This window comes from Theobroma cacao, chromosome 3 (genome assembly GCF_053813885.1).
Source record: "Theobroma cacao isolate CCN51 chromosome 3, ASM5381388v1, whole genome shotgun sequence".
In the NCBI taxonomy this organism is placed as follows: Eukaryota; Viridiplantae; Streptophyta; class Magnoliopsida; order Malvales; family Malvaceae; genus Theobroma; species Theobroma cacao.
In genome coordinates, this window is record NC_142641.1 from 25,395,148 (window position 1) to 25,467,236 (window position 72,089).

Consider the following 72,089-nt stretch of genomic DNA (forward strand, 5'->3'; position numbering starts at 1 on the left):
CTCGAGTGGCATCTCAAACCCAAACAACGGCACCACTTGTGGCCTTTATATAATGTTAGCAAAAGGGTAAGTTACTAGGAATAGGAGTTCATATAGCCTCCTGTCTATGACTTGTGCTGTAGTCACAACCTATAAACAAGACTCGACATTAACTCCGACAACTCCGATGATTGAAACGAGAATCCCTAGGACTCGACTAAACCTAGAGCTTTGATACCAAGTCTGCCACGACCCAAATCTTGAGCCATGACAGGCTCATGGGCTCAATGGGCATAGCCCAATAGGCCCAAGCAAGCCTTTTTATGAGATCCTGTTCCTCATTCCATCCATCATCTTTAAAATCATGTGTTGTAATTCTCAATGGTAAATGTTTCAGTAATATTTTATAGTAACCGAATATTCATATTTGTATTATCTCAAAGTACTGTCATTCATTGCCATCTCATAAGGCATCATCATCAATCCAACATATACATACTTCATTTATAACATGACTCCTAGTAGTTTACATTACATATATGTGTACACAGACAAAAGACTCTTAACCGTCAGTGGAGTGACTTTAAGTGAAGGTACCACTACTGAGATGCCATAGTACCTACCAAGAAGACGAACATACATGGACACTTAATCTAGGTCCCAACTGCCTCTGAATCTAAAATCATGAAGTTTTAAAAATGTGAGTATGAACCCAGTAAGTGAACATAGGAAAGGAACAAGCAATGACAACGAATGTTTTAGAAAACATGATGCACTTATGATAAACCATGCAATTTAGTCTAATTTTTGGTTAAAACCCTTCATTTCAAACTTTGAATGTTTAATCCCTTAATGTTACAAGATTCATGATGAACCATAAAGTTGAATAGAATGAAAATTTCAGCAATGACCAAGCAAGACAACAAACAGAGGATTTTCGTGTAGTGGATGCTATCCATTAACAAGGAAAGACCATTTTCAATTTATCATGCCATCGAAAGATTTGTTACTCACTTTAACAGATATATTAATTCATTTATATTTTTATAATTGATTATAAATTGAAATTTTATCGTTATTTGTTAAAAAGTGTCATAATTGAATATTTGCTTTGGGAAACGTGAAGTGGATGCAATCCATTGACAAGAAAAGACCATTTAAATTAATCAAGTCAAAGCAAGCTTTGTTGCTCACTTTAAATGATATACTAGATCCTTTATAACCTTATAAATGATTATAAATTAAAATCTATGTTTTTCTTGGTTAAAACATATCATAATTGGATGTTTGCATTGGGAAATGTGAAGTGGATTCTATCCATTGACAAAAAAGTCCATTTAAAGTTAATCATGCCATCGAAAGCTTTGTTACTCACTTTAGATGATTTATTAATTCATTTATAATCTTATTAATGATTGTAAGTGGAAATCTTTGGACTTTTTGTTTAAAACCTATCATAATTGGATGTTTGCATTGGTAAGTGTTATGTGGATGCTATCCATTGACTACAAAAGACAATTTTATGATAATGATGCCATCGAAAGCATTGTTACTTGCAATAAATGATATATTAATTCATTTATAATTTTATAAATGGTTATACATCCAAATCTTTGTTGTTGTTGGATAAAACCTATCATAATTGGATATTTGTCTCATGACCCAAACCCAAAGGTCCATGACTAGCATTGCACAAGCCTAGCAAACAAGCCCTCGAGACTCAAGGAAGCCTTTACTCATAAGTCTTGTTCAACACAAATCATTCACATAAGGCCTCCTAGCTATTATCATTCATTAAACTTAGGATCCTTAATATTCGATGTAAGCCTCTTAGCTCGTAACAACATCCAATACTTAAACATAAGAATCCACATAGCTATGCATCGGCTAACATCACGTAAAATCTTTAATCATCTCATTACATGAAGTCATATAGGGTAGCATAGTACTGTCATGACCCAAATCCCAGGCCATGACCGGGGCATGGGCCCAATGGACGTAGTCCACTAAGCCCAAGCAAGCCTATTAATATAATGTAATACTCTGCACCCTCGTTGGACAAAAATAAGACCTTATTGATCAAACGAATGATCGTTTGATGTGAATTGACGTGCTAAAGAGCGACAAAGGATGAAAAGAACGTTCAAGAATAAAATGCTTCGCGCGTGCAGAAACAATAATTAAATAAAAATATTTTCGTTGGAGAGGAATTAGTAAGCTAAAGGATGATTTGAAAGTAAACCGAGATGTAATGATGTGTTTCGGGACCAAAGAAGGCAAGTGAAAAATTTTGAAATACAATAATATTTTATTCAATAAAATAATATTAAAATATTAATATTTTATATGTTGTCGGAATTAGTCATAAAAATGGAATATGACTAATTTAAGTGGGGGAGAAGAAGTAAAGAAGAATTTTGAAGGAAAACGATGATAATTGTGTCAGCGTGTTTTATTAAATCGAGCTAACGAGGGTAAGTAAATATTTAAATATTATGGTGACACCGCGTTGAAATGCGATCTCGATATTTTGATTATACACATATAAGAAAAGGAAGATAGAAGGAAATTAGAATTTTTACACGTGTCGGAAGAATTAATTTTAAAATGTGAAAATTTGAGGGAGGTGTGTTAAATAAAATGAAGTTAAGGCATAATATGTAAATTTTATTGTTTTGAATAAATAAAAATAAAATAGATGATAAAATAATGAAGAAAAGATGTTGAAAAGTCAAACAATATTTTTATTTGTACATAAGTGGCCACATGAGTCAAGAATGGATTGAGGACAAAAACAAAAGAAAGGAATAAAGATGGAATGGGGGGCAGGCCACAAGAATAAAAGAAATAAAGGAAGAAAGACAAAAAGAAAAGCAAAGAAAACAAAAGAGAAGAATGCAGAAATGATGGTGGGGCCGGCCATGTGAGATAAAAGAGAAAAAGGAGAGGAAGTCGATTGAGAGTGGGAGAAGAAAAATAAAGGAAAGAAAAACCGTGGGAGAAAAAGACAAAAATGAAGAGAAAAAAAGAGAGAAAGAACCGTGGGAGAGGAAGGAAAAAGAGAGCTTTTGCCGTAATTTTTAAAGGAAGAAGAAAACTAAAAATTTGTGAGGTAAGAAGCTGATTTTTACTGCACTTTGAGAGAGAAAATTTGGTGCTTTTTAGAGGGATTTTGGTGCTGAAAATTCAAGGTTTTTGTTGCTGAATTTTGAGGTTATGTTACTAGAAATTTGTGAAGATTTTTGCTACCATTGAAGGACAACTTTGGCTACTGAAAATTTGAGCTGTTTGCTGCCAATTTGTGCAGAAAAAATCTAAGCCGTTTGTTGGTAGTTTGTACAGGAAAATTGGACAGCTTTGTGTTGCCAAAATTGAGAAGTTTTGTTGCTGAAAATTTGAGCTGGAAATCTGCTGATTTTAGAGCAGGAAGTGGCAGCAAAAAGGGTGAGAAAACGAGGCTTTTGGTGACCCATTTGAGAGGAAAGGAAGAGAGAAAGCCACGGTGGTGAAGAGAAGAAGCCACGGTGGTGAAGGGAGTGATGGGTTGGAAAGAAAAAAAAAGAAACGTGGAAGAGAGAAAAAGAAAGAAATAGAAAATAAGTGGGCATGGCCCAATAGGAAATAAAAAATAAACGGGGTTAGCCTAAATAGGAAAATTGGAGAAGCCCATGGAAAGGGCCCAATGGTAAGTTAATGTTATATTTTAAGGTTTATGGGTAGTTTAATATTGTGCATATTTTGGATGAAAAATATGCAAGTTGCTTAAGGAATTTTTAATTAAGTTGCTACCCATACAAATGTGTAATTAAGTATGCTGAGTTTAAATTGTTGCTAGGAAAGTTTGTCATGGAGGCGTGCCGAACGAAGTACGTGATCGACAAATAGGAATAATTATATACGCTTACGAATCAATAGTGAAATAATATCCCACTATTATGAGGTGAGTAGGGGGTGTCAATTTTAAAAATTCTGTATATATATATATATGCATGTATGTATATTTTACGTGAAGTGCAAAATTTATAGAAAGCATGCGTTGATAGAATTTTAAGGAATTATGGGTGTAAGTTATTTTTAGAAATCATTTGGAATATATATATATTATACGTAAAGTGTTTTAAACCAGGAAACAAGCTTTTTGAAAAGATTTACATCAAAGGAAATTGTGCCTTATTGTTTATGTGGTGTGCATTCATGAAATTTATTACATATTCACCATGCTATTTTGATACAAAATATCATGCAAATATTTACAATGAACATTTGACGAAAAGAGAGTTTTAACGTGATGTGGGGATCAAAATCTTGAGAAAGATTTAAAATATCCCCTTGAAGATCAAATTTGAATTCTTTTAAAAGGTGACTTCATTTTAACCAAGAAATTCAAGAGTAATTGGAGACTGCTACATGTTGTGTTATAAATTGTATTTTGAATCGAATGGCTTATAATAATGTGGGAATAATTGACTGGATTGGTAAATGTGTTGAAAATGTATAAACTGTTGTTTGCCTTGATAGGCTGGGTTGTAAAATAATTGCCATGTCATGCTATTGCAAATTTTATTGTATGGTGTGTTTAGCTTGCTATAGTGGGCGGGTTCTGTGGACCAGCCTATTAGAGGGGCACGGTAACCTCGTTATATTCCTACCTTGGTTAGGGAGGCGTGTAGGGTAACTTCCGAGGTACAACTTTAGAGTTCACTTCACGTTGAACCAACATGTGAGGGTGAACTCAGCCAACGCCAAGGAATGGCTATGTTTTCAAAATAAAAACATGATTTATGCGTACATGACTTTTTAACAGCCTTGGCGGACTCGGTTAGGATAGCCCCAGGCCAAGGTATCCCTGACAACCAAGTATGAGAATGATTTTGGCACAAGTCAAGTTTTTAAGAAAGTCATAAGCCATGTTGTTTATTTTTGACAAAAATGTAATGGTTTTATATGAGTTGAAATAAGTTTTAATATTATGAATTATATTTCTCTGCATGGTGAAAATGGAATTAAACAGTTTTTCGCAGCTCCCCTATTTGTTTATCTGTGAAATGAATCTGTAATTCCTTGCATATGGGACGAGTTATGATTTGTGCATGATTTAAAATATTATTTGGTTTCGCGAGAGTTTGCTAAATTTTATTGACTTGATTTGAAAATGATTATTAATATATTTTGATGCGAAAAATTTTATTACCTTGATTATTTATACTTTATAAGAAATTCTCGATTTCTATATAAGGCACAAACCCTCGTTTGAAACAAATTGCTTTTATAATCTTGCATTTTTATATTCAACTGATTTACCGTTTGCTTGTTTTCCCATCTACACCCTACTCGCTGAGTCGATGATTATCACTGAGTCTATGAGACTCACATCCCTTCATTTCCCCTTTTGCAAATAGGGATCAGCTTAGCGTGTAGTCAGTGACGTGTTCGGTCCATCATGAATAGGTAAAGACATCTCCTAGCATTTTATTCCGAGTCGCTACGTTATTAGAGGTCAAGTCGTAGCATTTTATTTATTAAGTTGTAAACGAATTCTAAATTTTTTTATAAGCATTAATTTAGAGATTATAGATTTTAATGCATATACTTACGAATAAAAGGAAAAAGTTTGTATTGATTTTTATATTTATGGTTCAATTTAGTATATGAAAGTATCAATATTATATGGTGATTGAATGTAGTGGATTAACGAGCAAATTTTAGACAGGCTTGTTCGAGACTTGGTGGGTCTTTTTCGAAAGTCTTGGACGCCGGTAGCGATCGGGGAGAGGTCATTGCATATAACCTTTTCACCATTCCATTAAAAGTTGCTAAGTCACATTTTCTGACTTTGAATCAAGATAATATTAAACATTGCCATCTCATAGTGGCATACCAATCAAGTGTACATTGTCTACAACATGTATCTTAATAATTTACATCAAGTTTGTTTATATATCTCAAAAAGAAGACTCGATTTCCAGTGGAGAGACCCAAGTGATGTATGGCTACTGAATGCCGAGATACCTACCAAGGAAACGAATCTACAAGGGCACCTTGACCTAATTACTGGCTGCCTCTTAATCTGAAAACATGAAGTTAAAAATGATGAGTATAAACCCAGTGAGTGAACAAGAAAGGGAACAAGCATACCATAAGGAATGTTTAACGAAATCATGATGCATTAATTTTTCAAAACAATGCAATTTATTTTAGTTCTTATTAAACCACTCATGTAAACCCCACATGAGAAAAAAACACTTATTTAAAAGAGTCCATGCTCAACAAAGGATTTGGAGAGTGAAAACTTTAATAGCATTCATGCGAATCAAGTCAAATAAATGATGGGTCCTTGCTGCAGCGGAAAGGCATTCTTGCTACAACTATGCTGCAGTGACACAGGACTTAAATTATCCTCTAGCCGAGGGTTTCTCACCAAATCTCCTCATTTTAAAGTTAATTCATTTATTCCTAAATGTTGGAAGTCCATGCTCAATTATGGTACCAAAGAAATGGAAAATAGGGCAGCAACCGAACCAATTGAGGAGCAAAACATAAAGTTTTTCGCTGCAGCGAGAATGAATCTCGCTGCAGCGAAATTTCTGGTCTCAAACAGAAAGTTTCTCGTTGCAGCGAGATTTCGGCCAGCACCATCCCTCCAAACCTAAGAGTTTCTCACTGTACTGAGAAACAGAGCACCAGCAAAAATTCCCCCATTCCCTCAAGCAAGGGCCACCCTGTTCACATGACCAACACAACATGAAACTCATATAATTTCCCAAAGTTTAACATGTCAAATTTCACATGCATTTCAACCATTTACATATTCATGAACTTTCTATAACACAAATATCTATACATGTATATATATATATTCATCATCAAACACACTCTCTCATTGTCATCAGCTCATGTGCACTCCCTACTAGCACATGGTTGGGTCATCATCGGCTTATGTGCACTCCAACTTGCACATAGCCGATCATCATCAGCTTATGTACACTCCTACTCGTACATAGCCAGGTCCACATCAACATACAAAGAAGCACCTAATGCATATCATGCATATTATCATATTGTGATAACACATAAACCATTGTATAGCACATTTTCACAATATAAATTCACTTCACCAAAGGCTTGTTCCCAAGGTACATTTTCAAATGTTTGTACAATTGCATTCACACTCCCAAAACAAATTTTGAAATGCAAGTCCACTCACCGGTATTGTTGAGCCTTGAACCGACTTTAACTTCACTAATGGTCCAATTAGGACGGTGTGGCTTCTTTGGAACTTATCATCACATTAACATCACCACTAATTCAAGCCACATACTTACAAATTCTAAAAGCTATCTCTTAGCTAGCTTTCAATTGCCATTTAAATGACTATCCATTTTCACTATCCTATCACTCTAAAGTGAATTAACAACCTCAACTACAAAGTATTCACAAATTCAAATCTCTAATCATTCTCAACACTAAAATTTCAACTCTAATTTACTACTCACCTTAATAGCTTTGAAACTTTGAAATTCTTTCCAACAATTCTCCAAACTATTGTAAAGCTTCCTCTTTCTCTCTCTATAACACCTAACTAATGAGAGAGTGTATGGAAACAAGATTTTTTTCAAGGGTTTTAAAGTGAGAGAGTGAAAGAATACAAGGAATCCAGTCAAAAGGGCACAAAGGTATGAAAATTAGAGCTAGAGAGAGAAAGTTATGAAAATTTCATATCAAGCTTCCATGGAGGATGGAAGCAACATGAGATGGAAGAAGAAGAAGAAGAAGAAAAGCTACTGGAGAATGTAGAAGCTGCTGGAAGGAAGAGATATTTATAGCCCATGCTTATCCACTCCAATTAAATTACCAAAATGTCCCTCCACAAATTAGCTCATTCTCCTCCAATCTTTTATGCTATCTTTTTACTCCTTTAACACTGGGATAAGGTCCATAATGGTCTAGAAATGCTCGGGTTCATGAAAACTTAAAAATTCTAACTCGAGGTGAAAAATGACCATTTTACCCTTACCGTGAAAATCATCAAAATTTTTATTTCCTCGTCATTTTACCCATATTTTCATCATTCATTTATGCCTTAGGCCTACTTAGGCCATAATATTGTTTAAAATCTTACTTTTATGGGCTCACTAAGGAAATAACGAAATTACCCCTGATGAGGGATATCGCGTATATTACTTACTATGAGTCTATAAAGGTCAAGGTCTCACAAGTACGCACATAATCCGTTTAAGTTTAAAACCATAAATACATCACAGAAGCATATGGACTTGTCTATGACTCAGTAGAGAGACTCATTAGTATGATAACATACCAATTGTCAAACTTGCGTGTCTGGTTAAGTGACAACACTAGCCACCAATCTTTTGAGTCTACTTATTTGCACAATACAATTGAAATGGGTGAGTCACACTAGTACTCAGTGAGCGGGAGCATAAAACAATTGTAAATGTATAGGGATAGTCACTACACGTATCTTTTAATCATGCATGCATATCATACATCCCAAACATGTACATAATGGGACAAGTCGATTGTCACTTGCCAAATATAGTTTATCATAATCATGGTAGTTGTACTACATTACGTACTTCCATCTATCAACACGTTAAGGTGGCATAATTATCCTCACTTTAATCATTTAATATCATCATCAAATTAACCGTCTATTTATTCAATCAACCATATGAACCAGCCCACTATATGGCCGTCTACATACGTAACTTATCATGCATACCTTATAATGCTCACCTCAATGCTAAGTTATAGGCTCCTCAATCTTTCAACATATCGATTTATAGATTATGTTTTCATATGGCTCTTACCTTATGCCCTTACATTAATCATAAATTCATAACATAGCGTATTAGGGTGCTGAACATATATACATCCTATGGCATACCTCTACATATTTATAATATCATAACATATCATAGAATGGTCCTCCCTAGGCATTTTCATAGTCATGTATGGTAACCAACTGATGGACAACATATAAAATCATGTCATGCCCCATTGTTACAGCAAACGATGGAGTCATGTCATGCCCCATTGCTGAAGCAAGCGAAAAAGTCAATAATCATCATACAATACCATGTCTCATCCATTGCCAAGCAAACAACGGAGTCTGTGGTCATTATCCAGATTAATCTCAAGGGATGGCATCATAGCACTATAGGCAGGAATCATAAGTAGGATGGACCACCATCCCTACTTACCACCATCCCTATAGGTAGCATACATAGTTGCAGGGGATTGGACACACTCAGTCCTCATAATATACATCATTCAAAAATCTTCCACAGACGTAACGTGTATTCTACATCACAACATTTTTCGGAATCATCCACGGACAGTTCACATTCATCATTCATGTTTTCTATCAACTATATTGATCATCATATTATCTCATTATCACATTGGCCTAGGTATTATCCTTCCAAACATTTTACATAGTTCTCATGATCCTATCAACATTATCATACTTAGCCTAATACAATTCATCTAGGCAATTCACATTATTCATAACATTACTAGTCTAGGTGTGTCACTTCTAGATGTACATATAAGGCATACATCACACATATCATGCATATTCATCCTAGAAGCATACATGCACCCTAGTCATTATGCTCCTATGCATAAAGATCCCTACTCACTTTGACACTTAAGTGTCTCTTGCTAGCTCTTGTTTAGCTTGGCTTATCACTCTTAGCTTCAATTCACATAACTCAATATTCGAGTGGCATTACATCTAACAATCAACAATGCATAAATATCAACATTTATACCATAACTCTTCATTTTAAAGCCAATTTCTAGCTTTCAAATTATTTCTAACTGTTCAATATAACACATTTTCTAACTAAATTATCATACAAACTCAACTTTCTCATATTCTTAATCAATATACAAAATCCCTTACCTTATGCATCAATTCACCTCACTTAGACTTTAATCTCCAGCCACATTCAACTCCAACAGCCACCAAAGCTAAAACATAGAATTTCTACATTATCAACCATTTAATTTGAAAACAAATCTATGAAAAGCTTTAATCTTACCATTCAATTTGTTTTCTAGCCTCCAAATTCCTTATTTCAACCTTAAATTCACCAAAGGGGATAAGGGTTTTGAGAAAAAATGAGAGAGCCTTATTTTCTCTTTTTGTTTCAAATGGGTGGACAGCTTGAGGCTTTATATTTTTTTGCAAATTTGCATGCATGTATCAATACATTTGGCAATGTATCGATACATTTCCATGGGTTAATTTTAAATCTTTTAATACATGAGGCAATGTATAGATACTTTTTCCATGGACTACTCTTTACTTCAAATCTATCGATACATTTGGACAATTTATCGATAAAAATGACACAAAATGCTCTCCTCTTCGAATCTATCAATACATGAAGCAATATCGATACCTTTCATATAATACCCCTTTTGTGTGCTTACCGCCTTGAATGTATCGATACATAGTACCCATGTATCGACTTTTCATCCAAATTGCATTTTCATCAACAATTAGAGCTTTTAGCTCTATTTTCTAACTCCCATTCCATTTCTAGCTTACATTCTTGTTTCATTTCATTATAATTCTCTTAACATCAGTCTCATAAACTCATCATATACTTCAAATACTCATCTATGCTCTATGTCACATAGCATATAAATCAAACATTTCATAATTACTTTCATAGCATACTCATTTAAGTGCCAACATCTACACTATCTCATTCATGTGCCAAACATATGCATAACATCATTTGGGTCTTTACATGCTCATACATTTTCATAATCATTAGTCTATGGACATGGGCATTCCTTAAATTCATAAGCACATACGTCGAAAATATCATTAGCTCATTCAAACAGCTTAACATACATTGAGCATCATCACCATTAAAGTCGAGGGTGTTACATCCTCCCCTCTTTGTAAAAACTCATCCCCGAATTTTAGTCTAACATTGTTACATCATTTCATGTCTTAACTCTCGAAAAGGTAGGGATACTTGGCTTTCATCTCATCTTCAAGTTCCCATGTCACCTCTTCCATCGTATTACTTTGCCACAATACTTTCACTAAGGCAACATCCTTGGAGCAAAGTTGTTTCACTTGCAAATCTAATAGGGCTATTGGCTACTCCTCATAGGTTAGTCCATCTTGCAACTGGGCTCCATCATACTAAATCACAAGCGAAGGATCAAGGACATATTTTCTAAGCATGGACACATGAAATACTGGATGTACACTGAACATACTCGACGATAATGCCAACCGATAGGCCACTGTGCCTATACGTTCTAAAATTTCAAATGGTTCGATGTATCTAAGGCTCAATTTTCCCCTCTTGCCAAACTTTTAACTCCTTTGGTTGGTGAAATCTTTAAAAACATATGGTCCCTTGTTCAAATTCTAAGGGCTTCTTTCTATTATTAGTGTATCATTTCTGCCGACTCTAAGCTATTTGCATCCTTATTTCGTATTATGTGGATGCTTCACTCTGCTTCTTGGACCATCTCTGGCCCTATAAGTTTTCTTTCCCCAACTTCAAGCCATCCAATGGGTGATCTACATTTTTCCTAAACAATGCCTCAAACGATGCCATTCCGAAAGTGGCTTGATAGCTATTATTGTAAGCAAATTCAGCCAATGGCAAATAGAGATTCCATGAATCCCTAAAATCAAGGACAATGGCTCTCAACATGTCTTCGAGCGTCTATATCATTCACTCAGATTGACCATCAATCTGTGAATGGTATGCTATGCTAAAATCAAGTCTAGTGCTTAAGGCTCCTTGCAACTTCTTCCAAAATTGATTGGTAAATTGTTGTCCTCTGTTGGACATTATAGTTACTGGCACACCATGTAATCTTATAATTTCATCAACATAAATGCGGGTGTATCGTGTTGATCGACTATTACCCATATAGCATCATAGGCTCTTCTAGTTCGAGGCAAACCCATTAGAAAATCAATCGTTGCATGTTCCCACTTCCACTCAAGAATCAATAACAGTTGTTACAATTCGAAAGGCTTTTGGTGTTCAGCCTTTACTTGCTAACATGTCAAACATTCGGAGACATATTCTCCTATGTCCCTCTTCATTCTTGGCCACCAACATGACTTTATATCATGGTACATTTTTATGGCTCCAAGATGAATAGCATATGTTGCAACATGCACCTTTTTCAATATTTCATTTCTTAAACCATTAACATCTGGCACATAAATTCATGATCGATACCTCATTGAGCCATTTGTGCCATAAGAAAAATCTTAGTTCTATCTTCACTCATGTCTCCAAAGATCTTTACCATAAATTCATATCGATCCTAAGCATCTTTAATTTGATTTAAAATCATTGATCAAACCCTGAAATGTGCTATCAAGGTGTCCAAACCATTATCCTCAAATTGGACTCCCATATTGCCCAAATCAAAGAAACTTTGTACAATTGAACGTCTGTCCATAGTCACGTACGCTGAACTCCCCATCAACTTAAGGCTTAAGGCATCTGCCACAACATTTGCCTTGCTTGGATGGTAAAGGATGGTACAATCATAGTCTTTAAACAATTCCAACCACCTACACTGCCTCAAATTTAAGTCTCTCTGTTGAAATATATACGACAAACTTTTATGATCAATATATATTTTGCTGGTCTCTCTATAGAGATAATGTCACTAGATTTTCAAGCAATAAACAATTGCAACCATCGCTAAGTCATGTGCAAGGTAATTCTGTTCATGCCTTTTTAGCGGATGGGATGCCTACGCTATGACTTTCCCATTTTACATCAATATATAGCCCAACCCAATACATGACGCATCGCAGTACATGTTGTGACCTCCAGTTCCACAAGTAAGCTTAGTATGGGCGTTGAAGTAAGATAGACCTTAAGCCTTTGAAAACTAGTCTCATAAGCATCTGACCATTCAAATCTAACTCCTTTCTGAGTTAATTTCATGAGGGGAGACGTTATCTTTGAGAAGTCTTGTATTTAAAGCCAGTAACTCGGCTTTCGAAGGCATGAGTGACTATAAATAGACTTTTCTTGTCAATGGATAGCTTTTTCTTCACGTTTCTCAATGCAAAAATCAAATTATGATCTGTTTGAACCAAATATGAAAAAAAATCAATTTAAAATCATTTATAAGATTATAAAAGCACTTAAAGTGAGTAATTAGGCTTTCGAAGGCATGAGTGACTATAAATGGACTTTTCTTGTCAATGGATGGCTTTTGCATGACATTTCCCAATGCAAATATCAAATTATGATCTGTTTTAACTAAAACTAAAAAAAATCAATTTAAAATCATTTATAAGAATATAAAACCATTTAAAGATAGTAACTAGGCTTTCAAAGGCATGAGTAACTATAAAATGACTTTTCTTGTCAATGGATGGCTTTTGCTTCACATTTCTCGATGCAAACATCAAATTATGATATATTTTAACCAAAAATAAAAAAATCTATTTAAAATCATTTAAAAGATTATAAAACCATTTAAAGCAAGTAACAATGCTTCAATGGCATGGGTGTCTATAAATGGACTTTTCTTGTCAATGGATGGCATCTGCATCATGTTTCTCAAGGAAAACATCTAATTATAAATAATTTTAACCTAAAGTGATGATGATTTTGATTCAAAACCATTTACAAGATTATAAAACCTTTTAAAGTTAGTAACAAGGCCTTTGAAGGCATAATTGACTATAAATAGAATTTTCTTGTCAATGGATGGCTTACGGTTCACGTTTCTGGATGCAAACATCCCATTATGATCTATTTTAACCAAAAGAGAAAAAAACCAATTTAAAATCATTTATAAGATTATAAAACCATTTATAATGAGTAACTAAGCTTTTAATGGCATGAGTGACTATAAATGGACTTTTCTTGTCAATGGATGGCTTTTACTTCACGTTTCTGATGTAAACATCAATTAAGATCTATTTTAACCAAAAATAAAAAAAAATTCAATTTAAAATCATTTATAAGATTATAAAAGCATTTCAAGCGAGTAACTAGGCTTTCGAAGGCATAAGTGACTATAAATGGACTTTTCTTGTCAATGCATAACTTTTGTTTCATGTTTCCAGATGCAAACAATAATTTATGTTCTATTTTAACAAAAAATGAAAAAAAATTTATTTAAATTATTTATAAGATTACAAACCATTTAAAGTGAGCAACTAAGCTTTCAAAGGTATAAGTGACAATAAACGGAGTTTTCTTATTAATGGATGGCTTTTACTTCATGTTTCCCAATGCAAGCATCATATTACGATCTGTTTTAACCAAAAATGAGAAAAATTGAATTTTAAAATCATTTAGAAGATTATAAAACCATTTAAAGTGAGTAACTAGGCTTTCAAAGTTATGAGTGACTATAAATCGACATTTCATGCCAATGGATTGCTTTCGCTTCACCTTTCCTAATGCAAACAACAAATTATGATCTGTTTCAATCAAAAATGAAAAAAAATTTGATTAAGAATTATTTATAAGATTATATAACTATTTAAAGCGAGTAACAAGGTTTTCGTAGGCATGAGTGACAATAAATGAACTTTTCTGCCCAACGGATGGCTTTCGCTTCATTGTTTCCTAATGCAAACAACAATTTATGTTCTATTTTAACAAATCAATTTAAAATCATTTATAAAGTTATAAAACCATTTAAAGCGAGTAACTAGACTTTCAAAAGGTTGAATGACTTTAAATGGACTTTTCTTGTTAATGGATAGCTTTCGCTTCACTGTTTCCCAATGGAAACAACAATTTTTGTTATCTTTTAACAAAAAATAAAAAAAAATCCAATTTAAAATCATTTACAAAGTTATAAACCATTTGAAGTGAGTAACTAGGCTTTCAAAGGCTTGAATGACTTTAAATGGACTTTTCTAGTCAATGGTTGGCTCTCGCTTCACGTTTCTAGATGCAAACGTTAAATTGTAATTTGTTTGAACAAAAATGAAAAAATTCAATTTAAATCATTTATAAAGTTATAAAACCACTTCAAGCAAGTAACAAGGGCTTTTGCTATTTGCTTTCTGATGTAAACATCTAGCTATGATCTGTTGTAACCAAAAAAGAAAAACATTTTGACTTAAAATCATTTATAAGATTATAAAATAGTGTAAAGCGAGTAACGAGGCTTTCAAAGGTATAAGTGACAATAAATGTGCTTTTCTTACCAATGGATGCCTTTCGCTTCACGTTTCTCGATGAGAACAGCAGATTACGATCTGTTTTAACAAAAAATTTAAAAAATTCTTATTAATATCTTTTTTAAGATTATAAAATCATTTCAAGCTAGTAATTAGGCTTTCGAATGCATGTGTCACTACCCGAAACTCCCAACGAGCTCGTGACAACCGCCGAGACGTCTCGATCGACATTCATTACTCGAAATGTCAATCGATACCCCGCAAGGCTTTAATATCAGCTTCTCATTTCCCCTGTGGGTAACTGTTGCCAAATACCACATTCTAAAAGATTTTAAACTGTTTCCAACTTAAACAAATAAAATAATAATTTTCGTCTCACAGGGGTATTTTGGTCATTTATCCCAAAAATCTCAAAATCAGTTAAAAATATAGTATGTAAGTGGAAAACACATATTTCATAATCAAAAATAATTTTAGATGTCTAAAACATTCGTTTAAAATGGAATTATGACTATTATAATAAAATAAAAATATTAAATAAAATATTCAATTTTCACATAAAACGATATTTTAAGAACACTGCATAAATAATTTTTACAACGTAAAAGCAAAATAAATTCCTACATAACGTAATATAGATAACCAAAGTATAGAATTTAATTTACAGTGACATGTGGGCCCACGAATAACCAAAAGTATCAAAAGAAATGAACCTACAGTTTTTGGATGTAGCAAGTTCAACTATAATCCTCGCCGATATCAGTTATCTACAATCTATTCTGAGCCTAAAATGGGTGGAAAGGAGGGTGGTGAGATTATAAAATCCTAGTGAGTAAACAAACATCACTCAAAATATCTAAAGTCGAGTAAAAGGAGACTATTAAAACATTTCATCAAACTGTAATTTATCATCTTTCAACTTATTTCAACCAAATGAAATCAATTTATTTAAAGCAAGTAATCAGTATGGCTTATGAATTTCTTAAAAAGCTTGGCTCATGCCAAAAATTATTACCATACTCAGTTATCTGGGATACCTTGGCCGAGGGCTATCCCAGCTGAGTCTGCCAAGGCTATAGAAAGTCATGTTTTTATTTTGAAAATAGAGTCGTTCCTTAGCGTTGGCCGAGTTCCCCTTCACGTGGTGGTTTGGCGTGAAGTGAACTCTAAAAGTTATACCTCGGGAGTTACCCTACTCACGTCTCCAACCGAGGTAAAAATATAATAGGATTTCGTGCCCCTCTAATAGGCTAGTCCACAGAACCCAGCCCACTACAGCAGGTCAAACCCACCATACAATAAAATTTTGACAACATGACAGGGCTAATGTATTACTACCCAGCCTGCAAGGGTAAAATAAAGCAATTCATACAATTCATAAAAAACACAACCCAGCCAGTCATGCCAATACAATAACATAAGCCATTAATTCAATTTTAAATTTACAACATATCAGTGGTCTCCAATTACTCTATTTTTAAAATCGTTATTTCGTTTCAAGACAATTTATAAAATATTTTCATTTAAACTGATTTTGTTTACAAAATATAAAAATTTACCATTTTAACTCATTTTCATAAAATTCACCAAAACTGAATAAAAACATACTTTAGATAATTAAAATGATGGCAAGGTTACTCACAGTGTCTAGAATGGGGATTTTCGAAATACTCAGACTATTGGTCCTCGGGTGCAATTCCCTTGCCTTTATCGGAGGACTCACCACCTTGACACAGTACAAAATCGAGAAATTCACCACATTAGTATTAAATTGAAATTAAACTAATTTAGACTACTAATGCTTGATATGGAATGCAAAAATGTCTAAATTTTTGCCTAAACGCGGTGTTACCCTATTTCGGTCTTTTACCCAATAAATCAATATACGCGTCCGTTTAAACTCCAAATTAATTTTTTTCAGTTTCTATACCTCAATTGCACCCAAATTGACTTAATGTCCCTTAGTGTGGTGCAAATTATCAGTCACGACAGTAAATTACGAAAATACCCCTAGTGGGTAAAAAGTCATATTTTTGCTCCGAAAATTCTCATTATTTTTCTAAGCTCATATGTCACGACCTCGAACCACCCTCAAGCCCATGACAACAGCCGCGACGACCCGATTGACACTCATTATCCGAAATGCCAATCGAAACCCCGCAAGGCTAACGAATCAGTTTCTTGCCTTTCTTGTGCGCAATCGTTGTTAAATATCGAGTTTTAAGAAAATATAAACTATTTTAGATCGAAAACAATCAAAATAAAATTTTCATCACATAGGGGTATTTTGGTCATTTTTACTAGAAAATTTTGAAACTTGATAAAGATACAACGTATGGTAGAAAAATAGCCACTGCCGATTAAAAATAAATTTTTATAATTTAAATCATTCATTTAGAGTGAAAAGTTGGCTAATTAAACTAAATAAAAATATTTGATAATATATTTCATTTTCTTATAAAATAATTTTTATAGAACTATACATAAATAATTTTTATAGAACTATACATAAATAATTTTTGTAGCGTGAGAATAAAATAAATTCATACATACAATAATTTACAAAGTTATAATGTACAATAATAATTACAATGACAAGTGGCCCATATATACACCCTGTCAAGCCCGATCTTATAAAATACTTTCCATGTCATTCATATGATTGACAATATGCTTGCATACTTGGAAAGCCCTGAAAGAAAAATCGTTAAAAGACGACAATGTACCAAATGGTACAATTAAGTTAATTTAAGTCTCGAACTAGATCAAATAGAGAATTTAAAATGAAATTAAGAATATTAAAGTCCCAGAATGGTTTAATATGGTGATTTGGAGTTCGAGGATCAATTTGAAGTCAAACTAGAATTTTTACTGTCCAGGGGCAAAATGGTCATTTGCCACCCAAGGACACAATGGGAATTTTTAGAAAAGAATTTTTTTAGCCCCATTTGACTTATTGGAGTATGATTTGAGTATTGGAGTATAATTTGAGGGTTTGGCAGTGAAAAAGTTTAATTCCAGTGATTTCTAGAGTGTAGGGGCAAAATCGTAATTTTGCCACTCGCGGACAAAATTTGAGATTTTGAGAGAATTTAGATCAAATTTGACAAATTGGAGAATGGTATGAGTATAAGGGATGAAAAATATGTCTATGGGTAATTTTTCAATTTTTGGGGCAAAAATGTAATTTTTGACTTTTACGGGGGTAAAAGTGTAAATTTCAAAAATTACTCCACCAAGACTTTGGATAAGTCTGAGAATTTTACCTAAGCTATGGATATGTGGGACAAGTGTATGGTGAAAATTTGGAAATAAATGGATGGCTAGAATTTAAGGAATTAATAAAACATTAAAAAAATGAATAAAATAATATTATATTATTTTAGCCTTTAAAAAGGTAAAAATTCCGGAATTCTCATCTTCTTCAGCTGTCCAAACCAGGGGAGAAAAGGGGAAAAAAAAAAACAAGAATCCTACCTGAAAAATTTGGAGAAAATCAAGAGAAATCAAGAAATCAAGCATTAAAAAGGTAAATTTCATTGATTTTCCTTGTGATTTTCACTACCCATGCATTTTTTTCTCATTTCCATGCAAAATTAGAAAGTGGGTATAGACACCCATGCTGGCCAAACCTCCATGGATGAGTTTTGAGCTTGATTTTTGGTTGATTTTAATTGAATTAAGTGATTTTAGTTAAGTTATATTGAAATATAGCAAAAATAAGCTAGAAATATAATTTTCTCCCATTGAAACCCATTATGCTGAATTTTCTAGGGGAATATTGGCTGCTGATCTTGATGGTTATTTGAGGAATTATGATGAATAATGATGAATTATGAGCCTAGAAAAATAATGGAAATTTTCGGAGCAAAAATACAAATTTTTACCCACTAGGGGTATTTTCGTAATTTATTATCGAGACTGATAATTTGCACCACACTGAGGGACATTAAGTCAATTTGGGTGCAATTGAGGTGTAGAAACTGAAAAAAATTAATTTGGAGTTTAAACGGACGCGTATATCAATTTATCGAGTAAAAGACCGAAATAGGCTAACACCGCATTTAGGCAAAAATTTAGACATTTTTGCATTCCATATCAAGCATTAATAGTCTAAATTAGTTTAATTTCAATTTAGTACCAATGTGGTGAATTTCTCGATTTTGTACTATGTCAAGCTGGTGAGTCCTCTGATAAAGGCAAGGGAATTGCACCCGAGGACCAATAGTCTGAGTATTTCGAAAATCCCCACTCTAGACACGGTGAGTAACCTTACCATCATTTTAATTATCTAAAGTATGTTTTTATTCGGTTTTGGTGAATTTTATGAAAATGAGTTCAAATGGTAAATTTTTATGTTTTGTAAACAAAATGAGTTTAAATGAAAATATTTTATAAATTGTCTTGAAACGAAATAACGATTTTGCAAATAGAGTAATTGGAGACCACTGATATGTTGTAAATTTAAAATTGAATTAATGGCTTATGTTATTGTATTGGTATGACTGGCTGGGCTATGTTTTTTATGAATTGTATGAATTGCTTTATTTTACCCTTGCAAGCTGGGTAGTAATATATTAGCCCTGTCATGCTGTCAAAATTTTATTGTATGGTGGGTTTGACCTGCTGCAGTGGGCTGGATTCTGTGGACTAGCCTATTAGAGGGGCACGGAATCCTGTTATATTTTTACCTCGGTTGGAGAGGCGAGTAGGGTAACTCCTGAGGTATAACTTTTAGAGTTCACTTCACGCCAAACCACCTCGTGAAGGGGAACTCGGCCAACGTCAAGGAATGGCTATGTTTTCAAAATAAAAACATGACTTTCTAATAGCCTTGGCGGACTCAGTTGGGATAGCCCTCGGCCAAGGTATCCCAAATAACTGAGTATGATAATAATTTTTGGCATGAGCCAAGCTTTTAAAGAAATTCATAAGCCATACTGATTACTTGCTTTAAATAAATTGATTTCATTTGGTTGAAATAAGTTGAAAGATGATAAATTACAGTTTGATGAAATGTTTTAATAGTCTCCTTTTACTCGACTTTAGATATTTTGAGTGATGTTTGTTTACTCACTGGGATTTTATAATCTCACCACTCTCATTTCCACCCATTTCAGGTTCAGAATAGATTGTAGATAACTGATATCGGCAAGGATTACAGTTGAACTTGCCACATCCAAAGACTGTAGGTTCATTTCTTTTGATACTTTTGATCATTCGTGGGCCCACGTGTCACTGTAAATTAAATTCTATACTTTGGTTATCTGTATTACGGTATGTAAGAATTTATTTTGCTTTTACGCTATAAAAATTATTTATGCAGTGTTCTTAAAATATCGTTTTATGTGAAAATTGAATATTTTATTGAATATTTTTATTTTATTATAACAGTCATAATTCCATTTTAAACGAATGTTTTAGACATCCAAAATTATTTTTGATTAAGAAATATGTGTTTTCCACTTACATACTATATTTTTAGATGATTTTTGAGATTTTTGGGATAAATGACAAAAATACCCCTGTGAGACGGAAATTATTATTTCATTTGTTTAAGTTGGAAACAGTTTAAAATCTTTTAAAATGTGGTATTTGGAAACAGCTACCCACAGGGGAAATGAGAAGCTGATATTAAAGCCTTGCGGGGTCTCGGTTGACATTCTGGGTAATGAATGTAAATTGAGACGTCGCGGCGGTTGTCACGGGCTCGATGGGAGTTCCGGGTCGTGACACACCCAGTATTGGTGATAGTAACCTACTGTCTGTAGGATAGAGGGGTCAATTGGAATCCTCGACAAAATCGGATATCTACAAGCTACCACAGGCCTAAAATGTTTGGAAAGGAGGTGGGTGAGATTTTGCAATCGCAATGAGTAAACAGACATTATCATAAATATCTAAAGGGGAGTAAAATGGAGGCAAGTTTAAACAACAAATCACAAACCATTTCATAAGGTTTTCAATTTCTTTCCTAAACCATAAAACATTTGTAATTTATCAAAACAGTTGTCAAGGCTTATAACTTTTATTAAAAACATGGCTCAAGCCAAAATCTAGTCCTCGGGGATACCTTGGCCGAGGCATATAATCGAGTCCGCCAAGGTTGTTAAGATATTTACATGTTAAACACATTCTAGTTTTGAAAACAAGTTGTTCCTTAGCGTTGGCCGAGTTACACATTCACGTGGGGGTTCGACGTGAAGTGAACTCTAAGACTACCCCGGGAGTTACCCTCCTCACCTCTACAACCGGAGTAACTATGAAATCGGGCTTACCGTGCCCCTCTAATAGGAAGTCCACGAAAACTCGTCACTGTAGTGACTAACCCACCAATTTTAATAAAATTTCGACAGTATAACGTGGCTTTTATTTATTTACCCAGCCTGCATAGTAAAAACAACTTACATTTATTCCCCAGGCAATTATAAAATATAGCCACATATACTCATATATCATAAGCCATTCATAGTAAAATATATATATTTCAAAATAATTGACAGCCTCCAATTACTCAATTTCATAATCAACACAATATATTTTTATTTGTCACATTTATTTCTAAAACATCAAAAATCCCATTTTAATCTCATTTTCATTTCATAAAATCCATGAAGAGCATTTAAAAATAAACTCTAGATAATTTACGATAATAATAGGTTTACTCACCGTTTGTACAGATGAAATGCTTCCTAGGTGCCCCGATCACTGTTGGTCGGGTACGACTTCCTTGCCTTTACCGGAAGGCTCTCCTCCTAGACACATTGCAAAATTTACCCAATTCACCACATTGATGCTAAATCACTATATAATTGACTTAAATCCTATACTAATGCATGGTATGAAATGCAATAGCCTAAAACGGCTTAAATGCGGTATTAACCTATTTTTGGCTCTTTACTCGATAAATTGCTAACGCGCTCCATTTTAGCTCTAAATAGTCCCATTCTCTCTCTAACATTTCTAACTATTAAATATCAGCCAATAACCTTCTAAAATCACCAAAATCAGTTCACTTTCCTCCTTGGAAAATTCGGCCAAAAATGGGACATTAACTCGGTAAATTTTCTACTTTGTTTTTCTATCACATTTAACCATTTTTCATCATTTTCTCTTCATTTCTCTTAGAATAAAAATCAGATCATCATCATTGTACCTCATTGCAGATTCGGCCAAGGGTGGGTATTGTGATAATTTAATGCTTTCTTGCCCAATTTAATTTCTAAACAAATTTAACTAACTAAAACTATCAATTTAACTAAAAATCAAAACCTAAAAATTTCAATTTCTCCCCCCTTGAAATTCGGCCAGCCCTTGATGTCACTTTTAGATCTCTCTCCTCAAGCATGCTAAATGGAAACAAAGGCATAGGAAAGGTAGAAATCAAGCTAAAGTCAAAAAATCTTACCGTTAGACGCGTAAACGGGCGAAAAACACGAATTCCCCTTTGAATTTTCTTGTTTCTCTTTGGTTTTTCTTTTTATCTTCCTTTCCTCTCTATTTTCTCTCTTGTTCTCCCTTGTGGCCGGCCATCACTTAAAATGGGGTTTAAATGGGCTGACTTTTCATTAAAATAATATTAAATCATTAAAAAGTGCCATGTGTCACTTTCCCGTTGGCCCATTTTTAAAATTTCATCTTTTAAACTTCAATTTTTCACCACATAACATACCATAGTTGTTCATACCAAAAATAAATAAATCCTATGATTTTGACAAGTTTTGGGTGGTGTAAATTTCGGTTTTTACCCCTAGACGAAAAAATTACCGTTTTGCCCCTATGTTTCGAAAATTGCCGGAATTGAAAATTTTCACTTCCTATCATTAAATTATACTCCAAAAAGTTAATCTTGGACAAAAATTTCACTCCATGATCAAATTATTATCTTAGGTGGCAAAATGACGATTTTGCCCCTAAACATCGAAATTTTCCATTTTACCCCAAATGCACCCTCGAACTCTGAACAATCACTTTTAGTCATTCCTGGACTGCATAATATTAAATTTCATCATACAATTCCTATTTGAACTAGTTCGAGGTTATATCAACTCAAGTGTACCGTTAGGTACAATATCGGGTTTCGTCTATTCTGAAGTGCTTTCCTAGCGTAATAACATGCTACTCAGTGCATGTATGTCATGACATGTGTTTATAGGATCGAGTTTTACATCATAATTCATCATTATTCGTCATTATTCTTCAAATAAACATCAAGATCAGTAGCCAATATTCCCCTAAAAAATTCAGCATAATGGGTTTCAATGGGAGAAAATTATATCTCTAGCTTATTTTTGCTATATTTCAATATAACCTAACTAAAATCACTTAATTCAATTAAAATCAACCAAAACTCAAGCTCAAAACTCATCCATGGAGGTTTGGCCAGCATGGGTGTCCATACCCACTTTCTAATTTTGCATGAAAATGAGAAAAAATGCATGGGTAGTGAAAATCACAAGGAAAATCAATGAAATTTACCTTTTTAATGCTTGATTTCTTGATTTCTCTTGATTTTCCCCAAATTTTTCAACTAGGGTTCTTATTTCTTTTCCCCCTTTTCTCTCCTGGTTTGGACAGCTTGAAGAACATGAGAATTCTGAAAAGTTTGACCTTTTTAAAGGCTAAAATAATATAATATTATTTTATTCATTTTTTTGTTTTATTAATTCCTTATATTCTAGCCATCCATTTGTTTCCAAATTTTCACCATACACTTGTCCCACATATCCATAGCTTAGATAAAATTCTCAGACTTATCCAAAGTGTTGGTGGAGTAATTTTTTTGAAATTTACACTTTTGCCCCCATAAAAGTCAAAAATTACATTTTTGCCCCAAAAACTGAAAAAATGCCCATAGGCATATTTTTCATCCCTTATACTCATACCATTCTCCAATTTGTCAAATTTGATCTAAATTCTCTCAAAATCTCAAATTTTGTTTGCGGGTGGTAAAATTACGATTTTGCCCCTACACTCTAGAAATCGTCGAAATTAAACTTTTTCACTGCCAAACCCTCCAATTATACTCCAATAAGTCAAATGGGGCCAAAAAAATCTTTTCCAAAAATTCTCATTCTGTCCTTAGGTGGCAAATGACCATTTTGCCCCTAAACAGTGAAAATTCCGGTTTGACTCCAAATTAATCCTCGAACTCCAAATCACCATATTAAACCATTCTGGGACTTTAATATTCTTAATTTCATTTTAAATTCTCTATTTGATCTAATTCGAGGCTTAAATTAACTTAATTGTACCATTTGGTACATTGTCGTCTTTTAACGATTTTTCTTTCGAGGCTTTCCAAGTATGCAGGCATATTGTCAATCATATGAATGACATGGCAAGTATTCTATAAGGTCGGGCTTGACAGCATGAGTGACTATAAATAGACTTTTCTTGTCAATGGATGGATTTCGCTTCGTGTTTTCTTATGCAAACATCAAATTATGATCTGTTTTAACCAAAACTGAAAAAACTTCAATATAAAATCATTTATAAGATTATTAAACCACTTAAAGTAAGTAACAAGGGCTTTTGCTAAGCATGTAAACCCAGTAACTAGGCTTCTGAAGGCATGAGTAACTATAAATGAACTTCCCTTGCAAATGAATGACTTTTGCTTCACGTTTCCCGATGCAAACATCAAATTATGATCTGTTTTAAAAAAATGTAAAAATATTCGATTTAAAATCTTTTATAAGATGATAAAACCATTTGAAGTGAGTAACTGGGCTTTCAAAGTTATAAGTGACTATAAATGAACATTTCTTGCCAATGGATTGCCTTTGCTTCACGTTACCCTATGCAAACAACAAATTAAGATCTGTTTCAACCAAAAATAAAAAAAAATTCAATTCAAAGTTATTTATAAGATTATAAGACCATTTAAAGTGAGTAACTAGGCTTTCGAAGGAATGAGTGGCTATAAATAGACTTTTCTTATGAATCGATGGCTTTCGCTTCATGTTTCCCAATGCAACAACAATTTATGTTCTGTTTTAACAAAAAATGAAAAAAAAAGCAATTTAAAATCAGTTATAAGATTATAAAACCATTTAAAATAAGTAACAAGGCTTTCAAAGGCATGAGTGACTATAAATGGACTTTTCTTATCAATAGATGGCTTTCACTTCATGTTTCCCCAATGCAAACACCAAATTATGATCGATTTAAACAAAAATGAAAAAAAGTCAATCTAAAATCATTTATAAAGTTATAAAATCACTTAAAACGAGTAACTAGGCTTTTGAAGGCATGAGTAAATATAACTAGACTTTTCTTGTCAACGGATTGCTTTATCTTCATTTTTCCCGATGCAAACATCCAATTATCATCTATTTTAACAAAAAAGGAAAAAAATTTGATTTAAAATCATTTATAAGATTATAAAACCATTTAAAGTAAGAAACTAGGTTTTCAAAAGCATGAGTAACTACAAGTGGACTTTTCTTGCAAATGGATTGCTTTCGTTCCATGGTTGTCATTGTAAAAATCTGATTATGATCTGTTTTAACCAAAAATGAAATGAAATTTGATTTAAAATCAATTATCATATTATAAAACCATTTAAAGAGTCACAAGGTTTTTGAAGGCATGAATGACTAAAAAAGCACATTTCTTGTCAATGGATTGCTTTGACTTCACATTTCCAAATGTAAACAACAAATTATGATATATTTTAACCAAAAATGAAAAAAATTGATTTAAAATTATTTATAGGATTATAAAATCATTCGAAGCTAGTAACTAGGCTTTTGAAAGCATGAGTGACTATAAATGGAGTTTTCTTATCAATGGATGGTTTCCGCTTCATGTTTCCCAATGCAAGCATCAAATTAGGATCAGTTTCAACCAAAATGAAAAAAAAAACTCAATTTAAAATCATTTGTAAAATTATAAAACCTTTTAAAGTGAGTAACTAGCCTTTCAAAGGAATGAGTGACTATGAATGGACATTTCTTATCAATGGATGCCTGTTGTTTCACGTTTCCTAATGCAAACATCAAATTATGTTTAGTTTTAACCAAAAATGAAAAAATTTCAATTCAAAATCATTTATAAGATTATAAAACCATTTTAAGCGAGTAACTAGGTTTTGAAAGGCATGAGTGGCTATAAATGGACGTTCCTTTTCAATGGATGGCTTTCGCTTCATGTTTCCTAATGCAAACTGAAATTATAATCTGTTTAAACAAAAATGAAAAAATTTAATTTAAAATCATTTAAAAAGTTATAAAACCACTTAAAATGAGTAATAAGGGTTTTGAAGGTATGAGTGAGCATAAACGGATTTATCTTGTCAATGGATGCCTTTTGCTATAAGCTTTCTGATGCAAACATCTAATTATGATCTGTTTTAACCAAAAATGAAAAAAAATTTCACTTAAAATCATTTATAAGATTCTAAAACTATGTAAAGTGAGTAATTAGGCTCTCAAAAGTATGAATGACTATAAATGGACTTTTCTTGTCAATGGATGGCTTTCGCTTCACGTTTCCTAATGGAAACATCAGATTGTGATCTATTTCAAGCAAAAATAAAAAACTTTAATTTAAAATCATTTAAAAGTTATAAAACCACTTAAAACGTGTAACAAGGGTTTTGAAGGCATGAGTGAGTATAAATAGACTTTTCTTGTCAATGGATGGCTTTCGTTATAAGCTTTTTGATGCAAACATCTAATTATGATCTATTTTAACCAAAAATGAAAAACATTTTGACTTGAAATCATTTATAAGATTATAAAACTATGTAAAGCGAGTAACAAAGGCTTTCAAAGGTATGAGTGACTATAAATGGGCTTTTTTTTTATCCATAGATGGCTTTTGCTTCACGTTTTTCGATTAAAACATCAAATTATAATTTGTTTTAACCAAAACTGAAAAAAATTCAATTTAAAATCATTTATAAGATAATAAAACAATTTAGAGTGAGCAATTAAGCTTTTGAAGGCATAAGTGACAATAAATGGACTTTTCTTGTTAATGGATGGCTTTCACTTCACGTTTCTCGAGGCAAACAACAGTTTATGCTCTATTTTAACAAAAATTGAGAAAAATCTGATTCAAAATTATTCATAGGATTATAAAACCATTCAAAATGACTAACTAGGCTTTCGAAGGCATTAGTAACTATAAAATGACTTTTCTTATTAATGGATGGCTTTTGCTAAACATTTCCTAATACAAACATCAAATTATGATCTGTTTTAATCAAATATGTAAAAGAATTCAATTTAAAATCATTTATAAGATTATAATACTATATAAAGTGAGTAACTAGGCTTTTGAAGGGATGAGTGACTATAAATGGACATTTCTTGTCAATTGATGGCTTTTGCTTCACGTTACTTGATGCAAACATCAAATTATGATCTGTGTTTAACAAAGAGTGAAGAAAAATTCAATTCAAAACTATTTATAAAGTTATAAAACACTTAAAGTGAGTAAAAAGGCCTTCAAAGGCATGAGTGATTGTAAATTGACTTTCCTTCTCAATGGATAACTTTTGCTTAACGTTTCCCCATGCAAACATGAAATTATGATTTGTTTTAGCCAAAAATGAAAAAATTCAATTTTAAAATCATTTATAAGATTATAAAACCATTTAAAGTGAGTATCTAGGCTTTCAAAGCCATGAGTGACTATAAATGGATTGTTTTTTGTTAATGGACAGCTTTTGCTTCACTATTTTCCTGATGCAAACAACAATTTATGTTCTGTTTTAACAAAAATTGAAAACAAATTCAATTTAAAATCATTTATAAGATTATGAAAGCATTTAAAAGAAGTAACTAGGCTTTGGAAGCCATGAGTAACTATAAATGGACTTTTCTTGTCAATGGATGGCTTTTGCTTCACTGTTTTCCAGATGCAAGCAACAATTTATGTTCTATTTTAACAAAAAATCAAAAAAATTCAATTCAAAATCATTTATAAGATTATAAAAGCATTTAAAAGAAGTAACTAGGCTTTGGAAGGCATGGATAACTATAAATGAACTTTTCTTGTCAATGGATGGTTATCGCTTCACTATTTTCCTGATGCAAACAACAATTTATGTTTTATTTTAACAAAAAATGAAAAAAATTCAATTTTAAATCATTTATAAGATTATGAAAGCATTTAAAAGAAGTAACTAGGCTTTGGAAGGTATGAGTGGCTATAAATGGATTTTTCTTATCAATGGATGGCTTTAGCTTTACGTTTCCTGATGCAAACATCAAATTATAATCTATTTGAACAAAAATGAAAAATTCAATTTAAATCATTTATAAAGTTATAAAACCACTTAAAGTGAGTAACAAGGATTTCTGCTATGCGTTTTCTAATGCAAACATCAAATTATCTGTGTTTAACCAAGAGTGAAGAAAAATTTAATTCAAAACTATTTATAAAGTTATAAAACACTTAAAGCGAGTAAAAAGGTCTTCAAAGGTATGAGTGACTATAAATTGACTTTTCTTCACAATGTATAGCTTTCGCTTCACATTGCTCGATGCAAACATGAAATTATGATCTATTTTAACCAAAAATGAAAAAATTTCTATATTAAAATCATTTATAAGATTATAAAGCCATTTAAAGAGAGTAACTAGGTTTTCGAAGTTATGAGCGACTATAAATGGACATTTCCTGCTAATGGATTACTTTTGCTTTATGTTTCTTGATGCAAACAACAAATTATGATCTGTTACAACCAAAAATGAAAAATATTCGATTCAAAATTATTTATAAGATTATAAAATCAATTAAAGCGAGTAACTAAGCTTTCAAAGCCATGAGTGACTATAAATGGACTTTTCTTGTCAATGGATGGCTTTCACTTCACTGTTCCCAATGCAAACAACAATTTATGTTCTGTTATGATAAAAAATGAAAAAATCTTCAATTTAAAGTCATTATAAGATTATAAAAGCATTCAAAACAAGTAACTAGGCTTTCAAAGGCATGAGTGACTATAAATGGACTTTTCTTGTCAATGAATGGCTTTTGCTTCACTTTTTCCTGATGCAAACAACAATTTATGTTCTGTTTTAACAAAAAATAAAGCAAATTCAATTTAAAATTATGTATAAGATTATAAAAGCATTTAAAATGAGTAACTAGGCTTTAAAAGGCATGAGTGACCATAAATTGACTTTTCTTGTCAATGGATGGCTTTCGCTTCACGTTTCCTGATGTAAACATCAAATTATAAGCTGTTTAAACAAAAAATAAAACAAATTCAATTTAAAATCATTTATAAAGTTATAAAACCACTTAAAGCGAATAACAAGGCTTTCGCTATGCACTTTCCGATGCAAACATCCAATTTTGATATGTTTTAACCAAAAATGAAAATGTTTTTTTATTTAAAATCATTCATAAATTATAAAACCATGTACAACAAATAATTTGGCTTTTAAAGGCATGAGTGACTATAAATAAACTTCCCTTGTCAATGAATGACTTTCGCTTCATGTTTCCTGATACAAACATCAAATTAAGAACTATTTTAAGAAAAAATGTAAAAATATTCGATTTAAAATTATTTATAAGATTATAAAATCATTTTAAGTGAATAACTAGGCTTTCAAAGTTATAAGTGACCATAAATGGACATTGCTTGCCAATGGATTACTTTCACTTCAAGTTTCCTCAATGCAAACAACAAATTATGATTTGTTTCAACCAAAATTAAAAAAAAAAACTTCAATTCAAAATTATTTATTAGATTTTAAGACCATTTAAAGCGAGTAACTAGGCTTTCGAAGGTATGAGTGACTATAAATGGACTTTTCTTTTGAATGGATGGCTTTTGCTTCACGTTTCCTAATGCAAACAACAATTTATGTTCCGTTTTAACAAAAATGAAAAAAAAATTCAATTTAAAATCATTTATAAGATTATAAAACTATTTAAAACAAGTAACAAGGCTTTCGAATGCATGAGTGACTATAAATGAAATTTTTCTATCAATGGATAGCTTTCGCTTCACGTTTCCTGATGCAAAACATCAAATTATGATTTGTTTAAACAAAAATGAAAAAAATTCAATCTAAAATCATTTATAAAGTTATAAAACCACGTAAAGCAAGTAATTAGGCTTTCGAAGGCATGAATGGCTATAACTAGACTTTTCTTGTCAACGGATTGCTTTTGCTTCACATTTCCCAAAGCAAACATCCAATTATCATCTGTTTTAACCAAAAATGAAAAAAAATTGATTTAAAATCATTTATAAGATTATAAAACCATTTAAAGTGATAAACTAGGCTTTTGAAAGTATGAGTGACTACAAGTGGACTTTTCTTTTGGATGGATTGCTTTCGGTTTATGGTTCTCAGTGCAAACATCCAATTATGATTTGTTTTAACCAAAAATGAAATGAAATTCATTTTAAAATTACTTTTTAGATTACAAAATCATTTAAAGAGAGTAACTAGTTCTTCAAAGGCATGAATGGCTAGAAATGGACATTTCTTGTCAATGGATTGCTTTGGCTACATGTTTCCCGATGCAAACAAGAAAATATGATATGTTTTAACCAAAAATGAAAAAAAATTGATTTAAAATTATTTATAGGATTATAAAATCATTTGTAGCAAGTAACTGGGCTTTTGAAAGCATAAATGACTATAAATGGAGTTTTCTTATCAATGGATAGCTTTTGCTTCATATTTCCCAATGCAAGCAGCAAATTAGGATCTATTTCAACCAAAAATGAAAAAAAAACCTCAATTTAATATCATTTATAAGATTATAAAACCTTTTAAAGCGAGTAACTAGCCTTTCAAAAAATCTAGTGGCCATAAATGGACATTTCTTATCAATAGATGTCTTTGTTTCATGTTTCCCAATGCAAACATCAAATTTCGATTAGTTTTAACCAAAAATTAGAAAATTTCATTTCAAAATCATTTATAAGATTATAAAACCATTCTAAGCAAGTAACTAGGCTTTGAAAGGCATGAGTGGCTATAAATGGACTTTTATTGTCAATGGATATTTTTCGCTTCATGTTTCCCAATGCAAACATCAAATTATAATCTGTTTAAACAAAAATGAAAAATAATTCAATTTAAAATTATTTAGAAAGTTATAAAACTACTTAAAGCGAGTAACAAGGGTTTTAAAGGAATGAGTGAGTATAAACGGACTTTTCGTGTCAATGAATGGCTTTCACTATAAGCTTTGCAATGCAAACATCCAATTATGATGTGTTTGAAATCAAAAATGAAAAAATTTTGACTTAAAATCATTTATAAGATTATAAAACCATGTTAAGTGAGTAACGAGTCTTTCGAAGGTATGGGTGACTATAAATGGGCTTTCCTTGTCAATGTTTGTCTTTCGCTTCACGTTTCTTGATGTAAACATCAGATTATGATCAATTTTAACAAAAAATGAAAACAATTCAATTCAATATCTTTTATAAGATTATATAATCATTTCAAGCAAATAAATTAGCTTTTGAAGGCATGAGTGACTATAAATGGACTTTTCTTGTTAATAGATAGGATTTGCATGATGTTTCCTAATGCAAACATCAAATTTTGATCTGTTTTAACAAAAATTAAAAAAAATTTAAGCTAATTTCTTTTATAAGATTATAAAACCATTTCAAGTGAGTAAATAGGTTTTGAAGGCATGGGTGACTATAAATGGACATTTCTTGTCAATGGATGGCATTCGATGACATTTCCTAATGCAAACATGAAATTATGATCTTTTTTAACCAAAACAGAAAAAAAAATTCAATTTAAAATTATTTATAAGATAATAAAACAATTAAGAGCTAGCAACTAGGCTTTCGAAGGCATGAGTGACAATCAGTGGACTTTTCTTGTCAACGGATGGCTTTCGCTTCATGTTTCCCAATTCAAACAACAATTTATGCTTTGTTTTAACAAAAAATGAAAAAGAATCTATTCAAAATTATTTATAGGATTATAAAACCATTCAAAGCGACTAACTAGACTTTCGAAGGCATGAGTGACTATAAATGGACTTTTCTTGTCAATGGATGCCTTTCGTTTCATGTTTCTTCATGCAAATATCAAATTACGATTTGTTTTAACCAAAAATTAAAAAAAAAATCAATTTAAAATCATTTATAAGATTATAAAACAGTGAGATCTTAACCCCTATAGGCTCATAACGAGGCATAGGTGTAATAACCCAAGCTAGGGGTAGTTTCGTCATTTCCTCTAATAAGTTCCCATAATGAAGTTTTCTAATATTTAATGTCTAAATAAGCATAAAGACCAAATAAATGATGTATAATGATGAAAACATGAAGAAAACTAGATGTGGCAATAATTTTTGCAACAGGGGTAAAATGGTCATTTTGCACCTCGAGTCAAAATTTTTAAGTTTTCGTAAACTCGAGTATATTTAGACCATTGTGGACTTGGCCTTAGTGTCAAAAGAGTAAAAAGATTTCACAGAGGATTGGAGAAGAACAAGCTAACTTGCTAAGGGCTTTCAAGTGGAATGGATAAGCTTGAGCTATAAATATCTTTTTCTTCCAACAGCTTCTTCATTCTCCAACAGCTTCTTCTCCTTCTTCTTCTTCCATCTCACGTTGCTTCCATCCTCCATGGAAGCATGGTATGAAAACTTCATAAGTTTCTCTCTTTGGCTCCAAATTTCATGCTTTTACCCACTCTTTCATACGATTTTTCATGCTTTTCCACTTTTTTACCTTAAAACCCTCAAAAAGTCTTTGTTCAGCACTTTCTCTCACTAGCTGAAAGTTTTAGAAAGAGAAGGAGAGACTTGCCATAGTAGCTTGGAAGCTTTTGAAAAGGAATTCAACTACAAAAAAAACACCGCCAAGGTGAGAAATGAGTTAGAATTTGATTTTAAGGTGTTAGAGATGGCTAGAAATTTGATTTATGGGCTGTTATATTGTCACGACCCGGAACTTCCCATCGAGCCCGTGACAACCGTCGCGAAGCCTCGACAAACATTCTGAAATACCCCATACTTTGATATGGTGATAAATAAAGTTGATTGAATGCAAATTGAGGTCAATTAAAATGTTTAGAAGTGATAAAAGACGAAAGGAGTAGTTTAGGATAAAATGTTTCGCAAGTGAGAAAATAATAATAAAATAATAATAATTTTATCAAAGGAGAATTTGTAAGATAAAAGGCAATTCAGAAGTCAAGTGAGGCATAATAAGGTATTTCAGGTACCAAGGAGACAAGATAAAATTTTTAAAATATTAATATTTAGCCTGATGTCGAAATCAGTCAAGAAGAAAGATCATATGGTTGATTCAAGTGGGGGAGAAGATGACAAGCCCGACTCTATAAAAATAATTGTCATGACATACATGTGATGGATAGCATGTCTGCATGCTAAGAGAGTCCCGAAAAAAAAAAATTACAAAAGTCGATATTGTACCTAGACATACAACAAAGTTTATTTAAGCCTCGAACTAGATCAAATATAAAATTCACGATGAAATTAAGAATTTTAAAGTCCCATAATGGTTTAATATGGTGAGTCGGAGTTCGAGGATCAATTTGGAGTCAAACCGAAATTTTCGCTATCTAGGGGTAAAATGGTCATTTGCCACCTAGGGACAAAATGAAAATTTTTAGAAAAGATTTTTGGCCTCATTTGACTTATTGGAGTAAGATTTGAGGTTTAGAAGTGAAAAATCTTAATTTCGGTATAATTTAGAGTAAAAGGGTAAAATGGTAATTTTACCATTCGAAATCGAAAATTTAATTTTTTGAAAGGATTTTGATCAAATTTAATTATTTGGAGTGTGAAATGAGTATGAGGAGTGCAAATTATGCATTATGGCAAATTTTCAATTTTTGGGGCAAAAATGTAATTTTTGAAAAGTTCGGGGGCAAAAGTGTAATTTTGAAGAATTTGCTCCACCAAAACTTTGGAAAAATCTGGAAATTTCACTTAAGGCTTGGATAAGTCAAAGGGAATGCATGGTGGAAAAATTAGGACAAATGGATGGCTAGAAAAAACAAATGAATTAATAAAATATTTAAAATATGAATAAAATAATATTATTTCATTAAACAATAAAAAAGGCATAAAAAAATCAGCCCACCCATTCTTCTTCTTCAACATTCGGCCAAGCAAGAAACAAGAGAGAGAAAGGAGAAAACAAAACCCTAGAGAGAGAAAATCAAAGAAAAAGTGTGAATTTTCAAGGAAATTAAGTGAAAAAGGTGAGATTTTTTCTATTAAGCTTGAGTTTTCTTATTCCCAAGCATTTCTCTTTATTTTTCATGATTAAATTACATGTTTTCATGATGAATTCAATTCTGAAAAAATGGGTTAGGAGAGAGAAAGTTGTTGGATTTATTTGATTTTAATTTATGTTAGTGTTTTTAGTTAGTTTAGCATATTTAGAAACAAAACAACAAGAAAAGAATTTATTTTCTCCCCCAACCATTAATGGCTGAATTTACCATGTAGTGAGTGAGGATGAGTTTGATTTTATTCTAGGAGAATTGGTTAAGGAATAATGAATTATGAGCCTAGAAAAATAATGGGAATTTTCGGAGCAAAAATACGAATTTTTACCCATTAGGGGTATTTTCGTAATTTACTGTTGGGACTGATAATTTGCATCACACTGAGGGACATTAAGTTAATTTGGGTGCAATTGAGGTATAGAAACTGAAAAGAATTAAATTGGAGTTTAAACGAACCCGTTAGGAATTTAATCGGGTGATAAGACGAATTAGGCTAATACAGGATTTAGATAGTTACCAGTGCATTTTTGCATTCCATATCATGCATTGGTAGTCCAAATTAGTTTAATTTTGATTTAGTACCAACTTAGTGAAATTCTCGATTTTGTACTGTGTCAAGGTGGTGAGTCCTCCAATAAAGGCAAGGAAATTGCATCCGAGGACCAGTAGACAGAGTGCTTCGAAAGTCTGCATTCTAGACATAGTGAGTAAACTTATTATCGTCTTAATTATCTAGAGTTTTATACAACTATGTGATTTTATGAAAAATTGGTTTAAATGGTAAATTGTTATGTTTTAAGGGAAATTGTGATTTTATAAAATGATTTTATAAATTTTCTGAAAAATCGAATACTGGTTTTGAAAATAGAGTAATTGGAGACTGCTAGTTTGTGTTGCAAATTTATGGTTCTGAATTGAATGGCTTATGACAATAAATGAGCATGAATGGCTAAACTGATTTTGGTGTTATAATTATTTATACTGTGTATTCAGCCTTGAGAGGCTAGGTTGTGATAAATTGCCATGACATGCTAGAATGAATTTTATTGATTGGTGGATTATATATTAATTATTTACTGCAGAGGGGGTTCCGTGGACCAGCCTATTAGAGGGGCACGGTAAACTCCATTATATTATTACCTCGAACGGAGAGGCGCGTAGGGTATCTCCTGGGGTAAAGCTTAGGGTTCACTTCACGCTAAACCACCACGTGAAGGAGAACTCAGCCAACGCCAAGGAACGGCTGTATTTTTCTCAAACTAAAAATATATTTTAAGTGTATATGAAATTTTAACAGCCTTGGCGGACTCGGTTGGATGCCTTGCGCAAGGTATCACTGAGTATGAGTTTTGGCACGAGCCAAAGTTTTAAGAAATTCATAAGCCAAGTTGATTACTCGATTTATATGGATTGATTTTATTTGGTTGAAATGAACTGAAAGGTAATGAAATTACAGTATGATGACTTGTTTTAATTGTCTCCATTTACTCGACTTTAGATACTTTTGATGGTATCTGTTTACTCACTGGGATTTTATAATCTCACCACCCTCATTTCCTCACATTTTAGGCTCAGGGAATTTCGTAGTTAGCTGACTTGAACAAGGACATTCATTTGGACTCGAATCGGTAAAAGCTGTAGGTTTCCAGCTTCCGATGCATTTTGGATAGATATGGGCCCACGTGTCACTGTAAAAGAAATTTTATGCTTTGGTTATTTGCTTTATAGTATATATGAATATAATTATCTTTTACGCTATAAGAATTATGTACCGATACTTTTATGAAAACTATTTTAACAAGAAAATAGTTTATTTTATTGAATATTTTTATCATATTCAAATGGTCAAATTTTCACTTCAAATGAACATTTTAGATACTTAATTTTTTTTTATCATTAAATATATATTTTCGGCTTACCTACTACATTTTTAGCAAGTTTCGAGGTTTTCGATAAAAATGACGAAAATGCCCCTGTGAGCAAAAAAAAAAAAAACAGTATGTTATGTTATGATTTGGAAATGATTTGTAATCCTTCGTATTTTGATTATTTGATAACTATTGCTCACCGGGGAAGTACGAAAGCTGATACGAGAGCCTTGCGAGGTTTCGATCGACATTCGGGGTGAAGAATGTTTGTCGAGGCTTCGCGGCGGTTGTCACAGGCTCGATGGGGAGTTCCGGGTCGTGACAATTTAGATTGGTATCAGAGCATGGTTTAAAGATCAGATATTTTGATTTTAAAGCTTTGGATTTTAAAGTTTTTGATTTTAAGGTTGTTTTAAGAAATCTACACTGACACTGCGTGGCCCCAAGTCCAGTTAAGTTAAGATAAGTTAAGTTAAGTTAAGTTAGGTTAGATTGAATAGAATGTATGCATCTACATATAGAAATCTACCTATTTTTGAGATGCATAAATAATTAAACACTTACTATTTGATTGCATATAGGTTTTGAGGTGCACTGGTGACACATACACCATGTCTAGGAGAGAAGGTAGTCCCGACGCCTCTCATAGTATTAGCGAGGGATCGCTAGATTCTACTGCTAAGAGCCGGTGGCAACCCGAACCGAGTAGTCCAAAAAGTACAGATAGTAATAATATTAATGTAAGCATAAGAGGTTCCCTTTTGAGAAAATCTAAGGAACATGTTAAAGAAAGGGGGAAATTAAGGATAGCTGAAGGAGGTATTCGTTCTAGGAAGAGCGTGACAGTAGTCCGACACTTTCCACCAGGCTGTGGGAGAAATGTAAGGGGACAACAAGAAAAGGATAAGGAGAAAGTAACAGTGGCAAGTAAACCTCTTAGAAAAGTGTCAGGTGTACGACATTTTCCTCCCAGTTGTGGAAGAAATGCTACACCGGTGAGTGATGAAGAATATAAGAGAATACAACAAGCCTGGATTGAAGAACAAAGGAGAAAATCTCAGGAGGAAGAGGATCCATTGATGTGCCCGGATCAGGACAATGAGGAACCTAAAGATGTTTAATACTTTAGTTGAAGTTGTATTGTCATAAATCTAGGCAAGTGTCGTTTAAGGGAAGATGTAGTAGTTACCTGTGTAAAGGAGTTAGGAGTGGCTTTTATTTTGTATGACTCGAACGGAATGTAAAATAGCAGTTTAAATAATTGGATATGTATGGGAATCTTTTAGTATAACAGAGATAAATTGGTAATATAATTATTGAGGAAGGTTATAGAATGAAGCAATAAGGTCATAAATAACATTCGGAATGGATAATGTGATTAAGTTAATGATTGTAATTTAAGCATGAAGGGGATTATTTAGTGATGTTATGATACTATGAGGTAATAGTCGGGCACAAATATAACCCAATGAAGTTAAATTATGGAATATGGGGAATATAAAATTTTGATTCAGTAAGGATTGTGAGAATAAAATAAGGAGGAAGCTGAGCTGTTTTCGTAGTTAATTATACCGAAAGTCAATAAGATTATTGGAGTATAAGACAAAGAAGATAAATGGGATAAGGATGACAATAAATTTGAGGAAAGTTGTAGATAGTAAGCAACTTATGTGTGGAGTGGTATATTTATCATGAACTTATTACACTGTATGGAAAGGATGTTTTGAGGTGGAATTTTATGAATGTTGATAAACGTCAAAAGATGACATGAGATGAAAGTATTAATCTAGCTTAGTGTGTATGACAAGAAAATAGAAGGTACCTATACTTATGGAACTCATGATATATATCTAAAAGGGAAACCACTGGTTGAGAATGATTGATGTGGTGACTTTGAATGCAAACAAATAGCTTTGATGAGAAAATTTCTAATAGCTACAGTACTTCAACATTGATTGTTCAACGCTATAATGCTCCGAATATCTCACGCCTATGATGCATGAGTAAGATGGGAGTGACACGATATTGAGCTTACAAATTGAATTTTGGTTGTTGGTCATTGTGTTTTGTTATCTGGGAGTCTTAAATATTTTGGAGAATGTTTACCCAAATGAATTGAAAAACTTCTTTATTGCCTTGTATATAGGCATATAATTAAAAGAAAAAAAAATTGAAAGATTCTTGAAATGACTATATTGAGATGAGATACCAAATAATGAAAGTGTGAAGGAAGAATTACGAGACTGGTATAGAAAATCAGTTTATATAGAATATCATTACGAGAATTTGTAATATCTGTTTTGATACAGTAAAATGACAAGGGTTAGTAACAACATGAGGCTAATTGTGTGGCACCCTGGAAACCTCTGAAGATGAGTTAGGGATTGAATGGATGAGTACGTATTTATATATCTTTAAGAGTAAGTGTTTTAGGAATACATAAACATCTTTGAGAAGAGATTATAATCATACACAGCAAGTATGAAACGTAAAATTTTTAAAACTTGCTGAGAAGCCTAACGGCTAAATCACAAGTTAAGGGATCACATGCTGTGAGACATAAGTTTAAGATAGATATTCCCAAGGAAATACTCAAGAGAAGTTTTGCTCTGGATCTCGTTAAAGCAAGCACTAAGTTATGTGATTATAAAAAGGAAGCTGTAAGCTGAGAGTGATATTAGTATTAATATTGAAAAATACTTGAGGGGAATCTAGTTTTAAGTTTTACAATTTCAAGTACAATTTATAAATTAGTTAAGGAAGAATGGTGTTATGTTCATATGAAGGAGTGGAACAAAGGATGATAGAAGTTGACCTTGAAAATGAAGTCAGATAATGAAACTTTCCTAATATATTATGGAAATTGGAATTCGAAAATGCTTAAGGCATACATGATTCAAATGGGTTTGAGTCTTAAGTGACAAATCAATATCGTAATGCAAAAAAGATACAAGGTAATATAGAGGCATGAAAGATGATTAAGGACAAAAAGGATGACTCTTAGGAATTGTGGTATTGCATGAGATGCAATGATCAAGTTGAGATAAATCTTTGAGGCATCAATAGGATTATAAAGCATACACGTATAATAGATTATAATTCAATGGAGATGACATTGTGATAAATGATATATAGTATAAGGAAACTCAAACATATGGTTGGAAATGATATGAATGATATGAAGTTATACACAAGTATAATAAGAAGGTTGACATGCACAATAAGAATTATTATATTGAAACTAGGATTGGGATATGGATGAATAAAGGGGGAATGTAGTCCAAGGCATGTGAACACATGGGTTCCTATATATAAAGAGAGATGTTGACATTTGAAAATGCATGTATCTATGTATATATGAAATTGATAATTTTAATAACTAAAGTGAAGAATGGTTCTCAGTAATTGAGAGATTTTGAAATAGTGTCTAGAAAGGTTAGTGAGCTAAAGTGTTAACGGACATGCAATGAACGATTAAAGTTATGAGTGACTTTGAAGGTAAACCTTGAATTGTTTAAGTTCTTAATGGAACTCTAATAAAGGAAAGGTATAGACCAGTATAAGATGGATGAATCAAGGTTGAGAAAATTGGTATGGAGCAAATTAATAAAACGATGAATAGGTATACATAAGTAAGTATGATATGTGATCGAAATCGGTATAATTGAGATGAAGTTATGGTTCAAATGTAATAATGGTGATAAAGGCATGCTTAGTGTCTAGATATAAGAGATCATGGTTGTGAAAAGTATTACTGATCCGATTCCAAAGGATGATAATTGCCGTAAATAAAGCATTTAATTGAACTGAAGGTGAACGAGGGAAATAAATTGAATGTCCCTATAGAAGGAACAAGGAGTAGGATCATAGAAGGAGATTGATAACGCAACATCGACGGGAATTCGAGGACGAATTCTATTTAAGTGGGGGAGATTGAAATACCCCATACTTTGATATGGTGATAAATAAAGTTGATTGAATGCAAATTGAGGTCAATTAAAATGTTTAGAAGTGATAAAAGACGAAAGGAGTAGTTTAGGATAAAATGTTTCGCAAGTGAGAAAATAATAATAAAATAATAATAATTTTATCAAAGGAGAATTTGTAAGATAAAAGGCAATTCAGAAGTCAAGTGAGGCATAATAAGGTATTTCAGGTACCAAGGAGACAAGATAAAATTTTTAAAATATTAATATTTAGCCTGATGTCGAAATCAGTCAAGAAGAAAGATCATATGGTTGATTCAAGTGGGGGAGAAGATGACAAGCCCGACTCTATAAAAATAATTTTCATGACATACATGTGATGGATAGCATGTCTGCATGCTAAGAGAGTCCCGAAAAAAAAAAATTACAAAAGTCGATATTGTACCTAGACATACAACAAAGTTTATTTAAGCCTCGAACTAGATCAAATATAAAATTCACGATGAAATTAAGAATTTTAAAGTCCCATAATGGTTTAATATGGTGAGTCGGAGTTCGAGGATCAATTTGGAGTCAAACCGAAATTTTCGCTATCTAGGGGTAAAATGGTCATTTGCCACCTAGGGACAAAATGAAAATTTTTAGAAAAGATTTTTGGCCTCATTTGACTTATTGGAGTAAGATTTGAGGTTTAGAAGTGAAAAATCTTAATTTCGGTATAATTTAGAGTAAAAGGGTAAAATGGTAATTTTACCATTCGAAATCGAAAATTTAATTTTTTGAAAGGATTTTGATCAAATTTAATTATTTGGAGTGTGAAATGAGTATGAGGAGTGCAAATTATGCATTATGGCAAATTTTCAATTTTTGGGGCAAAAATGTAATTTTTGAAAAGTTCGGGGGCAAAAGTGTAATTTTGAAGAATTTGCTCCACCAAAACTTTGGAAAAATCTGGAAATTTCACTTAAGGCTTGGATAAGTCAAAGGGAATGCATGGTGGAAAAATTAGGACAAATGGATGGCTAGAAAAAACAAATGAATTAATAAAATATTTAAAATATGAATAAAATAATATTATTTCATTAAACAATAAAAAAGGCATAAAAAAATCAGCCCACCCATTCTTCTTCTTCAACATTCGGCCAAGCAAGAAACAAGAGAGAGAAAGGAGAAAACAAAACCCTAGAGAGAGAAAATCAAAGAAAAAGTGTGAATTTTCAAGGAAATTAAGTGAAAAAGGTGAGATTTTTTCTATTAAGCTTGAGTTTTCTTATTCCCAAGCATTTCTCTTTATTTTTCATGATTAAATTACATGTTTTCATGATGAATTCAATTCTGAAAAAATGGGTTAGGAGAGAGAAAGTTGTTGGATTTATTTGATTTTAATTTATGTTAGTGTTTTTAGTTAGTTTAGCATATTTAGAAACAAAACAACAAGAAAAGAATTTATTTTCTCCCCCAACCATTAATGGCTGAATTTACCATGTAGTGAGTGAGGATGAGTTTGATTTTATTCTAGGAGAATTGGTTAAGGAATAATGAATTATGAGCCTAGAAAAATAATGGGAATTTTCGGAGCAAAAATACGAATTTTTACCCATTAGGGGTATTTTCGTAATTTACTGTTGGGACTGATAATTTGCATCACACTGAGGGACATTAAGTTAATTTGGGTGCAATTGAGGTATAGAAACTGAAAAGAATTAAATTGGAGTTTAAACGAACCCGTTAGGAATTTAATCGGGTGATAAGACGAATTAGGCTAATACAGGATTTAGATAGTTACCAGTGCATTTTTGCATTCCATATCATGCATTGGTAGTCCAAATTAGTTTAATTTTGATTTAGTACCAACTTAGTGAAATTCTCGATTTTGTACTGTGTCAAGGTGGTGAGTCCTCCAATAAAGGCAAGGAAATTGCATCCGAGGACCAGTAGACAGAGTGCTTCGAAAGTCTGCATTCTAGACATAGTGAGTAAACTTATTATCGTCTTAATTATCTAGAGTTTTATACAACTATGTGATTTTATGAAAAATTGGTTTAAATGGTAAATTGTTATGTTTTAAGGGAAATTGTGATTTTATAAAATGATTTTATAAATTTTCTGAAAAATCGAATACTGGTTTTGAAAATAGAGTAATTGGAGACTGCTAGTTTGTGTTGCAAATTTATGGTTCTGAATTGAATGGCTTATGACAATAAATGAGCATGAATGGCTAAACTGATTTTGGTGTTATAATTATTTATACTGTGTATTCAGCCTTGAGAGGCTAGGTTGTGATAAATTGCCATGACATGCTAGAATGAATTTTATTGATTGGTGGATTATATATTAATTATTTACTGCAGAGGGGGTTCCGTGGACCAGCCTATTAGAGGGGCACGGTAAACTCCATTATATTATTACCTCGAACGGAGAGGCGCGTAGGGTATCTCCTGGGGTAAAGCTTAGGGTTCACTTCACGTTAAACCACCACGTGAAGGAGAACTCAGCCAACGCCAAGGAACGGCTGTATTTTTCTCAAACTAAAAATATATTTTAAGTGTATATGAAATTTTAACAGCCTTGGCGGACTCGGTTGGATGCCTTGCGCAAGGTATCACTGAGTATGAGTTTTGGCACGAGCCAAAGTTTTAAGAAATTCATAAGCCAAGTTGATTACTCGATTTATATGGATTGATTTTATTTGGTTGAAATGAACTGAAAGGTAATGAAATTACAGTATGATGACTTGTTTTAATTGTCTCCATTTACTCGACTTTAGATACTTTTGATGGTATCTGTTTACTCACTGGGATTTTATAATCTCACCACCCTCATTTCCTCACATTTCAGGCTCAGGGAATTTCGTAGTTAGCTGACTTGAACAAGGACATTCATTTGGACTCGAATCGGTAAAAGCTGTAGGTTTCCAGCTTCCGATGCATTTTGGATAGATATGGGCCCACGTGTCACTGTAAAAGAAATTTTATGCTTTGGTTATTTGCTTTATAGTATATATGAATATAATTATCTTTTACGCTATAAGAATTATGTACCGATACTTTTATGAAAACTATTTTAACAAGAAAATAATTTATTTTATTGAATATTTTTATCATATTCAAATGGTCAAATTTTCACTTCAAATGAACATTTTAGATACTTAATTTTTTTTTTATCATTAAATATATATTTTCGGCTTACCTACTACATTTTTAGCAAGTTTCGAGGTTTTCGATAAAAATGACGAAAATGCCCCTGTGAGCAAAAAAAAAAAAAACAGTATGTTATGTTATGATTTGGAAATGATTTGTAATCCTTCGTATTTTGATTATTTGATAACTATTGCTCACCGGGGAAGTACGAAAGCTGATACGAGAGCCTTGCGAGGTTTCGATCGACATTCGGGGTGAAGAATGTTTGTCGAGGCTTCGCGGCGGTTGTCACAGGCTCGATGGGGAGTTCCGGGTCGTGACACATTCTTCACCCCGAATGTCGATCGAAACCTTGCAAGGCTCTCGTATCAGCTTTCGCATATCCCCGGTGAGCAACAGTTATTAAATCTCGCATTTCAAAAAAATCATAAGTCATTTTCAAATAAGAACAATAAAATATTATTTTCTGGCTCACAAGGGTATTTTCGTAATTTTTCGTCAAAAAATCTCAAAACTTGCTAAAAATGTAGTAGGTAAGCAAAATATATATATTTAATGATTTAAAAACGATTAAGTATCTAAAACGTTCATTTGAAAGCAAATTGTTGACAACCAGTACTATTCAAAAATAATAAATAAAATATTCTATTTTCTCATAAAATAAATTTTTATAGAAATATTCGTAAATAATTTTTCGCACATGAAAGTAAAGTAAAAATTGTATGAATAGAAATACAGATAACCAAAATATAAGTTTTGATCTGCAATGACACGTGGGCTCCAATTGACCAAGAGGATGTAAGACTGTGAACTCTTACTTTCTATAATGCAGTTTCGAGCTTAGTTCTCGTCCTACTCGACTATCTACAAACTGTCCTGAGCCTGAAAAATGTATAGGAATAAGGGGTGAGATTTTATAAACCCAGTGAGTAAACAGATACCATCTAAAGTATCTAAAGCTGAGTAAATGGAGACAATTAAAATAAGTCATCATACTGTAATTTCATTACCTTTCAGTTCATTTCAACCAAATAAAATCAATCCATATAAATCAAGTAATCAACTTGGCTTATGAATTTCTTAAAACTTTGGCTCGTGCCAAAACTCATACTCGGTGATACCTTGCGCAGGGCATCTAACCGAGTCTGCCAAGGCTGTTAAAATTTTGTATACACTTAAAATATATTTTTAGTTTGAGAAAAATACAGTCGTTCCTTGGCGTTGGCTGAGTTCCCCTTCACGTGGTGGTTTGGCGTGAAGTGAACCCTAAGCTTTACCCCAGGAGATACCCTACGCGCCTCTCCGTTTGAGGTAATAATATAATGGAGTTTACCGTGCCCCTCTAATAGGCTGGTCCACATAACCCCCTCAGCAGTAAATAATTAATATATAATCCACCAATCAATAAAATTCATTCTAGCATGACATGGCAATTTATCGCAACCTAGCCTCTTAAGGATGAATACACAGTATAAATAATTATAACACCAAAATCAGTTTAGCCATTCATGCTCATTTATTGTCATAAGCCATTCAATTCAAAACCATAAATTAGCAACACAAGCAGACAGTCTCCAATTACTCTATTTTCAAAACTAATATTCGATTTTTCAGAAAATTTATAAAATCATTTTATAAAATCACAATTTCTCTTAAAACATAACAATTTACCATTTAAACCCATTTTCCATAAAATCACACAGTTGTATAAAACTACTCTAGATAATTAAGATGATAATAAGTTCACTCACTGTTCTAGGAGTCGATGTACTCCTAATCCCAGTCTCCAAGCACAATCTCTGTACTTTTACCAGTGTACTTTGCTCACCACCTATCCACAATGTACAATACATAATTCATCACATCAATGCTTGACCATTATAAAATCAATTCAGGCTCGGTATATATGCATGATATGATATACAACTTATCCGACTACCGTTTAAATGCGGTGTTGACCTAATTCGGCCTATTATCTCCAATTTAACTCCAAATCAATTCTTCTCACTTTCTACACTCCAATTATAACTAAATTACCTCCATGACTGTGAATGAGATTCAATTTATCAGTCTCGGTAGTAAATTACGAAAATACCCCTAGTGGGTAAAAATCGTATTTTTGCTCCGAAAATTTCCATTATTTTTCTAGGCTCATAATTCATCATTATTCATCATAATTCCTCAAATAAACATCAAGATCATCAGCCAATATTCCCCTAGAAAATTTGGCCAATAATGGTAATGGAGGAAAATAAATTCTTTTCTTGTTGTTTTGTTCCTAAATCTGCTAAACTAACTTAAAACACTAACATAACTTAAAATCAAATTAATCTAACAACTTTCTCTCTCCTAACCCATTTTTCAGAATTGAATTCATCATGAAAACATGTAATTTAATCATGGAAAATAAAGAGAAATGCTTAGGAATAAGAAAACTCAAGCTTAATAGAAAAATCTCACCTTTTTCACTTAATTTCCTTGAAAATTCACACTTTTTCTTTGATTTTCTCTCTCTAGGGTTTTGTTTTTGTTTTCTCTCTCTTCTTGCTGGTTTGGCCGGCCATGGGGTGGAAGATGGGCTGATTTTATGCCTTTTATAAAGAAATAATAAAATAATAAAGGTATGACACATGGCATCATGTCATTGGCCCGTTTTTAAAATTTTAAAAATTTTAATCCTTTTTATCTCCACCACACAATTAGTCAATGGTCAAAATGAGGATAAAGGAAGACCATGTGCTGGAAAAATGTCCTGGTGGTGGAAAATTACAATTTTGCCCCTAGGGTGGCAAAATTACCATTTTACCCTTTTACTCCAAATTATACCGAAATTAAAATTTTTCACTTCTAAACCTCAAATCTTACTCCAATAAGTCAAACTATACTGCAATAAGTCAAATGGGGCCAAAAAAATCTTTTCTAAAATTCTCATTTTGTCCCCAAGTGGCAAATGACCATTTTGCCCCTAGATAGCGAAAATTCCGGTTTGACTCCAAATTGATCCTCGAACTCCGAATCACCATATTAAACCATTCTGGGACTTTAAAATTCTTAATTTCATCATAAAATCTCTATTTGATCTAGTTCAAGGCTTAAATCAACTTTGTTGTACGTCTAGGTACAATACTGACTTTTGTAAATTTTTCGGGACTCTTTTAGCATGTAAACATGCTATCCATCACATGTATGTCATGACAAATTTTTTTTATAAAGTCGGGCTTGTCATCTTCTCCCCCACTTGGATCAACCATATGATCCTTCTTCTTGACTGATTTCGATATCCGGCTAAATATTAATATTTTAATATTATTTCATTAATAAATTATTATTTTATTCTAAAAATTTTATCTTGTCTCCTTGGTACCCAAAATACCTTATTATGCCTCACTTCCAGAATATTTTATCCTACACTACTCCTTTCGTCTTTTATCACTTTTAAACATTTTAATTGACCTCAATTTGCATTCGATCAACTTTATTTATCACCATATCAAAGTATGGGGTATTTCATATATTTTTTATAATTATATTGTGGGTGATGGGTTTCAATAAGGCCTCACATGTCCGTTTGAAGTAATAATCGAAGTTAGAATCGATTAGAGGTTCAATAATCCCGGTGAGTGAACTTGCATTAAAAAGGTTTTGGGATGTGTATACAAGTATGTTTGATTGAATCCCTAAAGTGTTTTATTTGTTTTATCTTCAAAACTAGTGCCTTGGGAACAAACCTTTGATAAATTGTTTCTATATGTGACACGTGGCTATTATGGATTGTTGTACTACTACATTATGTTGATATATATATATATATATATATATGAATAATAATGTGTAATGATATTGACCAGGCTATGTGCGAGTAGGAGTGCGCATAAGCCGTTGTTGACCCGGCTATGTGCGAGTAGGAGTATGCATAAGCCGTTGCATATGAGCTGATGATGATGAGAGGGTGTGCATGATGATTGATATATATATATATATATATATATATATATATATGTCACGACCTGGAACCTCCCTCGGGCCCATGACAACCGCCGCGAAGTCTCGGTAAACCTTCATTACCCGGTATATCCACGGAAACCTCGCAAGGCTCTTGCATCAATTTTCCACCTCCCTTGTGAGCAATAGTCACTAAATATCGAGTTTTAAGAGAATAGAAACTATTTTAGATCGAAAACAATCAAAATAAAATTTTCACCACACAAGAGTATTTTGGTCATTTTTATCAAAAAAAAATTTCGAAACCTGATAAAAATACAACGTATAGTAGAAAATATCCACTACCGATTTAAAATAAATTTTTGTAATCTTAATCATCCATTTAGAGTGAAAAGTTGGCTAACTAGACTAAATAAAAAAATTTGATAATATATTTTATTTTCTTATAAAACAATTTTTATAGAACCATACATAAATAATTTTTGTAGCGTGAGAACAAAATAAATTCATACATACTATAATTTACAAAGTTATAATGTACAATAATAATTATAATGACAAGTGGCCCACAACTACACCAAGTGTTGGTGATAGTAACCTACTGTCTGTGAGATAGAGATGTCAACTGGAATCCTCGATAAAATAAGGTATCTACAAGCTACCACAGGCCTGAAAGGTTTGGAAAGGAGGTGGATGAGATTTTGCAATCCCAATGAGTAAACAGACATTATCATAAATATCTAAAGGCGAGTAAAATGGAGGCAAGTTTAAACAACAAATTACAAACCATTTCATAAGGTTTTCAATTTCTTTCTTAAACCATAAAATATTTGTAATTTACCAAAACAATTGTCAAGGCTTATAACCTTTATTAAAAACATGGCTCAAGCCAAAATCTAGTCCTCGGGGATACCTTGGCCGAGGCATCTAACCGAGTCCGCCAAGGTTGTTAAGATATTTACATGTTAAACACATTCTAGTTTTGAAAACAAGTCATTCCTTGGCGTTGGGCTAGTTACACATTCACGTGGGGTTCGACGTGAAGTGAACTCTAACACTACCCCGGGAGTTACCCTCCTCACCTCTACAACAAGAGTAACTATGAAACCGGGTTTACCGTGCCCCTCTAATAGGCAGTCCATGGAAACCCGTCATTGCAGTGACTAAACCCACCAATTTTAATAAAATTTTGACAGTATAACGTGGCTTTTATTTATTTATCCAGCCTGCATAATAAAAACAGCTTACATAAATTCCCAATGCAATTTATCAAATATAGCCACCTATACTCATATTTCATAAGCCATTCATAGGAAAATATATATTTCAAAATAATTGTCAGCCTCCAATTACTCAATTTTATAATCAACACAATATATTTTTATTTGTCACATTTATTTCTAAAACATCGAAAATCTCATTTTCATTTCATAAAATACATAAAGATCATTTAAAAATAAACTCTAGATAATTTACAATAATAATAAGTTTACTCACCGTTTGTACAAACTAACTGCTTCCTAGGTGCCCCGATCACTGTTCGTCGGGTACGACTTCCTTGCCTTTACCGAAAGGCTCTCCTCCTAAACAAATTGCAAAATTTACACAATTCACCACATTGTTGCTAAATCACTATATAATTGACTTAAATCCTATACTAATGCATGGTATGAAATGCAATAGCCTAAAACGGCTTAAACGCGGTATTAACCTATTTTTGGCACTTTACCCGTTAAATTGCTAACGCGCTCCATTTTAGCTCTAAATTGTCCCATTTTCTCTCCAACATTTCTAACCATTAAATATCAGCCAATAACCTTCTAAAATCACCAAAATCAGCTCACTTTCCTCCTTGAAAAATTCGGTCAAAAATGGGACATTAATTTGGTAAATCTTCCACTTTGTTTTTCTATCACATTTAACCATTTTTCATCATTTTCTCTTCATTTCTCTTAGAATAAAAATTAGTTCATCAACATTGTACATCATTGAACATTCAGCCAAGGGTGGGTATTGTGAAAATTTCATGCTTTCTTGCCCAATTTGATTTCTATACACATTTAACTAACTAAAACTATCAATTTAACTAAAAATCAAAACATAAAAATTTCAAATTCCTCCCCCTTGATTTTCGTCCAGCCCTTGATATCACTTTTTAATCTCTCTCCTCAAGCATGCTAAATGGAAACAAAGGCATAAGAAAGGTAGAAATCAAGCTAAAGTCGAAAAATCTTACCGTTAGACGAGTAAATGGTCGAAAAACGCGATTTGCCCTTTGAATTTTCTAGTTTTCCTTTGGTTTTTCTCTTTTCTTCCTTTCCTCTCTATTTTCTCTCTTGTTCTCTCCTTATGGCCGGCCATCACTTAATATGGGGTTTAAATGGGCTGACTTTTCATTAAAATAATATTAAACAATTAAAAAGTGCCATGTGTCACTTTTTCATTGGCCCATTTTTAAAATTTCATCCTTTAAACTTAAATTTTTCACCACTTAAAATACCATAGTTATTCATACCAAAAATAAGTAAATCCTATGATTTTGACAAGTTTTGGGTGGTGAAAATTATGGTTTTTACCCTGAGGTGACAAAATTACCGTTTTGCCCCTATGTTTCGAAAATTGTCGGAATTGAAAATTTTCACTTCCTATCATTAAATTATACTCCAAATAGTTAATCTTGATCAAAAATTTTACTCCATAATCAAAGTTATTATCTTAGGTGGCAAAATGACGATTTTGCCCTTGAACATTAAAATTTTCAATTTTTCCCCAAATGAACCCTCGAACTCCGAACAATCATTTTTAGTCATTTCTGGACTATAAAATATTAAATTTCATCCTATGATTTCTACTTGAACTAGTTCGAGGTTAAATCAACTTAAGTATACCATTAGGTATGATACCGGATTTCGTCTATTCTTAGGTGCTTTCCTAGCATAATAACATGCTACTCAGTGCATGTATGTCATGACATGTGTTTATAGGGTCGAGTTTTACAATATACATATATGGTATATGGTTGTAATGCATGTGAAATTTTGGCATGTTGAACTTTGGAAACTTTTGAGCATTTCATGTTGAAATTGGCATGATGAATCTTAAGAATGTCCCATTTTTTTGCAAATTGAGTTCATTGCAACACCAAATGGATTTTTAGTGCAAAGGAGGTCCTTTTTACACTTAGGTGCCCTGCTTCTCGTTGCAGCAAGAAAGCATTCTAGCTGCAGCGAGAAACATTCTATTTTGGCAGCAGAAAACTCGCTGCAGCAAAAATAAATCTCGCTGCAGCGAGAACTCTCGAATTCTGGTGTAGTGCATTCACTTTGATGAATATTTTGACCACCTTTACGTCTGAACTGAGGAAAGTGGTAAACATAAAAGTTGTATCCCTAACTCTTGTCTTTCTAATGGTTCAAAAATCAGGTCAATTGGACTTTTGTAATAGGAGATATGCCAGAAAAACTGAAACACATGCAAACTGGTACTGTTTTTTGCTGCAGCGAGAAACATTCTATCCTACATGCTACCCTATTCGGTTTTTGACGTATTTTTCACCCATTTAACTTCATGGATTGATCATGGGTTGTTGCAACACTGTGAGGTTATTAATCAAAGTTTGAAATGAGGGGTTTTTAGTAAGAAATTAAATCAATTGCATTGTTTTTGAAACAAGTGCATCATGATTTCTAAATTCTTCCTATTGATTGCTTGTTCCCTTCTTATGTTCACTCACTAAGTTTTATACTCACATTTTTAAAATTCATGTTTTCAGATTTGGAGGTACTTTGGATCTAGATTGAGTCGCACACATATGCTCGCCTTCTTGGTAGGTACTATGGCATCTCAGTAACTGTACCTTCACCCACGGTCACTCTGCTGACGGTCAAGAGTCTTATGCTTTTGAACATGTATAAGTAATGAAGACCACTAAGATTCATGTTAAAAAATCAAATATGTATATTTGATTACTAAAGCCACTGTAAGGTGGCAAATGAGTGATACTATGTTAGCATAATATAATTGTGAGTATTGGGTTACTATAAAATGTTATTGAAATATTTTTAGTTGAGAATTACAATATGGGTTTGAGAAATGATGGTTTGGAATAATGATCGAGATTGCATACATAAGCTTGCTTGGGCTTAGTGGGCAATGCCCATTGGTCCTATGCGTCGGTAATTAGGCTGTGACAAAAACCTTTTAAAGCAAGTAACTAGCCTTTCGAAGGAATTAGCGACTATAAATGGACATTTCTTATCAATGGATGCCTTTCGCTTTATGTTTCCTAATGCAAACATCAAATTACGATATGCTTTAACCAAAAATTAACAAAATTCAATTTAAAATCATTCAAAAGATTATTTAACCATTCCAAGCGAGTAACTAAGCTTTGGAAGGCATGAGGGACTATAAATGGACTTTTCTTGTCAACCGATGGCTTTCTCTTCTGTTTCCCAATGCAAACATCAAATTATAATCTGTTTAAACAAAAATAAAAAAATTCACTTTAAAATCATTTAAAAAGTTATAAAACCACTTAAAGCGAGTAGTAAGGGTTTTGAAGGCATGAGTGAGTATAAACGGACTTTTCTTGTCAATGAATGGCTTTTGCTATAAGCTTTTCAATACAAACATCCAATTATGATATGTTTTGAACAGAAAGTGATACAATTTTGACTTAAAATCATTTATAAGATTATAAAACCATGTAAAGCAAGTAACGAGTCTTTCGAAAGTATGAGTGACTGTAAATGGGCTTTTCATGTCAATGTTTGGCTTTCGCTTCGTGTTTCTTGATGCAAACATCAGATTATGATCTATTTTAACAAAAAATGAAAAAAAATTCAATTCAATATCTTTTGTAAGATTATATAACCATTTCAAGTGAATAAATAGGCTTTCAAAGGCATGAGTGACTATAAATGGACTTTCTTATCAATAGATGGCTTTTGCATGACGTTTCTTGATGCAAACATCAAATTGTGATATGTTTTAACAAAAAATGAAAAACAAATTCAAGCGAATTTCTTTATAAGATTATAAATGTCAAGCCCAACCTTATAAAATACTTTCCATGTCATTCATATGATTGACAATATGCTTGCATACTTGGAAAGCCCCGAAAGAAAAATCGTTAAAAGATGACAATGTACCAAACAGTACAATTAAGTTAATTTAAGTCTCGAACTAGATCAAATAGAGAATTTAAAATGAAATTAAGAATATTAAAGTCTCAGAATGGTTTAATATGGTGATTTGGAGTTTGAGGATCAATTTGGAGTCAAATCGGAATTTTCACTATCTAGGGGCAAAATGGTCATTTGACACCTAGGGACACAATGGGAATTTTTAGAAAAGAAATTTTTTTTTTGGCCCCATTTGACTTATTGGAGTATAATTTGAGGGTTTGGCAATGAAAAAGTTTAATTTCGGTGATTTCTAGAGTGTAGGGGCAAAATCGTAATTTTACCACCCGCGGATAAGATTTGAGATTTTGAGAGAATTTAGATCAAATTTGACAAATTGGAGAATGGTATGAGTATAAGAGATGGAAAATATGTCTATGGGCAATTTTTCTGTTTTTGAGGCAAAAATGTAATTTTTGACTTTTACGGGGGTAAAAGTGTAAATTTCAAAAATTACTCCACCAAGACTTTGGATAAGTCTGAGAATTTTATCTAAGCTATGGATATGTGAGACAAGTGTATGGTGAAAATTTGGAAACAAATGGATGGCTACAATTTAAGGAATTAATAAAACATTAAAAAAATGAATAAAATAATATTATATTATTTTAGCCTTTAAAAAGGTAAAACATTCCAGAATTCTCATCTTCTTCAGCCGTCCAAAACAGGGGAGAAAAGGGGGAAAAAAACAAATAAGAACCCAACGTGAAAATTTGGAGAAAATCAAGAGAAATCAAGAAATCAAGCATTGAAAAGGTAACTTTCATTGATTTTCTTTGTGATTTTCACTACCCATGCATTTTTTTCTCATTTCCATGCAAAATTAGAAAGTGGGTATGGACACCCATGCTGGCCAAATCTCCATGGATGAGTTTTGAGCTTGTTTTTGGTTGATTTTAATTGAATTAAGTGATTTTAGTTAAGTTATATTGAAATATAGCAAAAATAAGCTAGAGATATAATTTTCTCCCATTGAAATCCATTATGCCGAATTTTCTAGGGGAATATTGGCTGCTGATCTTGATGTTTATTTGAGGAATTATGATGAATAATGATGAATTATGAGCCTAGAAAAATAATTGAAATTTTCAGAGCAAAAAATATAAATTTTTACCCACTAGGGGTATTTTCGTAATTTGCTATCGGGATTGATAATTTGCACCACACTGAGGGACATTAAGTCAATTTGGGTGCAATTGAGGTATAAAAACTAAAAAAAATTAATTTTCAGTTTAAACGGACGAGTATATCGATTTATCGAGTAAAAGACCGAAATAGGCTAACACCGCATTTAGGCAAAAATTTAGACATTTTTGCATTCCATATCAAGCATTAGTAGTCTAAATTAGTTTAATTTCAATTTAGTACCAATGTGGTGAATTTCTCGATTTTGCACTGTGTCAAGGTGGTGAGTCCTCCGATAAAGGCAAGGGAATTGCACCCGAGGACTAGTAGTCTGAGTATTTCAAAAATCCCCACTCTAGACACGATGACTAACCTTACCATCATTTTAATTATCTAAAGTATGTTTTTATTCGGTTTTGGTGAATTTTATGAAAATGAGTTCAAATGGTAAATTTTTATGTTTTGTAAACAAAATGAGTTTAAATGAAACTATTTTATAAATTGTCTTGAAACGAAATAACAATTTTGAAAATAGAGTAATTGGAGACCACTGATATGTTGTAAATTTAAAATTGAATTAATGGCTTATGTTATTGTATTGGCATGATTGGTTGGGCTGTGTTTTTTATGAATTGTAAGAATTGCTTTATTTTACCCTTGCAAGCTGGGTAGTAATATATTAGCCCTGTCATGTTGTCAAAATTTTATTGTATGGTAGGTTTGACTTGCTGTAGTGGGCTGGGTTCTGTGGACTAGCCTATTAGAGGGGCACGGAATCCTGTTATATTTTTACCTCTGTTGGAGAGGTGAGTAGGGTAACTCCCGAGGTTTAACTTCAAAGTTCACTTCACGCCAAACCACCACGTGAAGGGGAATTCGGCCAACGCCAAGGAACGGCTATGTTTTCAAAATAAAAACATGACTTTCTAATAGCCTTGGCAGACTCAGTTGGGATAGCCCTCGGTCAAGGTATCCCAGATAATTGAGTATGATAATAATTTTTGGCATGAGCCAAGCTTTTTAAAAAATTCATAAGCCATACTGATTACTTGCTTTAAATAACTTGATTTCATTTGGTTGAAATAAGTTGAAAAATGATAAATTACATTTTGAGGAAATATTTTAATAGTCTCATTTTACTCGACTTTAGATATTTTGAGTGATGTTTGTTTACTCACTGGGATTTTATAATCTCACCACTCTCATTTCCACCCATTTCAGGCTCAGAATAGATTGTAGATAACTGATATCGGCGAGGATTACAGTTGAACTTGCCACATCCAAAGACTGTAGGTTCATTTCTTTTGATACTTTTGGTCATTCATGGGCCCACGTGTCACTGTAAATTAAATTCTATACTTTGGTTATCTGTATTACGGTATGTAAGAATTTATTTTACTTTTACGCTATAAAAATTATTTATGCAGTGTTCTTAAAATATCGTTTTATGTGAAAATTGAATATTTTATTTAATATTTTTATTTTATTATAACAGTCATAATTACATTTTAAACGAATGTTTTAGACATCCAAAATTATTTTTGATTATGAAATATGTGTTTTCCACTTACATACTATATTTTTAGATGATTTTGAGATTTTTGGGATAAATGACCAAAATACCCCTGTGAGACGAAAATTATTATTTTATTTGTTTAAGTTGGAAACAATTTAAAATCTTTTAGAATGTGGTATTTGGAAACAGTTACCCACAGGGGGAATGAGAAGCTGATATTAAAGCCTTGCGGGGTTTCGGTTGACATTCCAGGTAATGAATGTCGATCGAGACGTCGAGGCGGTTGTCACGGGCTCGATAGGAGTTTCGGGTTGTGACAATTAAGTTGGTATCAGAGCTGTTGGTTTTAAAGATTAGAGTTTTGGTTTTAAAGTTATTTTAAAGCTGTTTTAAAAATTTACAGTGTTAATGTGGCCTCGAGTTAAGTTAGGTTAGGTTGAATAAAATACATGCATAAGCATATAGAGCCTGAGGTTGCCTAAACTCACTTTGTTCCCTCTTATAGATTATAATGTCCCCTCGGTGCGAACAACCACCTTTCACTAGATCAGTTGGGAGGGGAAGAGGTCGTTTCCAATGTCGTCAGTTAGGTGCAATAGAGGAGGAATCGACTGCATCCACCATTCGGGTAGCACTTGCTGCTGAACAGACCGAGACTCCTCCACATCCTCCACCTCCTCTGCCACTTACTAGTATTCCTGCTATGCCTCTTGGGGCAGTTCAGGCATTAGCAGCCTTCTTTACTACTATTGCTGGCCAGGCTCAGGCTGGTCAAGCTCTTCCTACAGTTCCTCTAGCTCCTCTTTCAGTACCACCATCCCCACTTCTTCTCCCACCACTAGTGCTGGATGTTTCTGATTCTAAGAAGCTTAAAGAGGCTAGGCAACATAGTTGTGTTTCTTTTATGGGTGAGTCGGACGCAACCGTGGCTAAAGAGGTGGTGCGAATGGCTTTAAGAGCTGAGAAGCTTGCGAATGAAAATAGGAGTCTGCGAGCTGAGTTAGCAAAAAGAAGAAATCTGAGTGTATCTTCTAGTCAGCCACCAAAAAGGGGCAAAGACTCCTCTGTTTCAAGAAGTTCACATAGATGCAGAAATTGTGGGAATTATCATGTTGGACCGTGCAGAGGGCCTGCACGATGTTTTCGTTGTGATCAACCGAGTCACATTAGGAGAGATTGCCCACAGTTAGGACGGGCTACGGTAGCTGCTCCATCTCCACCAGCTCATACGAATATGCAGAGGAGAGATTCTTCTAGATTGCAACCGAGACAGGGATGATTTTGACATACTACCAAGGGTAGATTAAATATGTTGAAATTAGTGCTCTAATAAAGTACATATGATAGAAAAGCTAGTTTGTATGTCAAACCCTATTCTATAAAATAATTACGACGTCATTTACATGCTCAATAGAATGTTTTTTATGTTTACTGTCACGACCCGGAACCTTCCTCAGGCCCATGACAATCGCCGCGACGTCCCGATTGACACTCATTATCCGGAATGCCAACCGGAACCCCGCAAGGCTTACATATCAGTTTCTTTCCTTTCCTGTGAGCAATCATTGTTAAATATCGAGTTTTTAGAGAATATTTACTATTTTAGATCAAAAACAATCAAAATAAAATTTTCGCCACACAGGGGTATTTTGGTCATTTTTTCTCAAAAATTTCAAAACTGGCTAAAACATAATATACAAGTACAAAATACATAATTCATATTCAAAATGAGTTTAAAAGTCTAAAATCTTCATTTAAAACGAAATTACGGTTATTTGAATATAATAAGAAAATAAAAGAAATATTAAGGGAAATATTCTATTTTATTATAAAACAATATTTATAGAGTTATACGTGAATAATTTTATAGCGTAAAAGCTAAATAAATTTATACATACTGAAATACAGTAAGTCAAAATATTTAATTTAATTTACAATAACAAGAGGGCCCCCGAATAAACAAAAGTAAAGAGGACTATGAACCTACGGTTTGGAAAATGCAGATCCAATGGTAGTCCTCGATGAGATCAGCTATCTACAGTCTATACTGAATCTGAAATGGGTGGAAAGGAGTTAGGTGAGATTTTGCAATCCCAATGAGTAAACAGACATTATCATAAATATCTAAAGGCGAGTAAAATGGAGGCAAGTTTAAACAACAAATTTCAACCCATTTCATAATGTTTTCAATTTGTTTCTTAAACCATAAAATATTTGTAATTTACCAAAACAGTTGTTAAGGCTTATGTCTTTTATTAAAACAAGGCTCAAGCCAAAACTAATCCTCGGGGATACCTTGGCCGAGGCATCTAACCGAGTCCGCCAAGGGTGTTAAAATATTCACACGTGAAACACATTTTTTTTTTAAAACCAGCCGTTCCTTGGCGTTGGCCGAGTTACACATTCACGTGGGGGTTCGACGTGAAGTGAGCTCTAATACTACCCTAGGAGTTACCCTCCTCGCCTCTACAACAGGAGTAACTATATAACTGGGTTTACCGTGCCCCTCTAATAAGCAGTCCACGGAAACCCGTCACTACAGTGACTAACCCACCAATTTTAATAAAATTTCGACAGTATAACGTGGCTTTTATTTATTTATCCAACTTGCATAGTAAAACAACTTACATAAATTTCCCAATGCATTCACAAAATATAGCCACATATACTCATTTCTCATAAGCCATTCCTAGGAAAATATATATTTTTCAAGTCAATTTGTAGCCTCTAATTACTCAATTTCATAATCAATACAATATATTTTTATTTATCACATTTATTCCTAAAACATCAAAAATCCCGTTTTAATCTCGTTTTCATTTCATAAAATACATAAAGGGCATTTAAAAATAAACTCTAGATAATTTACAATAATAATAAGTTTACTCACCATTTGTACAAACTAAAAGCTTTCTAAGCGCCCCGATCACTACTCGTCGGGTACGACTTCTTTGCCTTTTCCAGAAGGCTCTCCTCCTAGACACATTAAAAAAATTTACACAATTCATCACATTGATGCTAAATCACTATATAATTAACTTAAATCCTATACTAATGCATGGTATGAAATGCAATAGCCTAAAACGGCTTAAACGCGGTATTAACCTATTTTTGGCACTTTGCCCGATAAATTGCTAACGCCCTCCATTTTAGCTCTAAATCATCCCATTCTCTCTCCAACATTTCTAACCATTAAATATCAGCCAATAACCTTCTAAAAACAACAAAATCAGCTCACTCCCTTCCTTGAAAAATTCGGCCAAAAATGGGACATTAAGTCGGTTAGTTTTCTACTTTGTTTTTCTATCACGTTTAATCGTTTTTCATCATTTTCTCTTCATTTTCCTTAGAATAAAATCAATTCATCATCATTGTGCAGCATTGAGCATCCAGCCAAGAGTGGGTATTGTGAAAATTTAATGATTTCTTGCCCAATTTAATTTCTAAACACATTTAACTAACTAAAACTATCAATTTAACTAAAAATCAAAACCTAAAAATTTCAATTTCTCTCCCCTAGAATTTCATCCAGGCCTTGATATCACTTTTTGATCTCTCTCCTCAAGCATGCTAAATGGAAATAAAGGTATAGGAAAGGTAGAAATCAAGCTAAAATCGAAAAATCTTACCGTTAGACGCGTAAACGGTCGAAAACCGCGAATTTCCCTTTGAATTTTCTTGTTTCTCTTTGGTTTTTCTTTTTTTCTTCCTTTCCTCTCTATTTCCTCTCTTGTTCTTCCTTATGGCCGGCCAGCACTGAAAATTTGGGTTTAAATGGCTGACTTTTCATTAAAATAATATTATTTCATTAAAAAAATGCCATGTGTCACTTTCCCATTGGCCCATTTTTAAAATTTCATCCATTTGTTTCCAAATTTTCACCATACACTTGTCCCACATATCCATAGCTTAGATAAAATTCTCAGACTTATCCAAAGTCTCGGTGGAGTAATTTTTAAAATTTACACTTTTGCCCCCGTAAAAGTCAAAAATTACATTTTTGCCCCAAAAATTGAAAAATTGCCCATAGACATATTTTTCATCCCTTATACTCATACCATTCTCCAATTTGTCAAATTTGATCTAAATTCTCTCAAAATCTCAAATTTTGTCCGTGGGTGGTAAAATTACGATTTTACCCCTACACTCCAAAAATCTCCAGAATTAAACTTTTTCACTTCCTATCATTAAATTATACTCCAAATAGTTAATCTTGGTCAAAAATTTCACTCCATGATCAAATTATTATCTTAGGTGGCAAAATGACGATTTTGCTCTTGAACATCAAAATTTTCAATTTTACCCCAAATGAACCCTCGAACTCCGAACAATCATTTTTGTCATTCCTGCACTATAAAATATTAAATTTCATCCTACAATTCCTATTTGAACTAGTTCGAGGTTAAATCAACTCAAGTGTACCATTAGGTACAATACCGAGTTTCGTCTATTCTTAGGTGCTTTTCCTAGCATAATAACATGCTACTCAATGCATGTATGTCATGACATGTATTTATAGGGTCGGGTTTTACAATTCTACCCCACTTAAAATAAAATTTTGACCTCAAAATTTCACTTACCAGATTCGACAAATAGATGCGGGTATTGGTTCCTCATCTGATGCTCTACTTCCCATGTCATTTCCTCCATTCGAGCACTTTTCCACAACACTTTGACCATTGAAATACTCCTGTTTCTCAGTACTCGATCCTTTCGATCCAAGATACTCACAGGTTGTACCTCGAACTTCAAATCGTCATGTAACTCGATCGGAGGTGCTTCGAGGACGTGAGAGGGATCTGGTACATATTTCTTAAGCATGGAGACATGGAAAACGTTGTGGATCCGATCTAACTCCGGAGGTAATTCTAACCGATAAGCCACTGGTCCAATCCTTTCAATGATTCGGAATGGTCCAATATATCTCGGGTTGAGCTTTCCCCTCTTCGCAAATCGAATCACACCTTTCATTATCCAATAAAACACCATAATTTATCATGATAGTATAATCAATAAGATTTAATACTTCAAAGTATTCAAATTATTACCTTTCCAAGGAGAAACCTTAAGAAAAACTTTATCATCGATCTCAAACTCCAAGTCTTTTCTCTGTTTATCTGCATTGCTCTTCTGCCTATCCTGGGCTACCTTTAGCCTCTCTCGTATAACCTTGATCTTGTCATTAGTTAGCTCGATCAATTCCACACTCACTAACTTTCTTTCACCCACTTCATCCCAACAAAGTGGAGTACGACATTTCCTTTCATATAAAGCTTCATATGGTGCCATACCAATGCTAGACTGAAAGCTATTATTGTAAGCAAATTCCACCAATGGCAAATGTCTGTCCCAACTCCCAATAAAGTCAATGACACAAGCCCGTAACATATCCTCTAAGGTCTGGATAGTCCTCTCTGATTGACCATCCGTCTGTGGGTGAAAAGCAGTGCTAAATTTCAATTTGGTTCCGAGAGCTTCTTGAAATTTTGGCCAGAATCGAGAAGTGAATCGAGGATCTCGGTCTGACACTATAGAAACGAGAACTCCATGTAGCCTCACAATCTCATCTATATAGAGCTAAGCCAGCTTCTCAATAGAGTATGTACTATGGACAGCTAAAACGTGAGCGGACTTAGTCAACAGATCTACGATCACCCAGATCGCATCCTTTCCCCTCTGTGTCCGCGGCAATCCTAAAACAAAATCCATAGTTACATGCTCCCATTTCCACTCGAGAACAGGTAAAGACTGAAATGTACCTACTGGCCTCTGATGCTCCGCCTTAACTTGCTGACATACGAGACACTTTGCTACGAATTCTGCTACGTCTCGCTTCATACCCGGCCACCAATAATTCTCCCTGATAGTCCTATACATCTTCGTGCTTCCGGGATTTAATGCATAGGCAGATGAATGGGCTTCTTCCATGATCGTTTGTCTCAACTGGTTTCCCTCAGGAACACAAACTCGATCTCTAAACATCAAGACGTTATCCTCTCCAAATCTGAACTCACTGACTCCCCCATCGGTCATTTTTTGAATTTCTTTTCTTAACTCATCATCAGACCTCTGAATGTCCTTGATCTGATTAAGTAACGAAGGTCGCACAATGAAGTTTGCCAATAAGGATCCATCCTCACCATTTCTCAACTGGACCCCAAGAGATTTCATCTCTATTAATGCTGAAAAATAACAACTCTGAAGTGCTGCTAAAGACGATGAAGACTTACGACTTAAGGCATCAGTTACAACGTTCGCCTTTCCCGGATGATAGTCTATCACCAAGTCATAATCTTTTATCAACTCCAACCATCGCCTTTGCCTCAAATTAAGCTCCTTTTGGGTGAGCAAATATTTTAAACTTTTATGATCCGTAAATATCCGACAATGCTCACCATACAAGTAATGCCTCCAAATTTTTAAAGCAAACACCACTGCTGCTAACTCTAAATCATGGGTAGGGTAATTTGCTTCATGCCTCTTTAGCTGTCTAGAAGCATAAGCCACAACTTTTTCATCCTGCATCAATACGCACCCCAACCCCAACTTTGAGGCATCACTATATACTACAAATCCCTTACCATTAACAGGAAGTGTTAAAACGGGAGCGGAGGTTAACCGGTTCTTTAGCTCCTGAAATCGATTCTCACAAACATCATCACACACAAACTTAACTCCCTTACGAGTTAGACGAGTCAGAGGAGCGGCTATCAAAGAAAATCCCTGAACAAATCTCCGATAATAACCAGCTAAGCCAAGGAAACTACGAATCTCCGTCACTGTCTTAGGTTGCTCCCATTGTAAAATTGCCTCTACTTTCTTAGGATCAACATATATTCCAGTTCTTGATACTACGTGTCCCAAGAATACCACTTCCTGTAACCAAAACTCACACTTCGAAAACTTTGCATACAACTGTTTTTCCCTCAAAGTTTGTAATACTATACACAAGTGGGCAGCGTGCTCATCATTATCTCTCGAGTAAACCAGTATGTCATCAATGAACACAATAACAAACTTGCCTAGGTAAGGGTGGAACACCCTATTCATGAGATCCATAAAAGCTGCCGGTGCGTTAGTTAACCCGAAAGGAATGACCAAGAACTCATAATGACCGTACCGAGTCCTGAATGTTGTCTTGGGTACATCCTGTTCTTTAATCCTCAACTGATGATACCCAGACCTTAGATCAACCTTGGAAAACACTGTAGCTCCCTGTAATTGATCGAAAAGATCATCAATCCTCGGTAACGGATACTTGTTCTTAATGGTCATTCTGTTAAGCTGTCGGTAATCGATACATAACCGAAGTGTACCGTCTTTCTTTTTCACAAATAAAACCGGTGCTCCCTATGGAGATATACTAGGGCGTATAAAACCCTTGTCCACCAACTCTTGCAATTGTACTTTCAACTCCTTCAACTCTGCCGGAGCCATTCTATATGGAGGGATAGAAATAGGTGCGGTACCCGAAAGTAAATCAATAGGGAACTCAAGCTCTCGATCAGGAGGCAGTCCCGGTAAATCATCAGGAAATACATCAGGAAACTCACTTACTATCGGGACATCCTCTAACTTAGGTTCCCCCTTTGAAGTATCAATCACGTATGCCAAATAAGCCGGATACCCTTTCTGCACTAATTTCGAAGCTTTGATGGCCGAGATTACACAAGACGGTAATACTCGACGTTTCCCTACAAACACAATCTCTGCTCCCTCCGAATTTCGAAGAACAACTTCTTTTCGAAAATAATCCACATTCGCCCGATGTGCAGTTAACTAGTCCATACCCAATATTAGATCAAAATCCAGGATCTCTAGAGGAATTAAGTCACCCCTAAATTCTTCCTCGCCTACCCTTACCCCACAGTCTCTATAACAACTGTTTCTAACTAGCTTTTCTCCTAAAGGGGTGTGAATTACAATTTCTTCCTCTAATGGTGACAAGTTTCTATCAGCAATTGATGCAAATGTGGTGCTCACATAAGACCTATCTGAGCCAGAATCTATCAAAACATAAGCATCTTTATCAAATAAAGACATAGTACCTGTCACTGCTCCAGGTCGGACCTGTGCCTCATCTTCCGTCACAGCGAAAACTCTTGTCGAGGTACGAGTCTGTGGTCTCGAAGGTGGATGTGCCGGGGTATTACTCTCCACACCAGACCGTATGGCCACTCCCTGTCTCGGTGGCAACCTAGAAGAATCTCTCCTTTGTATATCAGTGCGAGCTGGTGAAGATGATGAAACTACCGTGGCTCGTCCTAACCGTGGGCAAATTACTCCTAATATGACCCGTCTGTCCACATTGGAAACATCTTGTTGGCTCTCTACATAGCCCACTATGATAATTCCCACAATTTCTGCATCTGTCAGAACCTCCGAAACTCTTCCCAGAACTAGTCATAGCAGATTTGCTAAACCTCGAAGGTCTCTGTTGTGATGGTGGAAATGGAGGTCGAGGAGATGTCACGAAAACAGAAGTAGTACTCCCTGAAATCGCTGAGTCCTTGCCTCTTTTTACTAGCTGACTAGAAGACATACCAGGATTCCTCATTTTTACAAACTCAGTCTGAATCCTCTTATTCTCAATCGCGAGCTTCTCAGCCCATAAAGCCATCTGTACCACCTCCTTATGTGGCTCCCTACCAGTCACTATCATTCACTCTCTAATCTCATTACGGAGCCCTTCCTCGAAATAGCTGGCCTGATCCTGCTCAGATTTCACCAGATCCGGCACATATAACATTAACTCGTTAAAACGAGTCTCGTACTCCTCTACAGTTACATTTCCCTGTTTCAAACTCAAAAATTCTCTCTTCTTTTCTTTCTGATGGAAATAAGTGAAATACTGACCATTGAATTCCCTAAGAAAATCAGACCATGTCTGAGGAGTAGCGGAACGGGACTTCACCGAATTCCACCAAGTACGAGCCCTCTTCTCTAATAATCTCGTAGCCACCATCAGCTTCATGTCGTCGTCTAATCTCATATCAGAGAGGGTCTCTGGAACCTGATTAATCCAGTCCTTTGCCACCGTGGCATCCAACTCACCCGTGAAAGATACACAACCCAATTGCCTAGCCTCCTTCAGCTTCTTGGAAATGGATACATCCTGTACTGGTGGTGGAACTAAAGGAGTAGTTGAAGGCACTACAGGTGGAACTTAACCAGTCTGAGCTTGACCAGCCATTGCTGCAAAGAAAGCTGCAAATGCTTGTGCTGCCTCAATAGGCATGGCGGGAATACCAGTAGGTGGCTGAGGAGATGGAGAATGTGGAGGACTATCGGCCTGCTCAGCAGCAGGTGCTGCCCGAATGGTAGATGCAGCTGATTCCTCCTCTACTGTATCCGGCTGATGACGTTGGGAACGACCTCTTCCCCTCCCAACCGATCTAGCGAGAGGTGGGCGTTCGCGTCGAGGAGGCATTGTAATCTATAAAAAGTACGAGCAAGTTTAGGTAACCTTAGGCTCTATATGCAGATGCATGCATTCTATTCAACCTAACCTAACTTAATCCGGGGCCACACTGATATTGTAATTTTTTAAAACCACTTTAAAACCAAAAACTCTTATCTTTAAAACCAAAAGCTCTGATACCAATAGAATTGTCACGACCCGGAACCTCCCTCAGGCCCATGACAATCGCCGCGACGTCCCGATTGACACTCATTATCCGGAATGCCAACCGGAACCCCGCAAGGCTTACATATCAGTTTCTTTCCTTTCCTGTGAGCAATCATTGTTAAATATCGAGTTTTTAGAGAATATTTACTATTTTAGATCAAAAACAATCAAAATAAAATTTTCGCCACACAGGGGTATTTTGGTCATTTTTTCTCAAAAATTTCAAAACTGGCTAAAACGTAATATACAAGTACAAAATACATAATTCATCTTCAAAATGAGTTTAAAAGTCTAAAATCTTCATTTAAAACGAAATTACGGTTATTTGAATATAATAAGAAAACAAAAGAAATATTAAGGGAAATATTCTATTTTCTTATAAAACAATATTTATAGAGTTATACGTGAATAATTTTTATAGCGTAAAAGCTAAATAAATTTATACATACTGAAATACAGTAGGCCAAAATATTTAATTTAATTTACAATAACAAGAGGGCCCCCGAATAAACAAAAGTAAAGAGGACTATGAACCTACGGTTTGGAAAATGCAGATCCAATGGTAGTCCTCGATGAGATCAGCTATCTACAGTCTATACTGAATCTGAAATGGGTGGAAAGGAGTTAGGTGAGATTTTGCAATCCCAATGAGTAAACAGACATTATCATAAATATCTAAAGGCGAGTAAAATGGAGGCAAGTTTAAACAACAAATTTCAACCCATTTCATAATGTTTTCAATTTGTTTCTTAAACCATAAAATATTTGTAATTTACCAAAACAGTTGTTAAGGCTTATGTCTTTTATTAAAACAAGGCTCAAGCCAAAACTAATCCTCGGGGATACCTTGGCCGAGGCATCTAACCGAGTCCGCCAAGGGTGTTAAAATATTCACACGTGAAACACATTTTTTTTTTTAAAACCAGCCGTTCCTTGGCGTTGGCCGAGTTACACATTCACGTGGGGGTTCGACGTGAAGTGAGCTCTAATACTACCCCAGGAGTTACCCTCCTCGCCTCTACAACAGGAGTAACTATATAACTGGGTTTACCGTGCCCCTCTAATAGGCAGTCCACGGAAACCCGTCACTACAGTGACTAACCCACCAATTTTAATAAAATTTCGACAGTATAACGTGGCTTTTATTTATTTATCCAGCCTGCATAGTAAAACAACTTACATAAATTTCCCAATGCATTCACAAAATATAGCCACATATACTCATTTCTCATAAGCCATTCCTAGGAAAATATATATTTTTCAAGTCAATTTGTAGCCTCCAATTACTCAATTTCATAATCAATACAATATATTTTTATTTATCACATTTATTCCTAAAACATCAAAAATCCCGTTTTAATCTCGTTTTCATTTCATAAAATACATAAAGGGCATTTAAAAATAAACTCTAGATAATTTACAATAATAATAAGTTTACTCACCGTTTGTACAAACTAAAAGCTTTCTAAGCGCCCCGATCACTACTCGTCGAGTACGACTTCTTCGCCTTTTCCAGAAGGCTCTCCTCCTAGACACATTACAAAAATTTACACAATTCATCACATTGATGCTAAATCACTATATAATTAACTTAAATCCTATACTAATGTATGGTATGAAATGCAATAGCCTAAAACGGCTTAAACGCGGTATTAACCTATTTTTGGCACTTTGCCCGATAAATTGCTAACGCGCTCCATTTTAGCTCTAAATCATCCCATTCTCTCTGCAACATTTCTAACCATTAAATATCAGCCAATAACCTTCTAAAAACAACAAAATCAGCTCACTCCCTTCCTTGGAAAATTCGGCCAAAAATGGGACATTAAGTCGGTTAATTTTCTACTTTGTTTTTCTATCACGTTTAATCGTTTTTCATCATTTTCTCTTCATTTTCCTTAGAATAAAATCAATTCATCATCATTGTGCAGCATTGAGCATCCAGCCAAGAGTGGGTATTGTGAAAATTTAATGATTTCTTGCCCAATTTAATTTCTAAACACATTTAACTAACTAAAACTATCAATTTAACTAAAAATCAAAACCTAAAAATTTCAATTTCTCTCCCCTAGAATTTCGTCCAGGCCTTGATATCACTTTTTGATCTCTCTCCTCAAGCATGCTAAATGGAAATAAAGGTATAGGAAAGGTAGAAATCAAGCTAAAATCGAAAAATCTTACCATTAGACGCGTAAACGGTTGAAAACCGCGAATTTCCCTTTGAATTTTCTTGTTTCTCTTTGGTTTTTCTTTTTTTCTTCCTTTCCTCTCTATTTCCTCTCTTGTTCTTCCTTATGGCCGGCCAGCACTGAAAATTTAGGTTTAAATGGCTGACTTTTCATTAAAATAATATTATTTCATTAAAAAATGCCATGTGTCACTTTCCCATTGGCCCATTTTTAAAATTTCATCCATTTGTTTTCAAATTTTCACCATACACTTGTCCCACATATCCATAGCTTAGATAAAATTCTCAGACTTATCCAAAGTCTCGGTGGAGTAATTTTTAAAATTTACACTTTTGCCCCCGTAAAAGTCAAAAATTACATTTTTGCCCCAAAAATTGAAAAATTGCCCATATACATATTTTTCATCCCTTATACTCATACCATTCTCCAATTTGTCAAATTTAATCTAAATTCTCTCAAAATCTCAAATTTTGTCCATGGGTGGTAAAATTACGATTTTACCCCTACACTCCAAAAATCACCAGAATTAAACTTTTTCACTTCCTATCATTAAATTATACTCCAAATAGTTAATCTTGGTCAAAAATTTGACTCCATGATCAAATTATTATCTTAGGTGGCAAAATGACGATTTTGCCCTTGAACATCAAAATTTTCAATTTTATCCCAAATGAACCCTCGAACTCCAAACAATCATTTTTGTCATTCCTGAACTATAAAATATTAAATTTCATCCTACAATTCCTATTTGAACTAGTTCGAGGTTAAATCAACTCAAGTGTACCATTAGGTACAATACCGAGTTTCGTCTATTCTTAGGTGCTTTTCCTAGCATAATAACATGCTACTCAATGCATGTATGTCATGACATGTATTTATAGGGTCGGGTTTTACATTTACGATGTTCGGAGAATTGTTAAAAGACGGTATTGCCCCTAATGGTACCGTTAAGTCGATTAAGCCTCGAACTAGTTTAAATAGGAATTTTGAGGTGAAATTAAGAGTTTCAAAGTTCGGAGATGACTCAAAATGGTAATTCAGAGTTCGGGGATCAATTTGGAGTTAAACCAAAATTTTCACTACCTAGGGGCAAAATGGTCATTTGCCACTTGGGAACAAAATTGAAATTTTGAGAAAAGAGTTTTTTGGCCCCATTTAACTTATTGGAGTATGATTTGAGTATTGAAGTATAATTTGAGGGTTTGGCAGTGAAAAAGTTTAATTTCGGTGATTTATAGAGTGTATGGCCAAAATCGTAATTTTTACCACCCGTGGATAAAATTTGAGATTTTGAGAGAATTTAGATCAAATTTGACAAATTGGAGAATGGTATGAGTATAAGGGATGAAAAATATGTCTATGGGCAATTTTTCAGTTTTTGGGGTAAAAATGTAATTTTTGACTTTTATTTGGGCAAAAGTGTAAATTTCAAAAATTACTCCACCAAGACTTTGGATAAGTCTGAGAATTTTATCTAAGCTATAGATATGTAGGACAAGTGTATGGTGAAAATTTGGAAACAAATGGATGGCTAGAATTTAAGGAGTTAATAAAACATTAAAAAAATAAATAAAATAATATTATATTATTTTAGCCTTTAAAAAGATAAAAAATTCCAGAATTCTCATCTTCTTCAGCCGTCCAAACCAGGGGAGAAAAGGGGGAAAAAAAAAATAAGAACCCTACCTGAAAATTTGGGGAAAATCAAGAGAAATCAAGAAATCAAGCATTGAAAAGGTAAATTTCATTGAATTTCTTTGTGATTTTCACTACCCATGCATTTTTTTCTCATTTCCATGCAAAATTAGAAAGTGGGTATGGACACCCATGCTGGCCAAACCTCCATGGATGAGTTTTGAGCTTGATTTTTGATTGATTTTAATTGAATTAAGTGATTTTAGTTAAGTTATATTGAAATATAGCAAAAATAAGCTAGAGATATAATTTTTTCCCATTGAAACCCATTATGCTGAATTTTCTAGGGGAATATTGGCTGCTGATCTTGATGTTTATTTGAGGAATTATGATGAATAATGATGAATTATGAGCCTAGAAAAATAATGAGAATTTTCGGAGTAAAAATACAAATTTTTACCCACTAGGGGTATTTTCGTAATTTGTTATCGGGACTGATTATTTGCACCACACTGAGGGACATTAAGTCAATTTGGGTGCAATTGAGGTATAAAAACTGAAAAAAATTAATTTGGAGTTTACACGGACACGTATATTGATTTATCGGGTAAAAGACCGAAATAGGCTAACACCGCATTTAGGCAAAAATTTAGATATTTTTGCATTCCATATCAAGCATTAGTAGTCTAAATTAGTTTAATTTCAATTTAGTACCAATGTGGTGAATTTCTCGATTTTGCACTGTGTCAAGGTGGTGAGTCCTCCGATAAAGGCAAGGGAATTGCACCCGAGGACCAGTAGTCTGAGTATTTCAAAAATCCCCACTCTAGACTCGGTGAGTAACCTTACCATCATTTTAATTATCTAAAGTATGTTTTTATTCGGTTTTGGTGAATTTTATGAAAATGAGTTCAAATGGTAAATTTTTATGTTTTGTAAACAAAATAAGTTTAAATGAAACTATTTTATAAATTGTCTTGAAACGAAATAACGATTTTGAAAATAGAGTAATTGGAGACCACTGATATGTTGTAAATTTAAAATTGAATTAATGGCTTATGTTATTGTATTGGCATGATTGGCTGGGCTGTGTTTTTTATGAATTGTATGAATTGCTTTATTTTACCCTTGCAAGCTGGGTAGTAATATATTAGCCCTGTCATGCTGTCAAAATTTTATTGTATGGTGGCTTTGACTTGCTGCAGTGGGCTGGGTTCTGTGGACTAGCCTATTAGAGGGGCATGGAATCCTATTATATTTTTACCTCGTTTGGACAGGCGAGTAGGGTAACTCCCGAGGTATAACTTCAAAGTGCACTTCATGCCAAACCACCACGTGAAGGGGAACTCGGCCAATGCCAAGGAACGGCTATGTTTTTAAAATAAAAACATGACTTTCTAATAGCCTTGGCGGACTCAGTTAGGATAGCCCTCGACCAAGGTATCCCAGATAACTGAGTATCATAATAATTTTTGGCATGAGCCAAGCTTTTAAGAAATTCATAAGCCATACTGATTACTTGCTTTAAATAACTTGATTTCATTTTGTTGAAATAAGTTGAAAGATGATAAATTACATTTTGATGAAATGTTTTAATAGTCTCCTTTTACTCGACTTTAGATATTTTGAGTGATGTTTGTTTACTCACTAGGATTTTATAATCTCACCACTCTCATTTCCACCCATTTCAGGCTCAGAATAGATTGTAGATAACTGATATCGACGAGGATTACAGTTGAACTTGCCACATCCAAAGACTGTAGGTTCATTTCTTTTGATACTTTTGGTCATTCATGGGCCCACGTGTCACTGTAAATTAAATTCTATACTTTGGTTATCTGTATTACGGTATGTAAGAATTTATTTTGCTTTTACGCTATAAAATTATTTATGCAGTGTTCTTAAAATATCGTTTTATGTGAAAATTGAATATTTTATTTAATATTTTTATTCTATTATAACAGTCATAATTACATTTTAAACGAATGTTTTAAACATCCAAAATTATTGTTGATTATGAAATATGTGTTTTCCACTTACATACTATATTTTTAGATGATTTTGAGATTTTTGGGATAAATGACCAAAATACCCCTATGAGACGAAAATTATTATTTTATTTGTTTAAGTTGGAAACAGTTTTAAATCTTTTAGAATGTGGTATTTGGAAACAGTTATCCACAAGGGGAATGAGAAACTGATATTAAAGCCTTGCGGGGTTTCGGTTGACATTCCAGGTAATGAATGTCGATCGAGACGTCGCGGCGGTTGTCACGGGCTCGATGGGAGTTCCGGGTCGTGACAATTAAGTTGGTATCAGAGCTGTTGGTTTTAAAGATTAGAGTTTTGGGTTTAAAGTTATTTGAAAGCTGTTTTAAAAATTTACAATGTCAGTGTGGCCCCGAGTTAAGTTAGGTTAGGTTGAATAAAATACATGCATAAGCATATAGAGCCTGAGGTTGCCTAAACTCACTTTGTTCCCTCTTATAGATTATAATGTCTCATCGACACGAACAACCACCTTTCACTAGATTAGTTGGGAGGGGAAGAGGTTGTTTCCAACGTCGTCAGTTAGGTGCAATAGAGGCAGAATCGACTGCATCCACCATTCGGGCAGCACTTGCTGCTGAACAGACCTAGACTCCTCCACATCCTCCACCTCTTCTGCCACTTACTAGTATTCCTACTATGCCTCTTGGGGCAGTTCAGGCATTAGTAGCCTTCTTTACTGCTATTGCTGGCCAGGCTCAGGCTAGTCAAGCTCTTCCTACAGTTCCTCTAGCTGCTCCTTCAGTACCACCATCCCCATTTCCTGTCCCACCACCAGTGCTGGATGTTTCTGATTCTAAAAAGCTTAAAGAGGCTTGGCAACATAGTTGTGTTTCTTTTATGGGTGAGTCGGACGCAACCGTGGCTAAAGAGGTGGTGCGAATGGCTTTAAGAGCTGAGAAGCTTCGAATGAAAATAGGAGTCTGCGAGCTGAGTTAGCAAAAAGGAGAAATTTGAGTGTATCTTCTAGTCAGGCACCAAAAAGGGGCAAAGACGCCTCTGTTTCAGGAAGTTCACGTAGATGCAGAAAATTGTGGGAATTATCATGTTGGGCCGTGCAGAGGGCCTGCACGATGTTTTCGTTGTGATCAACCGAGTCACATTAGGAGAGATTGCCCACAGTTAGGACGGGCTACGGCAGCTGCTCCATCTCCACCAGCTCATACGAATATGCAGAGGAGAGATTCCTCTAGATTGCAACCGAGACAGGGATGATTTTGACATACCACCAAGGGTAGATTAAATATGTTGAAATTAGTGCTCTAATAAAGTACATATGACAGAAAGCTAGTTTGTATGTTAAACCTTGTTCTATAAAATAATTACGACGTCACTTACATGCTCAATAGAATGTTTTTTATGTTTAGGAAGTTCGAGGAATTGTTAAAAGACGATATTGCCCCTAATGGTACCATTAAGTCGATTAAGCCTCGAACTAGTTCAAATTGGAATTTTGAGGTGAAATTAAGAGTTTCACAGCTCAGAGATGACTCAAAATGGTA

The 72,089-nt window shown here is 33.7% G+C and overlaps 3 long non-coding RNA genes across 4 annotated transcripts; all 3 read left to right on the forward strand.

Moving 5' to 3' along the window:
- Positions 1 to 18,561: 18,561 nt before the first annotated feature.
- On the forward strand, positions 18,562 to 54,809 carry LOC148763651 (uncharacterized). 2 transcript variants are annotated; one of them, XR_016025062.1, is made up of 3 exons: positions 18,562 to 18,692; positions 19,342 to 19,425; positions 54,792 to 54,809. It is a non-coding gene; the product is annotated as an uncharacterized LOC148763651 (long non-coding RNA). The 2 variants fall into 2 exon arrangements; XR_016025061.1 differs by lacking the exon at positions 54,792 to 54,809 and adding an exon at positions 20,284 to 20,398.
- Positions 33,982 to 36,153, forward strand: LOC148763652 (uncharacterized). The gene is made up of 3 exons (XR_016025396.1): positions 33,982 to 34,353; positions 35,003 to 35,086; positions 35,953 to 36,153. It is a non-coding gene; the product is annotated as an uncharacterized LOC148763652 (long non-coding RNA).
- On the forward strand, positions 41,045 to 43,206 carry LOC148763653 (uncharacterized). The gene is made up of 3 exons (XR_016025500.1): positions 41,045 to 41,416; positions 42,066 to 42,149; positions 43,016 to 43,206. It is a non-coding gene; the product is annotated as an uncharacterized LOC148763653 (long non-coding RNA).
- Positions 54,810 to 72,089: the final 17,280 nt, after the last annotated feature.